The 72,089-nt window shown below is 35.5% G+C and overlaps 2 protein-coding genes across 3 annotated transcripts in view; one reads left to right on the forward strand and one right to left on the reverse strand.

Moving 5' to 3' along the window:
* Window positions 1-30,683: 30,683 nt before the first annotated feature.
* On the reverse strand, window positions 30,684-46,071 carry LOC105032703 (uncharacterized). Of its 2 annotated transcripts, XM_073256517.1 has the most exons (6): window positions 45,920-46,071; window positions 41,994-42,102; window positions 41,804-41,899; window positions 40,835-40,938; window positions 40,566-40,706; window positions 30,684-31,064 (listed from the first exon to the last, which is right to left on the reverse strand). In XM_073256517.1, exons 1-6 carry the CDS (start codon window positions 46,039-46,041, stop codon window positions 30,983-30,985), a joined length of 654 nt encoding a protein of 217 aa, XP_073112618.1. In that variant the 5' UTR covers window positions 46,042-46,071; the 3' UTR covers window positions 30,684-30,982. The 2 variants fall into 2 exon arrangements, with proteins under 2 accessions (XP_073112618.1, XP_073112617.1); XM_073256516.1 differs by lacking the exon at window positions 30,684-31,064 and having other exon boundaries at window positions 40,466-40,706.
* A 21,249-nt stretch (window positions 46,072-67,320) lies between these two features.
* Window positions 67,321-72,089, forward strand: part of LOC105032704 (uncharacterized) — a 6,504-nt gene continuing 1,735 nt past the window's right edge. The window contains exon 1 of the mRNA XM_010907221.4: window positions 67,321-67,635. Within this exon, the coding sequence (XP_010905523.2) occupies window positions 67,377-67,635 (259 nt within the window). The 5' untranslated portion in view covers window positions 67,321-67,376. The remainder of the gene's footprint in view (window positions 67,636-72,089) is intronic.

Consider the following 72,089-nt stretch of genomic DNA (forward strand, 5'->3'; position numbering starts at 1 on the left):
TTTTCTCTAATATCAAGTGTCATGTAGGTAATGAGATATCTACCAATATCATTCAATATCCTTGGATTTTATCTATTCCAATTATAAAATAGCACGCTATAGTTGATATTTTACCTTTGAAACATCTTAAAGTAAATGATATTATACTAGCTAGTAAGAATTGATGGAATATTATTGGGATTCATCTATACTTTTCAGTCATTGGTTCCGAGAATTCTTTCTATTCTTAAACCTGATGGAGATAGTGCAGATAGATTGGGTTAAGAAGCTTCCATAGGTTTTGTAAGATTGAAGCCTCTTCGATTAGAAGCATTGGTTGGATATAAAGGGTGGGTGTTTATCCTAGGATCTCTTTATTGATTTCAAATTAGCATGGAATTGACCTCCATATTAGGGTTTATTACACTAGTGTAGTTTGCATTTTCTTATTTATTGTGATCTATATTTGCATATAGAAGACTATCATTTTCATTGTCATTGTGAATTGTATATTGGCATCCCAAATCTAGAGTCAAGTCAAGCCCTGCTGTTGATGCTGGGATCATTCCTACTCTTTCTATTAAAGTTTGTTCCAATCTATTTCACAAAGATTTGGTAGGATTGACCAAAGTACAGTGGCAGTTTTAATGGCTTATTTGCATATAATATTTGGATGGCCAAGAATGATTACATCTTCCTTAATATGATCCAAAGTCTCAGAATGATCCTTATAAGAGCTTATATTATTTTAATAGCTACGGTGATTATTTCGGAGACCCTTCTTACCTTTTATAACTTTTTTTTGACTAAACTCTTAGGCAACAGCTTGTATTATTGTTATAATAATTATCATATAACATTCATTAATTAAAAAATATTATTATAAATTGAAAATTCCATGCCTACTCAAGTAATATTAGTGCATTATCTTATATAAAACAAAAGAAAGCATTCCTTTATTGTTATTATTCACTATTCTTCTTTGTTATGACTAATAATAGTCATTTACTTGCATGACTTTATCATAGTCAGCAGCTAAGTAAGAAAATGATTTCCATTGTAGTAAGATACTTCATTCATGAATATATTATTTATATTTTATTTTTGTATTAAAATGCAAATGATTTATAATTGATCTCTATTATTTCTTGCAGATAGCTCATGCAAAGTCCTCCAGAAGCCGAAAGAAGAGCTATAAAGTTTTGAGGCAGCAAAAGAGAGCTCTTCCCCTATTAATCAATTGTCATTGCTATTTGAAGAGATATGTGGACTTCATCAGGATCATTCAGGAGCGGTTGGTGGATGTCCATAGGATGTTGTTACAACAGATGCCCTTCCATTATATACTCGACATCCCAGTTATTACACAGGAGCAGATAGTTGCAGACCAACTCCTCTGTTGCTGGGACAAGAGTAGGAGGAGATTCTATTTGGGGGGTAGGATGGCAATAGATAGGGTTTGGATAGGATATTGTACTATCCATTCCTAAATTGAACTTAATATCCTATATTCAAATCCTACCCGATATCCGATCGAATAAGAAAAGAGATATCCATCTCCATATGCAATAAGTTCGGAGATATCCACAATAATCTATTTCTCCATATCCGTCCCATACCCACCCTATATCCGTTCCATACCCAAAAATATAAACAATCAAAATAATTTTATATATATTATCAACCAAAGAGAATTATCAATTTAATATAGAACATAATTTATAAGTCCAGAATAGAAATCAACTATACAAATAGAATTACAATTCTACACAGAATTCAAAAAGACAAAAAATTCAAAATTATAATATTTTTAAGATATAAAAATATTAATTATCATATTCTATAATAAAAAATATTAAGTGAAAAAGAAGCTTGAGATAATAAAAGATAATCAGAATGAATAAAAAAATATACAAATATAATTCAATGATTGATGAAACTAATATAATTATCATATTAACTATAAATTGAATATTTATATATAGAGATAGATCATATATACATACATAGAGAGAGAGATCATATATATATATATATATATATATATATATATATATATATATATATATATATATATATTATATATATATATTATTATATATATCGGTATGGATTGGATTTGGATTTGGATAGAAAACAGTACTACCCATACCTTACCCATGCCCATGCTACAGTTTTAGATTTTCTCCAAATCCAAACTCAAATCCGATCAAATCCTATTTTTCAGATTTTATTGGGTTTGGATAGGGTGCATACCCATTGGATTGGATTGATTTTGCCATCCCTAAGGCAGACGTTGATCTTCTGTGCTGAGAATGTTGCCATTATTTTAGGATTATCCCTAAATGGGGTGCCATTGATATGAAAAAGGCTCTCCAAAGTGTGGTTAGGACCATATATTTTGTAGAGAAGATAGTTAGGAGGGATGCATTGGAAGATAATATCAAAATATTGTTGTCTCATTTATCTTCCTTTGCGATTTGATCCACAGTGCCATTACTTATTACATACCTTCTAGGTACAATTTTATTTTTTTTATCAAATCTTAATATTGCACCATAGATATTCTCTGCTATCGACCCCATAGGAGAGACTGGCCGCTATGTATAGGCCAGAGCAGTCCATGAGCACTTGATGCAAGTCATTCCAAGGGCTGCGAAGAAGGTGAAGAGAAGGAGAGAGGTACCAAGAAGGGCACTAGTTATATTAATGGTTGTGTTACAGTTTTGATGATAAGCAAGATATTAACTTATTTATTCATCTATTTACTTCATAAGGATTATCATTTTGAATTTGTATACCTAATTGTTGATTATGTCACCTAATAATTATTTACTTTTCTTTCAGATTTAGCTTTTTAAGAAAACCGCACAGTAAAAAATTTTCTATTGCTGGCTTCCCCAAATTTTGAACTGGGACAAACCCCAGTTTAGGAAACAAGCTCACTTTGGAGAGGTTTTGAAGGGCCTAAAAAAAGAAGATGTATTATTGCTTTTGATATTTGATATTGTTTATTTCTTTTCTAAGATTAAGGGTCTAATAGTTTTGTCCTTATTTTCATATTCGAGACCCACTACGAGCAACACAGAATGAGGTGTTGCTCCTGGAGGTGGGACCTTCCAGCTGTCACGTAGAAAGGGATGAAGGTGGAATGAGTAGAGCAGCTAGAAAGAGGACTATACTCGACAGTGCATAGAGCACTCTTGCGATATTGGTCGTCAACCAACATGTTGATCTTTGGCTTATATACCCTTCTTTATAATATGTAAATTTTTATCTACTGATCTCCTTACTCTTGGAGGATTGATAAGATAATCCCTTTCGAATATTAAAACATATTGGTTATAGAATTTCATTGCTTCTTCTTGAATATTAAAGATTATGCCTTCATGCAATGCTAAACCTTCGACATTTTTTGAGTCTGGAGTCTAATCAATATAATCTTATCCCTCAAAAGTCCTCTCTATATGATCATCATTGAATGAGTTGGGAGTGTCATCAAGTGAAATATAATCATGCACATTGCTTTCTCTTCCTACAAAAATAGGTGGTGTGCTAAAAATAGCTCTCATTTGTCATTGTACATATTTTTCACATCCATAATATGTGTAATTCGATTTAATTACTGACGATAAAATAGAGTTAATATAAGCAGCATTCAAATAAATAGATCAATTTTACTGGTGCATATCAAAGTGAGACTATGTTAAATATTAAATTTAACTTGGTGCTATTCTATTAGAAAGAAGTGCTCTAGTAACTAAATCAAAGATATAGCTAGGCATCTCAAACAATAGCTCATACTAAAAGTTAATCATATATCATTCTCATAAATATAAGTATAATCATTGAACATTAAAATATCTTTTAATTAGTAACTCTCAAGTTCCAACTTGGTTGATAACATTCCTTGAGACTTTATCAAACAACACTGATAAAAGTATATTTACCAAATAATACTGATAATAGATTTTATCCATGCATTGCACCTAAGAGCCGGCAACATTTTTGCAACAAAGAGAGAGAGAGCTATCAACGTGTTTGCATAGGAGATAGAGAGCTGGCAATGTGTTTGCGATGGAAAGAGCAAGCCAGCCACATGTTTGTGACGGTGAAAGAGAGCTAGGAGGTGTTTATGTCAGAGAAAGATAGGAAAGAAGTTTCTTTCGGGAAGAAACAAAAGGAGAGAGGAAGAAAGAAATATATTTTGCCGATGAGAGAAAGGAAAGAATTTTTTTGCAACATGATGTTCTACTCTTCCTCTCTTTTCTTCTCCAATCCCCATTAAAAAAGTATTTCTTTTTTTTTTTGTAACAGTGATATTATAGCCTGAAGAGGACAAGAGATGAGAGGAAGAAGGCGTGTATGGCCTTCATTCAAAAAGGAGACCGAAAGACAGCCCGTGGGTGGGGAGCTTTTGGAGGAGATAAGGACAATGGCCAGAGGGATAGAAGAAGGAGGAGAAAATAGAGGGAGCATGGAAATGAGTTTGGAGAGAGACGGAGGAAGGGATGCGCATGTAGAAATGGATTTTGAAAGGCAGAGAGAGGAAGAAGAGACGAGAGAAGGGGTGCGTGTGACCTTACATAGCATCTCATTCAAAATAGAGCAGAAGTATTTTTTTTTCTTAAACAAAGCCATGTCAGCCAGACAGTAACCCATGCCCTCCGTTAGCCATTCCCTCATGCTTTGAGATGCATGCTGATCCAAGAGACGAGGACTTGATCGGATATAGGCTGGGATCTGATCAATCAAAGCCCGGTCAATCTCATAGCATGATGTTGAGCATTTCCATTTTCTTTTGTTTATGTTATCTGCTGTAGTAATTTGTTTTATAACACCAGCCAGTTTTGAAGATTCTTTTTGTTTTTTGGCAAAGGTATCTTCCATTTTATGTTTACAGATTTGGATGTAACACCACCATGGCAAAAGAAATAGTAGCATTTTTTTACTATGAACTTCCCATTGTTGCGCCAACTCAAAACCACGCTATCCAGCTCTCTTTCAATGATATTTGTTGAATTGAGTGTTGGTGATAGCAGAAATGCAATAGAACAGTAAATCAATACTCTATGTATATTTGAGATAGAAATAAGGTGTGATAAAAAGAAAATATTTGCTAATATTTTTCATTCATGTTTTGACCAGACCAAAATGGTGGCGTACAAAGATTTATATAGACACATATGGCCCTTCAAATACCTTTATATGAGTTACATATGACCTAGTAATATTTCTTTATTATTCTTTTCATATAATATGAAGTTATGCAACCTTTTACTAAGCATCCATAATCAATCCAAAAATTAACTTCATTACATTTTTTGGGAATTGACTCTATATATTTATTTTATTTATTATGATATAATTCTCCCGTCACACCAAAATACAACCTATGAAATTAAATTTAGGTATTCAAAGCCAGCACACCCTCCCCCCCGCCCCCCCAACCGAAATTTTTTTTTTTTTTCCATCAATCACTCCAGAAGAATCCTGAGCTTATAGAAGTGATTCATCGACTTGGTGAAAATATTAGCCACCTGATCATGAGATTCGACATGTACCTTATAAAACAAAAGCTCATGTAGAAACAGTATGCAGATATTATACACTTGTTGACAGAACCATCCATCTAAATCATCCAATTATTCTATATACTAACATTGGAAATAAACCCCAGAATTCTTGCACAAACCCAAAACAATACCGAGCATGTATGTTATTCCATGTCATACTTTTGCATTTGCTGAAGATTTGGATCTTCAAAAACTCAGCTAGCCAGGACAATGCATCAATATAAGCTTCAAACAATTCTGATGATGAAGATGATATTTTGCTGACACATCAAAACAAAATAATAATAGATAGCTGTGGAAGAGAAATTTTTGACTGCACTATGAAACAGAAGTCCTACTTCTCTCAATAGCCAGTTCAAAATGATCATCAGACACATCATTATTTTCTACTGCTAATTCTTGGCTGGTTTAGGCTCTGCTGAAAGCATCCATGGTTTGTTGATTCCACTAGAGGTACAAATGGGTTAGGTCAAATCGGATCATGAGTGAGCCTAATACGATCTGATTTTTCGATTGAATCTGAATATTGGATCCAAATCCAACCCAATAGAACATCGGATCATGTCCAAATCAAATTTCTTAATCCAATAAGTCATTCAGATTAGATCGCATCCACATATAATCCGATCCCAATCCATAAAATGTTGGTTCAATTCGAATCCAGATCGAATCTAGATCAAATCTGAATCAACATATAGTTTTCTTAATGGTGGCAATGATTTTTTAGCTCAATATGAGTCTCGACATTTCTTTATCATAAAGATTTTAGCTCGAACTTACATTGGGATTTTGACATAAGAAAAATTGGATTTGACATAAGAAAAATTTGGATGATTGTTAATTTTATTGAGATCATCCTTTTCAAGAAAAGAAAATATGAGGCCAACCTTGTAGCAACAATCTGTAGATCGAAGGCAATGAATCATATATATTACAAAAAATAAGTGGAGGCTCAAGAGTCAGTTGAAAGTGATAATAACTCATGGTGGCATGAATAGAAAGGGTTGAAGTAGATTGAATAGGTTTTCTTGAAGTTTGGATGGCATGATCATGAAATGCAACATTTTAGAACCCATTGCCTTATTGAGTTAGATTGAGATGGCTGAGTACAAGTACCACAAGGATATAATTTTTTCCAACAATCATAAAAGTTATCTTGGAGTGGCAGTTGAAGGCATATAAATTAATACATGCATATAAAAACAAACAAGAAATGTTACAAACCATTGTGTGTAGCTGGTCATTATGTTGATAATTGTACCTTTTGATTACTCATTTTTAATCTAAATTTTTTGAAAAATTATCTTGCTCTAATGGTTCGATTTCAAATATTATGTATTGTAGCCACAATTACAATTTTTAGGATAATGTTTGATATGCTAGTATACATAAACTACTAGTGATATTATTATTTATCTATATTATCCATAATTCAATAGTAAAATATAACATTATAAGAGCTCCAAAAAAACTTAGGTTGAATTAGGAGATGCCATAGTTCGGATCCCGTATAGGGTTCAGATCAGATCAGGTTATTTATTTTAAGATCCACATAAATTCAAAAATCTTTATGGATTGAGTCGGATCAGAATTTAATAAATCTAGACGATCCAAAAAATGAAACAGATCCAATTTTAAAATCAATCCGACTCTATGAAGCTTTTAAAATGATTCAAATCGGATCTATATAGATTGAATTAAATCAAATCATGACTCAACCTGACCTATTTGCACCATTAATTTCGACAAACCCAACCATGACAGCAGCAACTCCAATGTAATCCTTGAGATGAGGAGCCTTGCCAGTGGGTGAGTCAACAATGGCAGCTATTGGAACTTGAATTGTAGGACTAGCAGTTGCTACACTGGCTGTTGTCAGGCGGATGGCCCTTGCCTACAAGTAATCACTCAACACATTATCCAACAAATCTGTACAAGAGGATTAAGTTAAATTAGTGCAATCAGTGCACTACTGTCTCCTGGACCATATCAAAAATTTTTGTAGTCTGGGACTCTTCTAAAAGGATTAGGTTAGATTTTCACATAATAAAGGGAAAATAAACAAATTTCTTATTTATTTTTTTGCATGAATTTTTTTATATGTGTGGATCAAAATATAATGAAAAAAAAACCCTCTTTTTGTATGAGTGAGGTAAATAATGTTTACATAAAATTATTATGAAGAGTTCTCCAGGAGGAAAATATTATTGACATAGGATTTTCTATTTTGTGGAATTAAAATTATTATTGTTAGTGATAATTTTTCCACGTGTGTTATTTTCTTTTTTTGAATATTCATTTTTTAACCATTTTTTTATCCTGGGATTCTTCAAAAGGAAATAAACTAGATTTTTGTATAAAAAAGGAAAGAATAATTCATCTCAATATTTTCTAAATTAGATTTTTGAAGAATTTGCTAAGCTAATGTATGAAGAGTTTGCGATAAGCATAATGAAAGAATCAATATTCTTTTTCGGATTTCAAATCAACCAACGATAAGGATGATGAAAGAATCAATATTCTTTTTCGGATTTCAAATCAAGCAATTAAATAAAGAATCTTATCGGCCAAAGTAAGTATACAAAAAAAATTTAAGAAAATCAGTACGAAGAATGTCAAAGATATTGATATCCTTATGAGCTCAAATTACAAACTTGATCAAGATATAAAAGATAAAGTAGTAGATTCAAAACTATATGAGATATATTGGATCATTACTTAACTGCAATAGATCTGATATCATATTCAGCATTTGCAAATATACTCACTATCAATCTAACCCTAAAGAATTACATGTAATGATTGTTAAAAGAATTTTTAGATATTTAATTGATACTCAAAATGATATTTTATAGTATTCAAAATAATATATTTTGGATTTAATTGGTTATTCTGATGATGATTTGCTGGATGTAAATTGATAGAAAAAACACAAGTGGTACTTATCAATTTCGAAGAGTTAATTTGATCTCATGGTTTAGTAAGAAATAACATTCAGTAGCATTGTCTACGGTGAAAACTAAATATATTACAACTAAAGTTGTTGTGATCAACTTTTATGGATCAAATCTTATTCCCCAATAGACGTTTGGATGTGACTTATACTCCATAAGGAGCCACATGGGCGTATGGCCTTTTACCTTGCCATTTGACCTCTCTTCTCATGTAAGACAAAATGCTCAGTGACAACATCTCAATTGTCACTGCCTGGCTCCTTGCTACCATGGTAGCTCCTTGTGTGGTTAGTAGCAATCATGTTCGGGCAACAAAGCTTACACATTCACGTTCGTTCATCCTGCTATGCCCCAATCCTTTTGCTCTTCTAACAATAACGGTGGTTGGACATTCGTAAGGCCCTAAAATCCACTGGATATCCAGCGGTGGGATTGGATACCCACATCAGATCAAAGTTCTATTTTTTTGCCTCCCTAAAAGGAGAGTTGTTTCTAGGTTGGTCGCTTCATGAAAGACATCGCTTCATGATCGACTTTGCATGCTCCATCTTTCGACCCTTCGCCAATAGGCTTGGCTAGCAAGCTCCATCTTTTGCCTATAGTCCATGAGCTTACTATATACATCCACGAGCCAACTTTGAAATGGCTACAGGCAAAAGATAAAGTATCCAAAATTATAAATTTCATGAGCCTACTCGAGATTATGTATGAGCAGACTCATGGGCAAACGAGTTGACTCCTGAAGTATATGAGCCAACACCTTTGCAAGAGGTAGCTCTGATGGCTAGTTTTTTTATAAGCTCTGAACATATATAAAGACTTCTAACGGCTTTTTTTCATCTCTAACTGCTAGAAATGGCTCTTCAATATCTTTTCAAGCTATAAATGCTTCTAAATTTAATTAGAGAAGTGTGGATTGAAAAAGCAAGAAGGGTTGAGGAATGGAATGAAAAAAGGGGAAAAACCATTAGTGAGCATCTAAAAGCAGTGAATGAGAAATTTTTGGTATGCTTTCAAGAGATAATCCACAACTACCCCGAGAATAATCATTAAGTATTAAAGAGAAGAAGTCCAGGCTTTAAAAAGCATTATTGACTTGCAATTGTGCTTCAACGAGTTTTATCCTTCTTAAACTTCTACTTGTTTCTTCCAAATTTTCATTATATATTTTGTTTCTTTACAAGTTTTTTGAGATAAAATCTTATGGTGTAGGTTGTCCAAGTCTATAATTGGATATTGTATTAATTAAGTCTTAGAAAAATTTAGTTGAAAAGATTTTGTTGAATTCAAAAAATTATTACGAAGAGTCTCAAGAGGAAAATATTAGCGACGTAGAATTTTCTTTTTTTTGTTGAATTCAAAATTTCTAGTAATATCTTTTTTGCATGTATTTTTTTTTTTTTTTTGAATGTTCTTATTTTAACCTTTTCTTTACTCTCACTCTCTTCAAAAGGATCAAATTAGGCTTTTGTGTAAAAAGGGAAAAATAAAAAAAAATTGAATTCAAATTTTAAATTCTTGTGGTGCATGAATATTTTCCCAAGTAAGAAAAAAATACTATGAAGGAATTTTTCTTTTTCTTAGTTCCATAAATAGTATTTACATAGAATTATTTTGAAGAGTCCTAGGAGGAAAATATTAGCGACATAGTATTTTTCTTTGTCATAGGATTCGATTTTTTTTTTTTGGTAATGATAATTTTTATGCACATTGTTTTTTCTTCTTTTTTAAAAATTTTTTCAATCTAGGACTTTTCAAAGAATAAATTATATTTTCATAGAAAAAGAAATGTTGAACTTAGGATGCAAATGGGTTGGATCAGATCGGATCATGAGTAACCCTAACCTGATTCAATTTTTTGATTGGGTTCTAATCTTGGATCTAGATCCAACCCAATAGAAGATTAGGTCGGTTAGGTCCACAGCAAAAATTTAACCCAATAGGTCATTCAAGCTAGGTCAGATCCATGTATTTAGGTTGAGTCTAGATAAATGTAGCTAATTATATTTTAATTACCATACAATAAATTATCATTAATTATATAAAATAGATAATAAATAATATTACTCTCAAAATAAATTAAGATATAAAAATAATTTTAAATCTATTTTTATGTTAAACATATTATTTATACAAGTCTTAAATAGATATAGCAGTTCTAGCTGACCCACCGAATGCCTGACACAACCCGACCCAAATAGGACGGATGTTATCCAACTCAATTGAAACCTGAGACAGATATGGATTCAAAAAAATATATCCAAAGCATGTTCAGATTGTGTATGAATAATGATATGTCCCGATCCGAACCTAACCTGACATAACCTTAATATATATCTTCCTTTTAAAATTATAATAATTTTATATTATCTATATACATTCGATCTGACTCGATCTGATCCGCATCTCTATTTGGTCTAACCTGATTCGAGATGGATATAAAGCAGATATAGATATGAGAATTTTGCTTATAGGGTGAGTACAGATAAGGATCGACGCAACCCATACTCGTTCTATTGCCATTTTTAGTCTGAAATTATGATTTAGGGCTCCAACAAATTCAATGCTAATGGTATACTAGGTTTGGATTAAGTCAAGTCATAAAATAGAAGATCCAAAATTATCCTAGAAATCAAATCGATTAGGTCGAGTCAGATCAGAATTCAATAAAATCATATCTAATCTAAAAAATAGAATAAGTTCAATTTTAGAGTTGACCCGACCCTGAAGGTCTTTTAAAGTGGTTTGGATCATATCGAAGCAAGTCAGATGGGATCAGCTCATGGGTCAATCCGACCCATTTACATCCTAGGTTGAACTTGAATTTTTTTTTTGTTAGTAGTAATTTTTGTGCACATAGTATTTTCTTTCCTTTTAGATGTTCCCTTTTTAACAAGATCTTTTTTATTTTGGGACTTCAAAAAGGAATAATTTAGATTTTCACAAAAAGAAGGATAACTAAATAAATTTTGAATTCAATTTTATTTTGTAAATGAATTTATTTTTGTGGGTATGGAGCAAAATATAATGAATGAATTTTTCCTTTCTTAATATGGTAAATTATATTTATATAAAATTATTATGAAGCACTGTCTGGGAGGAAAATATGAGTGATGTAGGATTTTTCTTCTTTTCTAGAATTTAAATTATTTTATAGCGATAACATTCAATTTTTAACAATCTTTTTTTGTTATGGACCCTTCGAAAAGGAATAAATTAGATTTTATTGGGAAAAAGAAAAAAACTAAAAAATTGAATTCAAATTTTTTGTCAATGATTTTTTTTGTGGGCATGAAAAAAAATATCAAAAATCTGTTTGGATGGTTGGATCTAAAATATGAGATACATGGCCCAAATATAAAAAATAATAGACTATAGGCCAGACTATTTGTTTATTAAGTATCAGAACTACTTTTTGAATGAATTGGCCCAAATCCTTTAAAGAGAAAAAAATGATCTAGATACTTATATATAAGGCCTGGTTTGCTTATAATTTAATATTTTTTATGATTGAGCCACAAATCCCATAGGATTTTAGGCTCAACCATTCAAAAAGGTCCTAAGAAGAAAAAAAAAAATTTTCTAAATAATACAAATAATATTTACATAAATTATTGTTAGAGTCTAAGTAGGGACATATTTTGAATAATTTGAATAGGATTTTTCTTTTTATGGAGAATTCAAACTTTTTTGTTAGTAACAATTTTGGTGCATGTGATATTTTTTTTCTTTCTGAACATTCCTTTTTTAACAAAAGTTTCTTTATTCTAGGACACTTCGAAAAAGAATAAACTACATTTTCACACAAAAAAAAGAAATGTTGAATTCAAAATTTTTTGTTAGTAATAAATTTTATGCATGTGCTATTTTTTCCCTTTTGCATGTTCCATGTTAGCCAAAATTTTTATAATTCTGGGACTCTTTGAAAAGGATTTGGTTAAATGTTCACATAAAAATTAAATAAATTTCTTTGTCGTTTTTTTGGCATGAACTTTTTTATGGGCGTGGATCAAAAAATATACAGAAAAAATTTTCCTTTTCTTGTATGAATGCGGTAAATAATGTTTACATTAAATTATTATGATGAGTTCTCCAAGAGGAAAATATTAGTGATGTAGGATTTTCAGAATTAAAATTATTTTTGTTAGTGATTATTTCTGCACGGTATTTTTTTTCTTTTTTCATGTTCCTTTTTTAACCAAAATTTTCTTACCCTATTATTCTTCAAAAAGGAATAAACTAGAATTTTGCAAAAAAAGGAAAGAATAATTCAATTTCAATATAAAGAAGGTAATATCTTTATTGAGGATAATTTCTGATTCTTACATTTCATTGTTCTCCAATAGGAGTATATATAGATTACAAGGTCTAGCTATTGTAGCAATTACAAGAAGAAGGAATATCTCGATTACATACTAAGTAAAGAGAAACCAAATGTAGAATAGCTAAACAAGGAGAAAGACCAAATAGGAGTGCCAGCCAAATATGAATATGTGTTGACTTGCTAAACATAGGAAAGAGCCAAATAAGACTGCAAGCCAAAATAGAATGTTGGGTTGGAATGATTGTGTGCTGATACACCCCCTCAAGATGAAGAATCGGGAGCACGAATCTTCAGCTTGTCCTTTAGGAACCTAAAACGGGAGGTACCCAAGGGCTTGGTGAGAATATCGGCAAGCTGATCTTGGGTGGAGATGAACTGAACAGATAGTTGATGTCTTGCAACACGTTCACGAACAAAATGAAAATCAATTTCGACATGCTTCGTGCGAGCATGAAAAACAGAATTGGCCGACAGATAAGTGGCCCCAATATTGTCACACCATAGAATCGGAGGACCATGTAAGGGATGGCCAAGTTTCTGAAACAATGACTCAAGCCAGATAAGTTCAGCTGATGCATCTGCTAAGGCTTTATATTCAGACTCTGTGGACGAGCGGGCAACTGTTTTCTGTTTACGAGATGCCCAAGAAATGAGGTTGGGACCGAGAAAGATTGCATAGCCCCCAGTGGAACGCCTATCAATTCCACTACCCGCCCAATCTGCATCCGAGAAAGCTTGGAGAGAGCGAGAGGTGGATCGGCGAATGTGTAACCCATGATCAGTTGTAGCTTGAAGGTACCGTAAGATGTGTTTGACCATAATCCAGTGATCAGTATTAGGAGACTGCATAAACTGACATACTTTATTCACTGCAAAGGAAATATCCGGACGTGTCAATGTAACATACTGAAGAGCCCCAACAATGGAGCGATACTGTGTGGGGTCCGGATGGGGAGCACCCCCTGAATCAGAATCCTTTGTCATGGCCATTGGGGTCTGAACAGGTTTACAATCAACCATGCCTACCTTTAAAAGAAGATCTTTAATGTAGCGGTTTTGAGATAATAATAATCCAGCAGAGTTCCGAACAATCTCAATTCCTAAGAAAAAATGGAGATCACCAAGATCCTTAATAGAAAATTCCTTAGCAAGCTTTTGAAGAAGAAGAGAAATCTGACTGGAGTCATTGCTGGTTACCAAAATATCATCAACATAGATGAGCACATAGAGGACATGAGACCTCATCCTTAAAATAAATAATGAAGGATCAGTTTTGCTGGCAACAAACCCTAGTCGGAGAAGAAATTGGGAGAGACGGTGAAACCAGGCACGGGGTGCTTGTTTTAACCCATATAAAGATTTATGAAGATGACAGACATAATCTGGATGGTCGCGATCCTCAAACCCTGGCGGTTGGGACATGTAGACTTCTTCTGTTAGGTTGCCATGTAAAAAGGCATTATGAACATCTAATTGCCGGATGGACCAACCTTGAGAGATTGCAATACTTAGAATAGACCGAATGGTGGTAGGTTTGATAACCGGACTGAATGTCTCGTTGTAGTCGAGGCCAAGTTGTTGATGGAACCCTTTAGCAACTAGACGCGCTTTGTAACGCTCGAGAGACCCATCAGCTTTTCTCTTGATCCTGTACACCCATTTACACCCGACCAAATTCTTTTGATGAGATGAACGTGGAACAAGAGACCACGTACCATTGCGAATTAAGGCATTAAATTCTTCGGTCATTGCAGCACGCCACTCAGAGTATTTAGAGGCTTGAGTAAAGCAAGTAGGTTCTATGGTGAGGATAGTGGTGGTGAGGGCGGATGGCTGGTTGGAACGGGGTCGAAGTACCATGGAATGTGTACGGGTGGGTTGGGCAGGTGGGTCAGGGGAGGTTTTGTCTTGCAGGGAGCTAGTTGTAGGGGAAGGCGTAGGAAGGGAAGATTTTGCTGATGAGGAGAGGTCAGTAAGTAATCTGGTCTGAACAGGTGCAGAGTCGTTAATGCTAAAGGGGCTTGGAGTGGGATCGGTCATAGGAGAAGGTGTTGAGGCAGACCGAGAAAAGGGGGATGCAGCCGATGATGAGTTGGACAGACGATGCAAAGGAGAATGTGGAATTGGTGGAGGAACAGATGGTAGTGGGGTGGCCTCTTGTAGAGGGTGAAGTAATGTAACACCCCAAGGTGGGGAAGAGGGAGATGATGGTGGTGGACAAGTTAATGAAGACTGAGATTGAAAAGGAAAGGTAGATTCGTCGAAGCGAACGTGCCTAGCGATATATGTACGATTTATTTTTAAATCGAGACATCGATAGGCACTATGAGAGGGACTATAGCCGAGAAACACACACGGTTGAGATCGATACTCCATTTTATGCCGATTGTAAGGACGAAGAAGAGGATAGCAAAGACACCCAAAAATTCGTAGGAAGGCATAGGATGGTGGTTTGTTGTGAATGAGTTCGAAGGGGGATACATCACTAGAGACTTTAGATGGCATCCTATTAATGAGAAAAATAGCCGTTTCAAAGGCATAGTGCCAGTATGACATGGGCACGGATCCATGAGCAAGAAGGGATAGGCCGGTTTCCGTAATATGACGGTGACGACGTTCGACAGCCCCTTGTTGCTCATGGGTGTGAGGAGCAGCAACACGATGGGTAATGCCAATTTTATGAAAAAATTGAGGAAGAGAGCGAAATTCTCCTCCCCAGTCAGTTTGGATTGATTTAATAGTACGAGAGAAATGCCGTTCAACCAAGGCTTGAAATTGTAAGAAAGTAGAGAATACATCAGATTTGCGCATTAATGGATAAAACCAAATATATTTACTTTGATCATCAACAAAAATTATGTAGTAGCGGTGTCCTAACAAAGATGGAGTAGGGGAAGGACCCCAAACATCACTATCAGCACACAATCATTCCAACCCAACATTCTATTTTGGTTTGCAGTCTTATTTGGCTCTTTCCTATATTTAGCAAGTCAACACATATTCATATTTGGCTGGCACTCCTATTTGGTCTTTCTCCTTGTTTAGCTATTCTACATTTGGTTTCTCTTTACTTAGTATGTAATCGAGATATTCTTTCTTCTTGTAATTGCTACAATAGCTAGACCTTGTAATCTATATATACTCCTATTGGAGAAGAATGAAATGTAAGAATTAAAAATTATCCTCAATAAAGATATTACCTTCTTTATGGTATCAGAGCCATTGAAGCTCCAACGAGCATCTCTTCTTCTTCCTCCTTCTGTGCTCTCTCATGGCCACCAGTTCATCTATCTCCACCTCCTCCAATCCCTCTTCTCCTCCTCCACCCAACACAACGACCCCTCTCACCTTTCCATCGGCACAGCATTTTCTATCTATCAAATTAAATGCATCCAATTTTTTGATCTGGAGAAAGCAAATTACTCCCTTCTTAAAGGGTCAAGGCCTGTTTGGATACCTTGATGGCTCTCACCCACAGCCCACCGATCCGATTGCCGCTACTGCTTGGCAACAACAAGATGCCCAACTCGTAAGCCTTCTTGTTGCTTCATTATCTGAAGATTTGGTTCCTCTTCTTCTTGACAAAGAGACTAGTTTTGAGTGCTGGACCACTCTTCATGAAGCCTTTGGTTCAGCATCTCCTACCAGGCTCATGTCTCTGCATCTAGAGTTGCAGAATCTACGTCAAAAATCAGATGAGACCGTCACCTCTCTGCTCCGACGTGCCAAAGCTGTGGCTGATGAACTTGCTGTCTCTGGTAATGCCCTCAAGCCAACCGAATTTAATCTTCATGTATTGCGTGCTCTATGTGATGATCTACAAGATGCAGTCCCTGGCATTCTCAACCGATACACCCCTCCGACATACACTGAACTTCATGGGCTGTTACTTAGCCATGAAAGCATGCGGGCATTTAGAAAATTAACTGTTGTTGATGCCACTCCTACCAATCCTATCGTCAATACTGCTCAACGGTTTGTTCATTCTTCTAATGACCCTAGGCCCTCTATTGGCCGTGGCTTTACTAGAGGTCGTGGAGGACGTGGCAAGTTTGGTCGAGGTCGTGGTCGTTTTGGTCCACCTGATGGCCGTGGTTCTCAATGGTGTTCGTTTTGCAATCGTAACAACCACTCTAATGCCACCTGCTTCTATCGCCCTCAGCAACCATATCCACACTTTTTCTCTCCACAACCCAATGCCAATTTCTCATATTCACCATATCCAAATCCAAATCCAAATCCATCTCAACATCACCCTAATCCACCACTTCTCCCTACCCCTCACCCCTCCACTGCCCTCACTTGGTACCCAGATACAGGAGCATCTCACCATATCACTCCTGACATTCATTCTATGTCCTCCTATGATGAGTACACTGGTCCTGATCAAGTGCATGTAAGCAATGGTAAGGGATTACATATATCACATATTGGTCATGGTTCTTTTTCCTCTCCCTACTCTTCTCTTTCTTTTCAGTTATCTAACATCTTACACGTTCCTTCTATTTCTAAAAATTTACTTTTCGTATAACAGTTTGCAAAAGATAACAATGTCTTTTTTGAATTTCACCCCTCTCATTTTCTTGTGAAGGATCGAACTACAAAGACCATAGTGTTATCCGGACCGAGTAAAGGAAGATTATACACTCTCCATTCCAGCCCTTCTCCGTTGTCTGCATCTGTTCACGTAGCCGAGAGCACCACTCTTGATGGCTGGCACAACCGTTTGGGCCATCCCCATTATCGCTTGCTTCGCTCCATGGTGAAGACTAATAATCTACCCTGCAAGTCTGCACATCTTCGTTCCCTTTGTCCCTCATGTCAATTAGGCAAGTCTAGTAAGTTGCATTTACCTCCGTCCCATCGTCGCAGTCAGTTTTCATTAGATCTTATTTATAGTGATGTTTGGGGTCCTTCCCCTACTCCATCTTTGTTAGGACACCGCTACTACATAATTTTTGTTGATGATCAAAGTAAATATATTTGGTTTTATCCATTAATGCACAAATCTGATGTATTCTCTACTTTCTTACAATTTCAAGCCTTGGTTGAACGGCATTTCTCTCGTACTATTAAATCAATCCAAACTGACTGGGAAGGAGAATTTCGCTCTCTTCCTCAATTTTTTCATAAAATTGGCATTACCCATCGTGTTGCTGCTCCTCACACCCATGAGCAACAAGGGGCTGTCGAACATCATCACCGTCATATTATGAAAACCGGCCTATCCCTTCTTGCTCATGGATCCGTGCCCATGTCATACTGGCACTATGCCTTTGAAACGGCTGTTTTTCTCATTAATAGGATGCCATCTAAAGTCTCTAGTGATGTATCCCCCTTCGAACTCATTCACAACAAACCACCATCCTATGCCTTCCTACGAATTTTTGGGTGTCTTTGCTATCCTCTTCTTCGTCCTTACAATCGGCATAAAATGGAGTATCGGTCTTAACCGTGTGTGTTTCTCGGCTATAGTCCCTCTCATAGTGCCTATCGATGTCTCGATTTAAAAACAAATCGTACATATATCGCTAGGCACGTTCGCTTCGACGAATCTACCTTTCCTTTTCAATCTCAGTCTTCATTAACTTGTCCACCACCATCATCTCCCTCTTCCCCACCTTGGGGCGTTACATTACTTCACCCTCTACAAGAGGCCACCCCACTACCATCTGTTCTTCCATCAATTCCACATTCTCCTTTGCATCGTCTGTCCAACTCATCATCGGCTGCATCCCCCTTTTCTCGGTCTGCCTCAACACCTTCTCCTATGACCGATCCCACTCCAAGCCCCTTTAGCATTAATGACTCTGCACCTGTTCGGACCAGATTACTTACTGACCTCTCCTCATCAGCAAAATCTTCCCTTCCTACGCCTTCCCCTACAACTAGCTCCCTGCAAGATAGATAGAAAATGCTGTGCCGATGGAAAGGTGAGAGGGGTCGTTGTGTTGGGTGGAGGAGAAGAGGGATTGGAGGAGGTGGAGATAGATGAACTGATGGCCATGAGAGAGCACAGAAGGAGGAAGAAGAAGAGATGCTCGTTGGAGCTTCAATGGCTCTGATACCATAAAGAAAGTAATATCTTTATTGAGGATAATTTCTGATTCTTACATTTCATTGTTCTCCAATAGGAGTATATATAGATTACAAGGTCTAGCTATTGTAGCAATTACAAGAAGAAGGAATATCACGATTACATACTAAGTAAAGAGAAACCAAATGTAGAATAGCTAAACAAGGAGAAAGACCAAATAGGAGTGCCAGCCAAATATGAATATGTATTGACTTGCTAAACATAGGAAAGAGCCAAATAAGACTGCAAGCCAAAATAGAATGTTGGGTTGGAAAGAGGGGTCGTTGTGTTGGGTGGAGGAGGAGAAGAGGGATTGGAGGAGGTGGAGATAGATGAACTGGTGGCCATGAGAGAGCACAGAAGGAGGAAGAAGAAGAGATGCTCGTTGGAGCTTCAATGGCTCTGATACCATAAAGAAGGTAATATCTTTATTGAGGATAATTTTTGATTCTTACATTTTATTGTTCTCCAATAGGAGTATATATAGATTACAAGGTCTAACTATTGTAGCAATTACAAGAAGAAGGAATATCTCGATTACATACTAAGTAAAGAGAAACCAAATGTAGAATAGCTAAACAAGGAGAAAGACCAAATAGGAGTGCCAGCCAAATATGAATATGTGTTGACTTGCTAAATATAGGAAAGTGCCAAATAAGACTGCAAGCCAAAATAGAATGTTGGGTTGGAATGATTGTGTGCTGATACAATATTTTGTAAATTAGATTTTTAGTTGGGACTCCGAATAATTATTCATTTTAAAAGAAAAACTTATTAACAAGCAAACAATTTCACTTCAAAATTTTCTGCTTTTTATTTCTTTTGGGAACTCCACTTGCACAAGAAAAAAAAAAATATTTCCTTCATGACATTTTCCCCCTAAGTAAATGAGATTTTTTTTTTAAAAAAAATGTCCAAAAAGAAACATCTAGTAGCCATAATTGCTGGTGAAACTATTGGTATGGTCGTTGAAAGACTATGTTTTGTCTTCTTCTTTCTATGATAGTTCTCGCATACCCACCAAAATTTTGAAGATGCGATACTATTAATTTTTCAACTTCTTGTTCTTCTATTCCATAAAATTATATTTTCATCTACATCGTCACCCCATGCATCGCGTCCGTATCGTTCTTGCAATCACTTGAAAGTAAAGAGTGCCCATTTCAAAGGGATTCTACCTCTTGCTATTTACACAACTCATAAGGACTTCTATACATTATCATATTCAGAAATTTACACATAGTTACTAATGATGGTCAAATAAGACAAAAAATTGTAATCAAGAAAAATGTAATCACTGAAGAAGCCAAATATGTGAACTTGCAAGTCTTTTAATATCCAAACAACACAATCATTCATGATACTAAAAAAACTCAAAAATATAGGACTCAATAAATATCGAAACAAACACCCATTCAATGTAATTATTGTGCAAGCCAGACAGCTTGGAGTCAACCAAGGGGGAGCAACAGGAAGAAGCACAATGCCACCATGTTGAATATACCTATATTGCTCCACCTAAGAATTATTTTCATACAGTAATAGAAGTTGTCATCCAAAAATAGGTGCAATTTGCCTTACATTTATGAGAGTCAGATGCACAGATGGAGAAAGAATGACCATGACTCAAGAATAAAACTCAATTCCCCAAGCTTTTTTTTTGATCCAAGTGGGTGATCACACCACTCTGAGTACAATCCAAGAAGTCAAAATATAAAATATTTTATAGTGCTTAGAGTAATCATCGTCTTGATGCCAGGTCTAGTCTTCAGTGTGTGTTTGCTTCTCGAAAGATATGCCGAACAAACATCGTACTGGAATGATAAAGGGATCTCCAGATGTCGTGGAGGAGCGGATGAACTCTAGATGCTTTACTTTATCCTGAATCCAATCAATGATTGTGGTAGAATCACCCTGAACGAAGATCCTCTCCACCCATGACTCTTGTCTCGCGGGAACGGACGGCTCAAAAAAATGTGAGCACCTCACAGCCAATAGTCTGATATTCGGGTCTTGAATGACATCGTCTGCACTATCTCTGACATTTTTAACACTACCATCAAAATTGATCTTGATAAATTCTAAGGAGACTCCCAAAAAATCAAAAAAGCGCTATGGGTTATTGTTGGCACAGTAGGAAAGTCCCAGGAACTCAGGGTGACAAGGGTTGGACTAGTAGTATCAAAACAACTGTACCCCTCAACTAAGCAATAGACATTCTCCAGCACTCAATATGCCAATACAACCTCGACTTCAAAGACCAAGCTATTCCTTCACAGCCAAATTTGAGCTTTTTACCTCAATGCATTTGTACCTTGATTTTTCTTGTTCTAGTTTATAAATGCCAAATCTGACTATTCTATAAAAAGGTCCCACATCAAGGATTACTTTTTCATCATCATTTATCTCAAAGTTTTTGTCCTCGTTATCCTCCTCCTCACTATCATCATCCTTACTATTATGTTGGAGCCATTCTTGTCCATCTTCATCATGAAGAATTACTCTCCAACAACTTAAGACATATATTATATCTTCTACAACTTTATAACATACTTTATTAGCATTTTCACCAAAATAATGTCCATTTAAAATAAATTATCAAAATAATGCTCTTTCCAAACTATTTATGAAATTAATATCTGCAGACAAAGTCGTTCTATCATAAGATGACTTTTTATGTTGACTCAGCCATGCAACGCCAGCTGAGGGGATATGGGGGACAGCGTGGCTAGTACAAAATTGCCCTATGGTAGAATGACTATATAAGTTATTTTTACCATAAGGCAACTCTATGAGTCATCTTACCATAGGATAACTTAATAAGTCATCTTATGGTAGAACAATTCACTGAGACACCCTGTGCCCCTAAAACTCGAGAATGTCGGTCCTTAAAGCTCCTCGCTCTTTGTTTCTTTCTCCAAAACCTTACGATCTTGAACCTCTGTGATCGAGTCTCAACTCCTCTTTCTCTCTCTCTCGTGCGGACGGAAGGATGCTTAGTCTCTCCCTCTCTCTATCTCTCTCCCTCTCCCTTAGCTCCCCCATCTCCCATCCGTGGGTGGGCTCCCTCAACTCCTCTCCATCGATGGATTAGAAGGTAAGACCTTTATCCACATAGATTGATCATTTATTTTGTTCTTTTTGCTTCTTATTCTTGTTATTTCATCCTTTTTTTTGGAGATATATGGGGAAGGGAGCTCTTGAGGGAGATCAGAAGGGTTCATTAGGTTTCGGTTGGTGTTTTCTCTCAAGGCATTTGGTGTGAGTTGGTTCCTTGAGGTTTTGAGAGCTTAACCTTGCTAGAAGCATGACACAGTTTTAGGGTTTGGAGATTTTTGATCGAAAGGATTCTTCTTTATCGACAAAAATTTGCAAATTATGGGTTCTGTCCTCATGATAATATGAATGATACCAAATCCATGATGTGAGACTTGCATTAGATTTTTGAAAATCCATAGTGTAAGACTTGCACTAGGTCTACCTTTCAAACTTAGAGACTCAATGATTGGTCTTGGTTGTTTTGAAAATCTTAGCTTATTCTTTTTTTCAACCTGTGTAAAGAATTTGATCCCAATCATAATCTCAATGTTAAATACTTCCTCCTAGTAAATATATGTTCATATGATGTTGAAGAGAGCTTGATCATTGTCAATTACCGCTCTTGTTCGTCTTTTTTTCAAATGCCTGTCGAAGTAGTTTAGTGTCAGATGTGTAATAGCAGCACGAAAAAGGAAGGCCAGCAAGATGTTCACAAATAAGATTGGATGAAAGCTAAATAGATGCCTGCTGAAGTCTAGAGAATATGGTGTGGTTAAATACAATAATCAACCGAATTTATATGAGATTTGACTAAGAAAAGATATTATAGCTCCGATAAACTTGATTCTATACAAACAGTTGACTTAGAAGCATGCACATGCACATATCGAAAGTGGCAGTTACCGCACTATTTGTGCTCCCATTTGTTCGCTGTATATGTCAGTAAGAACTTGGACTGAAGTAATTCATTGATATTATTATACTATTACATATTATAAACTGTCATATGTACCTATCTTTCATCCCCCAGAGAGTCCTCATTATTGACCTAATCGACTGCAGCTAGACTTATACTGCACCCGTCCATAAGACGATATGAAAATGAGCATTCACAATTGAGGAGGATCCGAAATGATATGAACACAATAGAATGTCAAAATATTGTATGGTGTGAATTGTGCAAGAAGATAGGACACAACCGATGCAGATACCTCCAACAACACTGATTTATGTATTTGTTCATATTATGTAGACTATCTTTATGTATTATTTTTGTTTCTTTTAAAATATTTTGATTATATAATCATGTCGTGTAAATATTTGAAAAAAAAATTATGAAACTATCCTATGTATCATTTGTGTTGCTTCACACAATAACATGTTGATTTTATTTTGGATAGATGGAGAACTCGACTGACTGGTACTAGCAATTCGGTACCACATATAGTTATATATTATAGGAATCAACTTGACCAGCAGCACGACGATCAAATGGTGTAGATGCCTTACACATCGAAGATATTGACCGCATTGCCGAAGGTATGTCGCTTAGATCAACATGTATGAAAAACACACGCACCTCTCATTTGCTTCAATAGTGTAGAGATCTATTGTTCGAAGCATGTGATGCGACAGTTTGGCATGCATCAAGACATCCCTCTACCATGTGACACTTGTGATGATCTCCACAGTTTGGATCGATGAGGGCGGCATCATCATGATTGGGTTCGAGAGCATCAGAGCATACTGATGCATGGGAGCAACGAAAGAATTTAATTGTGGCTGGCCCACTCATGCTCCTCATAATGGATTGTTATGATCCATATTTGAAGTGGTACAGGAGCATCACTAAGCGATTTATCTCACCATTAATGAGCGAGCGGCCCAAGATGAGGTTCGTCCTTCGGACAGCGTGATGGATATTGTGGTAAGTATATTTTATTTTTATCTTATTTTGTTATATGGTTATTGTTATACTTATGAATAATATTTATTTTTCTTTTCATACTAATAGTTTCAGAGGATCACATCGCTATACCACCTAAAAAGAGTGATTTCCATTCGGTCATTGTTGGATGCAAAAATTGAGCACCTGTCGATGTTATAGACGGTTTTGTCGATACTATGCGAGTCGTCTCTGAGGATAGACGACTTCACACTATGCCATCAACAGATGATCCAAGTATCTCATCATATGCCCAGTCACCTCATATCTTGACTTCTCAGACTTCGACCTCTCCGTAGATGATGCATCTATATCACAGAAGATATGCAAGCTAGGAGATACATTTTATCAACCCAATGAGCAGTACATCGATCGTATGCATGGGAGGGCTACAAGCAGGGGTCGACTGAGAGTTTTTCGAGATGGACGTCAGACATATGTTGATAGACCGAGCATGCCAACACCTCCCTCCCCATTGATCAATATCATGCCTGAGCCATCACAATAGTGGCTAGAGGTGACACGCATTTATAAGAGACAGATGTGAAGGAGCCTCCAGTATCTTGATATATATACCTCTCGATAGTTATGATACTTGTACATATTTTTTTTGCCAACAAATTTTATAATACTTGTACATATTTTAAAATTAATATTACAATTTTTTTTAATCTGAATGCACATGTTAGAATTTTTGTTAGTTATACAAAAAATTAATTGTTGAGCTTGATACAGATTATATGGTTGGAATTTAGGATTATTCATCATTTCTAAGATATCCTGCTATGTTAATTATAAACATAGTTGGAGAAGTTTGAATTTATATCTCTGAAAAGTCAAGAATTTTTGAATAGATAAAGATGTTTGGAGAAGATTAAATTATAAATTCATCAAGTTGGAGATGCAAACAATATTTTTCAAAAATTTTGAAAATTAAAATTGAGAGAAAATTAGTTTTGAATATAAAAGGCGACCACTAGGTCGTCCCTTTTTGGATGGGGCATTAGCACGAATGTTTTAAAGCTGGCATGCAAAAAGAGATGATTCATGGGACGATCCTTGTGCCGAAGGGCGACCTATGAGTCAACCTTTGCTATACCTATGAAAATAAGCTTTCTGTTTTGTTTGTAGGGCAGCAGGATCCATCCATATAGTTTGTAGTACCATTGAGATCGATCCATGCCAAGTCATCGCTTTGCCATAAGCTGGAACAAAAAGGAGTGTGAAGGACATTTCAAAGACGTCCTATCATAGATCGTCCTAAAATAAGATGACCAATATAAGTGCCCTGTGGTAGGATAATTCTGTAGCCACTTATTTCCCAGCTGATGGTAAGATTGATGAGACAGCATAAAAAATCGCCAATTATAGGGCGACTTTATTTTAAACAGTATTTTCATAAATAATTTTGAAAAGACATTATTTTATTTTTTTTTTAAATTGACATTATTTCGATAAAAAAATATACTTTCTTCTCTCAATTTTTCTCTACCAAGTGAAATATCGAAAACAGATGTATCATGGAAAGAGTGTTAACATTAAATACCATGCCAATGGTGCTAGTGCAGAGACCATAAATTTCTCCATCATAGATTGCTGCTGTAGAAGTTTCTATAGTATTTATACCAGTCCCTGAAAGAAGTCCATATTTTGTCACCTCACCTATAGAAGGTGCATTCATCATTGATTGAGACGATGGCCATGATAGAAAATTAAGATTTGAAATAGGATCATTGGATAGCATCACCTTGTGGATTATGTTATACTTCCATATGCCCGACTTCTCTCCAAACTCATTTTTTTGGTGAAATTATGTCAAGCAACATTGGATGTAGAGGGAGTTTTACTCGCACTCTTGAAAATGGATTCAAGAGAGATATCTCTAAATCATGATCCAATGTAAACAACCATCCATAAGATGATCCACAACACTTATTGCCAAGCTTGAGTTAAAAAAGTTTGCATTTCTCCGTATTAGAAATACTAATGAAGCAGCAAGCTGAGTCCTCATATGGTAGCATTAACAAGGGAGGTCTTTGACATAAGCGATAGCATTTCTCTAGTGCAATCAGCCTCCATGATGTATAGATGGACGCAAAATAATACAGTCTAGTAGGAATAACAATGGATCTGCAATAAGTCCTAGTATATTATTTGAAAGTTAAGACCAGTCGGTCATACTGCATCTAAAAACTTTTTCATGGAAAGAGTGCCCCTTGGAACTCAACGGAAAAAAGAATAAAGTTAAGCAAGATGGAGAGATGAAATTATAATTAGAATATTGTCATCATAACACTACATGATAAGTGAAGAGCACACATATGTAGAAATAACTACAGATGAGAACATTATTATCGTAAGTACTACATGACAAGTGCAGAAGCACAAATATGTTGAGATAACTATGAATGAGGTAATTCATAATTAAATTGTGGATTCCAAATGTACATCTTTTTGGTTCTGCGCCTTCTAGAGGGAGATGTTAGTAAGAAAGGAACTTTTTAAAGTAGATTATTTATTTCATACATTGCAATAGTTTGCTGTCATGTATAAGATTCACTAGATAAGTTTTACATTGTATGGGAACCTTGCCATGTTATAATCTATTAAGAAGTAGATTATGTACTTTTTTAGGTATGCCAATTAAAATAAGTATACTTGGAATTAAACATAGGCAACTAAGAGACCGCATGCATAAAGATTAAAGAACATGAGTAAAGTGTTTTAAATAGCTAGTTCTCCATATATAAAAACAATAGAATATAGAATAATGGGCTAGATAGTCTAATAAGTAATAAATATTTTAATTAAATAAATCAATAATATAATATATTAAAAATAATATGTAAATACATTAATTCTAGTTTTATTGCTTAATCTAAGCTTATAGAGCATAAGTTTACAACACTATTTTGTCTTAGAACAAATGTTAAAGCACACATTCTCCCATAACCAATATATAGAAATCACATTAATTATAGATGATGTTTCTACTACGATGTGGTAGTAAGACTAGTATGTTACTATTACCACTATCATGATATTAATTAGCTAGTATATTACTGCAATATAAAAATGATGAAAAGAGAGCACGATATAAGAAAAAAACCACTAGTAATAATACACACACACAAAGAAGCACCGTAGCAAGACTGAAAATCCCAACCCATATGCTTGATTCAAACGCACTTTTAAATTCCCAATCCAACTCAGCATAGATTAGTAGAAATGATCGAAATGAAATATTCTCTCAATAACATCAATTGCAACTCTAGAGAGAGAAAAATAGAGAGAGAGGGGAAGAGAGAAGGAGATGAACCAGATTCTTCCATTCTTCTTTTCTTTTCCCTTTTTCTTTGGGTGCAAAAAGCCCCTAGGATTATAACTCTCAAAGTCGCATATTAGATTAATAAATATCCTTAGCCCAAACAAATCAGAGGAATGCGTTTGGGGAAGATAGAGATTGAAGATTTACCATGAGGCCATCGTTCCCCTTCAATTCGAGCATCTTGGTGCCTTATTTGAGACGCATTGTTTTTTATAGCGGATGGAATGGAGATGGAGCCCCCTACGTCAAACCAGATTGAAATAAAATCTTCTTTTTATTTATTTATTTATTTTTGTTTACTTTTAATTCCCATTGCTTGATGGAGTCATGGGCTCGAATTTAAGGGCTCGCTTGTTGGCTATCAGAATTGGGCAGGCCGACGAACGTGCAATAGTGTATGACTACCCACACGAGAATTCTTTGTGCCCCATAGGTAGTGTAGAAAATTTGATATGGAGTGCATCATCTCATCTGATTAGTCCATATAGTCATCACTTTCCAGCCACATTTAATGTCTATAATCATTTTTTTATTTAAAACTTTTGTATGACAAGATATTCCTTATTTTGAAAAAATTTATGACATTTGTGGCATAATATAACCGAAGATGTCATAATATAACCTAAGATATCATAATATGAGAAGGCGTTGTTGTCCAACCACTTAAAATTTTGAAAATTTTGAATGACGAAAATACTTCCATTTTTAAAAAAAATTATAGCATCCTGTACATATTATATATATAGGATGTGATAATATCAATATAGAATGTCATAATTTTTCAAAAAGACAGAAATTTTCATCATACAAAATTTTTAAATAAAAAATTGATCTGCAGACATTAAATACGTATTGAAAAGTGATGATACATGAACCAACGACGAGATGGTGCACTCCATAATGAATTTTCTACACTGCCCGCAGTGCACAAATATTTCGCTTGCCACATATTGGGGCTGACACCTTTAACAATGCTGGTCTTCTTCTCTAGGAACTTATCATTATATTATGCAGGGAGATTTGCAATTGATGGTAGATACTTCTGCACATATGCCCTCCAAAAATTTGTCTTCATTTCCTTATCAAAGTTCCGTCAAAACATCCTACTTTGTGTTCAGTTTGGCAGATTCAGACAACTTTTATGCCTCTTATGGTTTTCGGAATTTTCAAATGCTTTAATCCTGTCTCATGGACACCATATGCATTTATCAACTCATAAGCATGTCCGTTCAATATTAAAAAAAAGATTGAAAATATTGTTAAAAAACAATCTAAATATTCAATTTCCCTTTTAATTTATTCATTATCAGATAAATAGATATTAGAAATTTACTTACGAGTATCAAATGAGATTATATCCATCAATTCTTCCTCACATGTGATTATAACCATTCATCCTTTTCCTTGCATCCATTAATCGGGCTCCGCCTATTGCTAAGCCCATCGTGGATTTCCACATCACGGCTAGTGAATCGAGCACTAGCTGGTGATCTTTAGCATTTTCCTTCCAAAGCAAGTCGCAGCCATTGTGCGCGATGTGATGATAATATTAACTTGGCCAGCCGATGAGAATCTAGGTGCACGATACTCCTTGGCAAAGCTGCAGAACATTGATTCAATGGTGATTGAAATGCCTAGAGTTGGTAAACAGTCTTCTGCTATCTGGAAAGCTACAACAGAGACTTTTAAGGTCATCAAACACATTTTAGATGGACTCTGGGAGATGGAGAAATTATCCATAGCTTTGTTATTGATGTTGATAATTGCAGATCTGGCATGAAAGTCTCTGATATGGAATAGAATATAGAATGCAAGTTCCTTCTTTCTCCAAGAGGTCTCATAGACAATCAAAATTTATGTTGTAATCACTGTTTCGACAGGGAAGAAGGCATCATGTAACGTTTCACTGTTTATTTCAGAATTGCATCAGGAGGGTCTTGTAATTATACTTGATCATGAGTTGGATATTTCAAGCCTTCAAGGACCATGCACTTATCCAGCCACTTGGTCACTGATTGATAATCTATTATCATGTATATGGGTTGGATGCTGTCTAATGGAAGGGAATGTAAGTGTCCTTCCATCTAAAAATTCAGTCAGTCGTTCATGGTGGAGATGGCACTCCAGCTAGCATTTGAGTGCGTGAACGCTACTATTTTTTCGATCAATAACCTTTGCCACAAAACATGGGGATCCTCTAGCTGTGCAAGCCCCTTACTCCCCTCAATTGTGTGACTCAGATTTCCCCACCTCTTGGCATCATTCGCAGTGCCGGTATTGGTTTCATAATAAGAGATTGTAGTGGAAGAGTACTGTTAGCTGGTCTCAAAAAGCTTGGTCTTGTTCAATCCTGAAGAACTTGGTATGTGGAAGAGTAACTTTGCAGCTGGTGTGATCTAAAGACTACTGATAGGTGATTCAATGTCAGTGGTCCAATGATAAGGGATGTCAATGGTGATAACAGCTCTGCTGCTGCATATTAAATAAATTGCCAAGGCTGTTGATGACTTCAATCTTGGTAATAATTTCTAAAGGAGACCAACCAATTGATCAATGGGCTTCATTTCATTCTAAATTTGTCTTTATCTTGGCAGAGAAGGTGGTCCTTCTGCATGTCTTAAGTTCATGCTCCAAGTCATCTAATCATACTTATGTAATGACCTCGAGAGGGTTGCCTCCCTCCTATTAAAAAAACAAAAGCTTTTAGATCCTGTTTGGCACCATTAATGTTTTTGTATTTCATATTTCTATTTGAAAACAGAAATAGAAAAGATAGCTTCTTTCTAAAAACAAAAACAAAACATAAGCAATAACCCCTAACCCCTCCTCTCCTCTTTGGTATGTTATTGGCCCCTCCCTAACCTTGGGTTTCCTTTTCATGTCCTGCCGATTGTGTATAGACTCCAATCAACAGCAAGAACCATGACAGGGATTGGGAAGCATCTGCACAGCATTTAAGAGACTATCAAATGTCTAACACCACACACAAAGAGGAAGAATTGGTGAGAAAATGGCAACGACAACTTGAAAAGGGATTAATCAACCCCATTATAATTTCAATTTTTTTTGGATATAAAAGAAAAGTTTATCTGACACCTCTCATCACCACTATGCTAAGAGCACCAAATTGGTAATTGGCAAAACAAACACCTAACTACTCTACATTTTATGGTGACCCTACTTTAATTGAAAACAACTTTGGCAAATTAAAATCTGATTTACTATAATAAGCATATGATTTTCATTTGTCTTAATGATCGCTCCAAAACTTTGATCCATAGGATCTTACAATCTCTGGGCAGACACAAACTGCAGAGGCACCAAAGTGTCCAACCCGTATGTACACATTAAGCATAATGCAACATAATACAAGATAAGTGAACATTAAGTAAATTATGTGTTCCTTATTAAAAGGAGTTCTTATTTGATAGTAAGAATGCTGAAACATGAACATTTTGTAACTAGGGACAAATATAAACTTGTCTTCTTCCACTTTATTGGCTGACACCTATTGATTTGTTTGGCAAGGGCGTAAACCCACAAATTATAAATAAAAGCTAATATATTCCAGTAAAAGATACTAAAGGATTGGCCAAGTGAATACCAATTTGCAGTTATAAAAAGTAAGTTACACCAGCCATATGATAACCAAGAGATGAACAAGAATTTAGAAACTCCAAGTTAGCTGACATGATTGTAGATGAAATATGCTCTAACACCAAAATTCTGCAAACCTGTAACAAAAACTTTGTGATGTTTGTTCAAAGGTCAGGCACCCCGATTCCAGCTTTAGCATCATATGTTTTCTCCAGTACGAGGTCAATTGGCGTATCCTTGGACCAGCTGCCCATGCATTGGCAAAATAAGATATAACCCTTGGTTATCCAAACAAGTCAAGCAAAAGCTCATAATACAATCGATTTCCAAATAATTTGGTAGATTTTAAGAGAGAGAAGGGGGTAGAGGGAGGGGAAGATTCATGAGCAGCTGCAAAATACATAGGAAACCTTGCAATGGGGAGGGGGGGGAGGAGAGAGAGAGAGTTGAGGTTTAAGACAGTTTGAAATTACAGTTCTTTTAGAATATTCACAAAATGCAAGCACTTGTTTTACCATCGGTAAAAGGGCCAAAGAATTTCTTAATTTTCTAGAAACATTAATAGGAGTAGGTTTCGTTTCATGAAAAACTGAATGATGTCTGGCAAGAAACTGAAAGATCAGCTGGAAACTTAAGTAGAATGGGAGTGCTCATTGTCTTCACACTAAACAAATCCTTGCCAATAATGAGTCTCCATCTTATAGTTCTGATGCCCTATTGTTCCCAGCTTCTAGAGTTTGAATCCAAGTTCAGGGAAGAAGTTGTTATTGAAATTATGATATTATATATATTATATATATGTTTAGTTTAGTAGTTTGAATTAGTATGGGAATAATATGTATTATGAATATGTATGAAAAATGATATATGTAAATATAATATAATTATATATTATATATATATATAATGTAACCACAGGAAAAAATGAAATTACAGGAAAATGAACTAATTAAAAAAAAATTGTATTGAAGAGTAAGCTTAAATGGAAAAATAGTGATATAGGCTCACAAAAAAAAAAAAAAAAATTAATTTGTAATTTAAATGCCAACCAAAATATATATATATATATTAAAATATTTTTTCTGTGATGTGTATGATACAATTAAATATGATGTACAAAAAATAAAATAAATAGAACCTAACTCGGGAGGTGGATAAATCACTGCCCTAAAAAGATTTCGCCCCTTCTCGTGCGAAGACTTGAGCCGCACACCCTCCTCCAAGGTACAATCCCGAAGTCAAGTACTGGCACGATCTCGAACGGACGCCGATCAACTTCATCCTCAGCCCAATCAACAAAATGAATGAAAGAGAGAGAGAGCACAAAGAGAGAATTTTTAAGATGGGAGAATTTTTAAAAATAAGACTCGACATTTTTCTTGTTTGAAAACTGAGAAAAGTGGGGTGCCTTTTATAGCGCAGACGACTGTGGAAGCTCTATGTGCGAGAACGGCACGCGAACTGCCGCCCGCACATAGAGAGTTGGCAAAACGACCGCAGAACGGCCACACGAAACATTGTCGCACGATCTTCTCGCAAACGACCGAACACGTGAACAAACGCACAAATGCAGAGAGCACCGGAAGGAGTTTTGAAACTCTGAAAAATCAACAATCCCCCACAAGTTTCAAAACTCACAAAATATTTCAATTCAGTAAATATTTAAAATCTTTCATTGGGCTTTTACTGTATTTAGTACAAGTACCTTCTAGGTTTGAACTTGTATTTAGTATAAAATACACACAGTATGAAGACGAACTGATCAAATGCGGGGTAGCACTACTTAGGCCATGCGCATGCCTTGATTTTCATAAGGGGACTCGCCCAATCCCATAGTCGCAGCCTCACGACTACTCTCACTAAGGTAGATCCTCCAAGGTACGTGTAACAGAATCGTACCTTGCTGAACTTTCAGTCTTGGATCTACTGAGAGCTATGCTCAACCTAACCATTACACATAGAGCACTACACTATAGAGATGGATTAAGAAAACTCCGAAATCGGTGCTCTCAGATGTCACCTCAGAGATCGTTACCCTTTGAACCTTGACCCTGGGATCTCCAACATAAAGGCAGGGGTCCACTCTGGCGACTAATATATGGGCTTAAGCCCATCCCTCTCGATGTCTCAAACACCAAAGCTTTTGAAAGATCTTTAGTTAAAAGATCAGATAGATTATTCTTTGATCTTATAAATTAAAGTGATATCACATCTTTCATTTTATTTCTCACAATTTTATATCTGATCCGAATATGATTGTTCATTTTTTTATTCGATGTCTGCTGATTTAACAGATCTATTAAAGCTCTACAATCACAATTTATTGATACTACATATATTTTGAATGAAAAAATTTCAAAATCATTAATTAAATCTTTTAGCCACTATGCTTCAGTGCAAGTGGTGTCAAGAGCAGTTAAGTCAGATTTTAATGTGCTTCTTGTTATTATTGTTTGTTTACATGAACCCAAGATACTGCATCTCCTCCAAACATGAAGAGATAACCTATGGTGGACTTAACATCTAAATTATCTGTCACCCAGTTTGCATCATTATATCCTTCTAGTACTTTTGGATAACTAGAGAACAAAAGAGAGTAATCTAGAATCCCTTTTAGATATCTAAAGACTCTTTCAAGGGCTTTCCAATGTTCTTCACTAGGATTGCTAGTATACCGACTTAGCCTGCCTACTGCATAAGCTATATCAGGATGGGTTCTATTTGCTACATATAGCAGTGACTCTATCCTCTGGAATATTCTAATTGTCTTACAGGTTCTCCTAAATTTTTAATTAAATGAGAACTATGATCACATAGGGTAGAGACAGGATTTAGATCAAAATATTCAAATTTTTTAAGCATTTTTTCTATTGAATGTGTTAGATTTATGGCTATTTCGTTATTTGTTCTTTTAAGTTTCATTCCTAAGATTATATCAGCTTCTCCTAAGTCTTTCATATCAAAATTATTTGACAAATAATCTTTAATTTTTTGTATTATTTTTAGTGATGTTCTAAATAATAGAATATCATTTACATACAGGCATAAAATGATAAAATCTAAGTTATTTTTTTATAATACACACACATTTATCATGTTCATTAATCCTAAAGTTATTACCTGGGATAATTTCATCAAATTTAATATGCCATTGTCTAGGAGCTTGTTTTAATCCATAAAGTGATTTAATTAATTTACATACCTTTTTGTCCTTTGACTATAAAACCTTGAGGTTGGTTTATATAGATTTCTTCTTCTAATTCTCCATTTAAGAATGCAGTTTTTACATCCATTTGATGAATCATTAATTTATGAATTGATGCTAATGCTACCAAAGTTCTTAAGGTGGTTATTCTAGCTACAGGAGCATATGTATCAAAATAATCTATGTCTTTTTTTTGACTGTATCCTTTAGCTACTAACCTAGCTTTATATCTTTCTACTGTTCCATCTGGTCTTAATTTCCTTTTAAAAATCTATTTAGTTTTTATTGCTTTATTTCAGGAGGTAAATCTAATAAAATCCAAGATTTATTCTTAGGATTGATTGAATTTCACTATTTATAGCTTCCTTCCAATATGATGAATCTGATGATGACATAGCTTCATCATACGTGCAAGGATCACCCTCTACAAGATATGTAAAGAATTCTTCTCCAAAATTTTTTTCAATTCTGATCCTTTTACTTCTTCTTAATTCAGTTTTAGTTTTAAGTTCTAAGTTCATAGATCTAGAAGAAGATGGTTCACATTCTAGGGATCTTAAAATTTTAGTTTTAAAAGAAAATATATCTTCAAAGAAAGAAGCATCTCTAGCTTCTAGGATTGAATTATAACTCATATCACTAATATCTGATTTAATCACTAAGAACCTATAGGTATTACTATTTTGGGCATAACCAATAAAGACAGCATCTACAATTTTAGATCCTAGCTTTCTCTTTTTGGGTTCAGAAATATTCAATTTAGCTAGACACCCCATATTTTGAGAAAATTTAAGTTAGGAGCTCTATCTTTCCAAAATTCATAAAGGGTCTTACTACTATCCTTAATAAAGATTCTATTTAGGATGAAGCAAAAAGACAGAAGAGCTCCCCCCCACAAGTTCTCAGGCAGACCTAAGCTAATCAACATAGCATTTATCATATCCAAGAGGGCATGATTTTTACACTCAGCCACACTATTAGACTGTGGAGAGTAAGGAGCAGTTACTTCATGAATTATTCTATGTTTTTGACAGAACAGGGAAAAATCATTTGAAGCATACTCTCCTCCTCTATCAGTCTTAAGAATCTTAATTTTTTTTCTTGTTGATTTTCTACTTCACTCTTCTAAATTTTGAATTTATTAAAGGTTTCATCCTTAGATTTAATTAGGTAATAGCAGCATCTCAAAAAATCATCTATAAAAGTTACTATATACCTATTGCCACCACGGGTTGCAGTTTTGAAAGAGTCACATACATCACTATGTATCAATTCCAAGATTGAAGAATTTCTTTCTACTGATTTGAATGGTTTTCTTGGTTGTTTAGATTCAGCACATATTTCACAGTTAGATATATCTAAGATTGATTTGGGAATTAGCTTTGAATCCATCATATATTTGATTTTCCTTAAGTGTACATAACCTAATCTATTATGTCACAAATTTTGATTAGATTTATTCACAAAACAAACTTGATTCTCAGCTTTATTATAAAATAATTTATTATATTTAATTTGAATAAACCTTCACTTACATATCCTCTTCCTATGAAAGCATTATTCTTAGTTATTACAACTTTATTACAATCAAAGATAATTTTATATCCTTTCTGAACCAGCTGAGACCCATTAACTAGGTTCTTCCTAAGGTCTGAACATACATTACATCCGTCAAGATAAGAACCTTTTCAGAAGTCATCTTCAAATTAATTCATCCTTGTCCCTTGATCCTGGCGGCATTATTGTTCCCAAAGATTACAACTCTTCTGCTTGAGTCCTGCATAGTAGTGAACCAGGAGCGATCAAAACAAATACGAACATTAGCTCCTGAATCCAACCACCAGTCAAGGTTAGAGAAAGTAAAATTAACTTCAGGGTTAAGGCTTACTGATCTCAAGGTGGTGTCTTCTGGACCTTCAACTATATGAGCTTAAGGTCCAGAAACCAAAAGGTTTGCAAAAGGGCTCCTTCCGATGATAACAGTCTCTCACCAGATGATTGGTTCTTCCGCACACAAAGTAGAACTTATTACTTGGACCTTGGGCAGGCATGATGGATCTAGTGTTATTGGCCTTAAAATTTTTACCCTTAGATTTGAATTTATTTGAGTAGGGTCAGTTAGGATGGTTTGACTGGTATTGTTGGTTTGGTTGAAAATTAGATTTTGATTTGGATTTGGTAAGGGTCAGGTTAGCTTGAGCATCTGGGACTCTGATTTGCTGGTTTTAGACCTATATTGGTCTTCTATCCTAATTGAATTGAGAAGTTGAATTAGGGTTAATTCTCCTTGCTTATGGAGCTGACCTTTGCAAAGCCATCCCAAGAAGAAGGCAATTTATCAAGAAGGCTCAAGATCTTAAATTCTTCAGAGAGTTCCATTGGTTTGAAGCTTCCTAAGATATTCTTGAAATTGATGGAATTGATCATTTAGAGTTTATCATCTACCATAACATATCTAAGAAATGATGCGATGTTGAACCGCTCAACACCAGCATCATCCAGCCATACTCAGACTCTAGATTGTCCCATAATTCTTTTGCACTCTTTGCAGATAAATAAACATCATAGAGTGAATCACTAAGGGACTTAGAATTCTATCCTTACAAAATAGTCTTCTTCAGAGGTGGCAGAAGAGGTTGAACTAGAGGAGGCAGAAATTGATCAATAATCGACTAGAGCCCCAAAGTGGTTAGTCAAAATTTTATTTGGCTTTGCCACCTCCTAAAGTTGTTCCATCAAACTTGTCGGATTTAAGACTAAAGGTTTCATCTCTAAAGTAGCCATTTGGTCCAAGTAAGGTTCAGAGAGAAAAACTGACATTTAAAAAAAATTTATTAGTTAGTTTTTTTAAAAAAATAATTATTATTATTTTTAACTAGTGAAATTAATAATTTTATTAAGGTTGAGCATGCAGCAATACAAGTTTTGAAGAGATTTTTAATTAATTTGTACAACACAAAATTATAAAAAATAATGCTGATCAATTAAAAATTAAAAAAAATAATATATAAATATGCAAGGAACATAAGTACAAACAATTATATTAAATATGCATACACTACATAAGCCCTAAATATATACAAAAAATTTATATTAAATATGCATGCACTACTAAAATATTTTTCGAAATCTCCTTTAGACTGTCATGGAAAATATATGAAATAATATATATATATATATATATATATATATAATGTAACCACAAAAAAAATGAAATTACAGAAAATGAACTAATTAAAAAAAATTGTATTGAAGAGTAAGTAAGCTTAAGATGGAAAAATGGTGAAATAGGCTCACAAAAAAAAACTTAATTTGTAATTTATATGCCAACCAAAATATATATATATATATATTTAAAATATTTTTTCTGTGATGTGTGTGATATAATTAAATATGATGTGACAAAAAATAAAATAAATAGAACCTAACTCGGGAGGCAATAAACCACTGCCCTAAAGGAGATTTTGGTCCCTTCCCATGTGAAGACTTGAGCCGCACACCCTCCAAGGTATAATCCGAAAGCCAAGTACTCCAATGCCCGTCGGTGGCACGATCTCGAACGGACGTCGATCAACTTCGTCCTCAACCCAATCAACAAAATGAATGAAAGAGAGAGCAGAAAAAAGAGAATTTTGAAGATGGAGAGAATTTTGAGGATAAGAAGACTCGATATTTTTCTCATTCGAAAACTGAGAAAAGAGAGGCGCCTTTTATAGGCGCAGATGACCGCAGAAGCTCGTGTGCGAGAACGGCATGCGGAACTGCCGCCCGCGCGTGGAGAGTTCACGAAACGGCTGCACGGAACGTTGCCGCACGACCTTCTCGCAGAATGGCCGAACGGCGTGAACAAACACGCAAACGCAGAGAGCACGCGAAAGGAGTTTTGAAACTCCGAAAAGTCAACAGAAGTTTCCCTAAACAATTCTCTCCATCTAAATTTCCTTCGACGTCTGCAATTGGGAAGCGACTAGCACACTTAAAACTAAACACAATCCTTCTTCATGGAATGGAATATTGGAATGGAGAGCAGGAGCTTTACAAAGGTCAAGAAGTTGATACTACAATTTGCTAACTCTTAGAACAACACTCTGTCCATAACATGGTGCTAGGTAAAAATAGCCTTAAGTCATAACAATCATGGATACCCATACTTTGAAATGTTTTGAATGGGTAATTTTTCTAGTTAGAGTCTCAGCATATTGGTGGACAATCACTAGATATAACAAACCAAGGTTCATCTATGAGACTATCAAGTATGATGTCACTTGGTGGTTCTCAAAAAGATTAAGGTTCTAAGAAACATGTTAGAAGATAATAATAAATGATAGAAATAATAAGAAATGAATCGTGCTATAAAACTGATAAATTTAGGCTGCAAAATAAAACCTCTCTATCTATCTGATACTGCAATATCTTATTGATCCTTCTTAGATTGTTTAGGTACTAATAAATTTAGGCTACAAAGAAGAACCCATCTATCTATCTATCTATCGTGCAAGTGTGTGCATGAGTCTCTCATGGTAGTTACTAATTTTGGACTAACCCTGAGGGACAAAGGGGTCATTTGGTGGCTTCAGCAATATAAAAACAATTATGGATGGACTGTCACCACTTCAATTGAACCAATTTCACAATAAGAAAGATTTCAAAAAGATTTGCACCAAATGGATCCAATTCCAACTAAATTTGAGGAAGACGCGTATAGCACTAGATGAATATAAAATATCCACTATTAATGATATACTTACATTAAGTATATTAAATGCATCAATGATTTAATTTATTTAACTGTTACTTTGTAGCTCCTTATGTTACTTTGACTCTTTGATAACCTATTTAATCAATTCAAGTTTTTTCTTCTGATAATTTTGCATGTCATATCAATCCCATTTGTAACTGTCCATGGTAAAGTCTGAAACATAATTTCCAACCTTCCTATTATAGCTTTTTTTATTTAATTAAAAAAACATTTGTATAAATTTTTCCTTCTTTTCCATATAATTTTGTCTTTCCATTTTTTTTTCTTTTTCCTTCTCTATGATTTTCTTGGTAGTTTCCTCTATGATTTTAATTTCTTATTCTTGACCCTTTTTCTTAACTATTTCTATAGTTATTCAAAATTTAAGGTTCTAACATAGTATTCAAGATGAAATCAAAATGTTCTGTTGCTATATCTATTGACATAAGGTCAGTGCGCCAACCAAAGCAGATACCAAAGCTGTCATTTGCATCTAGATTAGACATATGTTAAAATAGCTTTTATAAGTGCTTAACTGCATCAAATAAAACTATTACAACCTGGTCATTCTTCCCATAGTCAAAAGGAGTCATGTTTGAGATAAGATTAGAGGATCCCCACTGTCATTGCACGAATACAAACCATGTTAAATAAATGAGTGCAACAACCATTTTCATACTACCATCGTGTAAAGATGACTTATGAAGTGATTTCATAAGCCATGTCGAGAAATAACTAATCCAATTGAAATTGAAGTAGGCCTACTTGTTATCATCAAACCCTGTCATGTATTAATGTCACAACTTGTTATCATCATGCAAGAGTGAAGAGCCTATTGAGTTTGGCCGTTTAGGGATGAATCTTAAGCAATTTCCAAATAAACCACTGAATTCAGATCAAATGCAAACATTTATAGTGAGAATAATCTATATCTCCCGTTTTTATTTACTACTTTCTTCATTATCTTCATACAGTCTTGCAAAGTTTTAGTGATTTTGTTGAGATTGAAACTTGGAAGAGTTGATAAATAAATAAATCTTTAAAGTTGGTGAATGGAAGAATGCCCCCTTTCTCAAGACCTATGTCCTAGAGATAAATCACATTCCCTAATCAGCAATCATTTCACGTTTTAACCATAAAATGCAAGTCCAAAGGCCTATCCTACAACGTATTTTTGGTTTCTGAACTGCCACCTCCATTTCAACCTTATGCTGCATACTACCTCTTGCATTATGAGTTTTTTCTTCCTGAATTATGTCCAAACAATTCAATCCGGTCTTCCTAAGTATCCTCTGATTAACCTTCCAATAAATCCAAAACTTAGAAAATGATTGGAAACAAATGGTTGATGGATGAGATTATCATAGGAATAACTGAGTGGCAGGCCTTCTATACAACAATAAAACTACCCTTCAAAGATAAATAGGGCCAATAGGTAGTTCATTTATGAAGTAATTGAAAAAAAAAAAGCTATTCAATTAAAATGCAAATCTAGATCATAGGTTTATTACTTTATCACTGAGAAAGGCTACGAACTATTATCATCACTATCAATTTGGGCACGAGGATAGATGCAGTGTCCATTATGTGACAAAAAATAGATTGTGCATATACAAATATGATCTATATTGAATTTTTTAAGACAACAAAACCAACTATGTAGTAAAGAAAAACTACAATTCAGACATCCAAAAAACCAAGTGATGAGTACAGAATGGACTAGTTCAGAAGAACTACAGGAATAAAAAATGATGCAAGTGCTTCAACAAACAGACAGATATAAAGTCGCTGGAAAAAGAAAAACATACGTTCCATAGGTCTTGGTTTTCTCCTTTGTTTTAAAATCTCTGGACGAGGAATTAAGGCTCCAGATGCTTGTTGCCCTCTAGAGATTCTTACCTTTGTTCCATCTTCCAGATACTTGTATCCAATCTTACAAGGTCTCCTGCAGGAGCATATTATAAGCAACAATTTGTTTCTGCTTCAATAGAATGAAGACAAAAGGGAAATTGCCTTTATTATGTAATTATCCTGTGACTAAAAGGCTGTCAACAAAATCCATGCGCATCATACCCAGTAACCGGATCAAGAACTTGAACATTTGAAACATGAAGAGGAGCTTCAATTGAAAAGATCCCACCTTCATATCCTTGTCCTTGCTTAATGTGTTTCTTCACCTGTAAACACACATCCTTGTTATCACACTTATTATCGCCTAAGAGCACATAATTTACAATGCTGGAGACAGGGATAACATACCGGGTCTATAAATTATGGAATCCATAGTAATTTAATTTCAACACTAACATTAACTAAACTATGGTGTTAAATATAGTGAATAGAACAAGAAAAATGATAAAAAATTCAGCAAAATGTGCAGAAATGCAAGACACTGCAGATGTGACAATGAGAACTATCCAAGGGATATCAGAAAAATCTTGATAACAAGGCAGGATTGAAAAAGTTACAGAAAAGTTTGATATCATTTTTAAAATTTCGCTAAGAGTTTCTAATCTATTTATTGAGTGATCAATATTCAGAAAATACTAATCAATGAAACCTCTAATAAAATAGAGAAGAAACTGACAACTTGGATAACATTTCAATTATTCAGTAAATTTCCAACTAGGATCAGTATCACATTAACAAAATCAAAAAATGGCCATTTAAGCCCGGGATATTTCATAGCAGAATGAGAGTTATCTCCATTAATGGGAGTTTTGGACCAAAAGAAGGCCCCCAATCCAATGCCAAGAATTAACCATAATAAGATAAAAATCAGAAATGGGCAGTAATGTCTCAATTATTCTGACTGAATCACATGATGGAGCAAAAGTCCAGAATGTGCATAAGTAACATTACCACTCATACAAATTATATAGCAATTTTGTCCCAATATTGTAAACTCAAGAATGGTGATGGGTTCTTATTAAATAAAAATGAGATCAACAAACTCTAAAAAAAACATGATTTTCACTGAAAAAATAACGGGAAACAAAGGAAAAATTTGCCAAACATCTGAGACTACTAAATGGGACAAACCAGATTCTTTCCCTCAACGATGACTCGGTTCTGGGATCGGATAACGCGTTTGATGACACCCATCTCACCCTTATCTTTCCCCCTTATGATCATTACCTAGAAAACAAAACAAAACAAAACAAAAAACCATCATTTCAAGAAAAAAAACATATTGAAGGGGAGGGAGGGAGGAGAAATCAATAGGTTATACATTATCTCCCCTGAGGATCTTCCAGCGTTGGATTATTTTCTCAGCTGCCTTCCACCCCATCTCTATCTTTCTCTCTGAGTTCTTTGCTGCCTTCTTCCTCTTCGAAGGCCTGGATCCAAGTTATGTTCTTTTTTCATTATTTGAAAGTTAGGCATTTATAACACATAAGAAAATAAATAACATTAAATGAACCATTGGTGATTTTAACCTTTACATCAGGATTTTTCTGTCGTCTCTGGTAAAAGTAATTGTTCCGAATCTGGTAAAAATAATTGTTCCGAATCCTACTTCCAGTACAGGTTATCTTTGCTACAACCTCCACATAAGCATCATATGCTACATTAAATTATCTATCATAATAGTAACCCAAAACATAAAAGCACTCTTTTATCTGGTTGTATTCTGAGAATCCATCCATAAATGGACATCCTTCATAGTACCTTTTTCCCACACATATATTGGTGTAACAATGGACTTATTTTGAGAATTGCAAATGGAATAACTTTGTCTAATTGGTGTGTGCATTGATGTCTTTTTACTTAATCAGCTGAAGGTGGTCCAGTATAATGGATCAAGCCGCACTCATTTGCACACCCTGATTTTGCCTCTTCAGTTTCATTTCCTAGTTTCAGCGATCATCTTAAATTAAGATCCAAAATTTGTTAACTGATAATAAGAGCCTTCTCCACTCAAGAACTTATGCTTACATGCCGAAACATGAGCTCCTTAAAGCCATGCCATAGATATTTCATTAGTTCCATGATAACTATACATGGGAATCGACGGATATTCCATTCTCAATCTTCTCACTGTTCACCTTGAGTTGATTTGATGCAGCAATCACCTTGTCAAAGTCAACCACCATATTAAATGTGCAAACTCTGGTCTTGACCTTAACTACTTCCAAATCCAAGTAACTCCTTTTCAAGTGCATGCCTTGTTTAGTTTACTAGCACTTAATATATCAAATATCAGATGACCATTGCTTGAGACATTTAGAAATAAGCATGCTTTTCAATTCTCTTTAGTGCACCATCCATAGTTGTATAACAACTTCCATGTAGTTCTCTATTATATCCATGAAATTTTGCCATCCAGAAAGTACATTCACCTAAGAGCTCTAATGGTACTAACCATAAAAAAATGACTTTAAGGCTAGAAGTCATTAATCCCAGCAATAGGCATGATATACAAATTTCTAGATTAACTATTTGCCCTTGAAGAATTACAAATCAGCTTATATTTTCAAGATTTAACTCTTGGTTGCAGAGATTCATGTTTAACAAAAAAGAGAGAAAAAATGGCTAATGAGCTATCCAACTTAATTCATTTCAATAAGGGGAATCAACAATACATATGTTGAATTTAAGAGTTAGAAAAGAGTCTGACAGGTCGAAGCCTCAACTTCACCATAAATAGCTTTGGGTTAAAGTTTTAGACCAGGTACCCAAACACATGATGGGTAAAACCAGGTTTTCTTCAGATTAGGTCAGCAGTGTCAGATCTAAGTCTAAAGATTAAGAGCCCAGATTCAGATTTATGAATGAATTTTGTCCATTCCAAGCAGATTTTTTTTTCAATCTTAACTAGTCTAGTCCATGAGCTTCAGACCCTATCTTGTTGGAATCCAAGTCTTTAGTTTTGACCCATAACTAATCCATACTATTAAATATAGGTATAGGTCAAGTCCAAGCCCAATCAGCTAAAGTCTGGTTCGGGTCTAGATAGATAATGCTCCTACATCTCTGAACATAGACTCAAACATGAATTTCAAGGAAAACACCGACAAACCCTATTTGCCATCCTTTTTATAGGCAATCTAGGCAACTACTATAACCATCCTCTAGTAGCAACATAAGAGCATACTATCTTAATAATTATGCCTTGGCTTGGTTAGCTACATATCTAATAAAAAAATACCCTGTTGAGCTACTGTTTCATATTTTCTTTCTTTAAACACTTGAAATGCCTTTGTCTTCAACAATTCACATTTTCTTTGTTTAAACACTTGAAATGCCTTTTTCTTCAACAATCCATCAAGTAGAAATGCATCAGAAGAAAAGATCAAATATGAAAGAAGTCTCTTCCTTCATCAAGTTTTGAAATGCATGTGACGGAGACTGTCACAAGACTCCATCAGTCCACACCTCTCAAACTGTAATTGTGGAATTGGAATGCCAATGCATTCCTAGGCCAGTGTTCAGCTTTTGAGATGGAAGACACCACCACATCAAGCCTCTTATCACTCGATAAGCGCTTAACGCTCCCTTTATCATCAAGCAGAAACCCACTTTACCATGTTGCCTATCGAATGCATGGTCAAAGTTCACTTAGAACTTGACAACGATTGCAACAAATTAGGTTGTATCACACATCATATGCTACAGCAGCAACATAGCTCCAGCCTTTCCCATTTCTTTCACTATCATGCATCCAGACAAATCAAATTTTCTATTACACTTGTCGTAGAACATTTATTGTTTTTCGAGAAAATCCTGGAAATCCAAAACTTCTTTATCATTCCCTTGACTGGGGCTTGGTGATGAAGAAAGACGTGAAATCAAAAAATGACCACAACAAGCAAACAAGAATGGTATGTCCTTAGAACCCGATCAAATCAAAAGAAAGAACAAACTCAAATGGGAATGGATCGAGATCCATGAAAACAAAGGGAGAAAGAGATGAACTTGGATCAAAATAAGGGGGAGTAGTGAAGTTGGTGTCGAGCATTCACTCTAAAGACAGGAATCAAAATTTATAGCTATGGGTGTGCACAGTTCAACTCTGGTTGATTTAGAGCTATTCTTGAAACCACACCAGTTTAAATTAGTTTGCTAAAACAAAACCGACCATATACAAAAATCAGTTCAAACCAACCAGAGAAATTCAGTTCGATTCGGCTTTAGGTTATTAGGTTGAATCGGGCTGGGCTACATGACTTCTACCTAATTGAGTCGATTAAATGAGCTTCTATCAAATTTCCAAGCCCGCATATTTTAAGTGGTTCCTGTAATATCTAAAACCAAATATGACTTATAAAAAGGACATGACATCAAAATTCAATGAACAGACTCTATAAAAATTTCAGTACTTGCCAGGTACAACCAACTATTTTTCATAGGATCTTGGCTCCAAAGCATAGTGCTCACATCAATAAAACAAAAGTAAAGGCACATGAAAAAACATCAGCAGCACATGCCTAATCCACAAAAGCAACACCATATTTCTAAACCATCCATTCTTATCCATCCAAACCACAAAGGAATATTGTGCTCAGCTGGAGAAAGGAGAACGCATAACAAGATTTTTTTTTAACGGTTCGGATTCAAACGGATGCAAACCGTTGCCATCAGACCATCCAAGATTGCATGAAAGCCATTTTCCCACTCCACAATGTAGCAAAATCCTCGTTCAAGAATCACCATAGCCTCTTCGACCAGATATACTAAGAATAAGAAGAAGTGAGAAGAAGAAAAAGAAGAATTGAGAGAAAGAAGCGCAATTTCACGGTCATTACCCGCTAGAAGACCACAAGAAAACCAGTTGGAAACTTAGGGTTCAAAGCTCCAATTCAATAAAGCGGAAAGACCTTCTTCTTCTCCTCCATCGTTCCTTCTTCTTCTCCTCCTTCTCGCAGCTGCCTCGCCTACTACTAGAAAATAAGAGACGCATGGCCATGAAGAGGAGAAGAATCCATCATTGTCGCCAAGAAGAAGAATAATTAAAAAAGAAAAGGCGACAAAAAGAGACTGAAAGCCAAGACTTCTTTAGCGACGATCTTTGAGAGAGAGAAGAGACAGCCGAGCAGCGGGGGCAGAGATGACGGTGGGAAAAAGGATAGCGGAGCAGTACGGGTCATTGCTTCCGCAATCTAGGGTTTCAAACTATCAATCCAAAGAAGAAGAGAAGAGGAGAAGGAGACGAACCTGGAGGGGTGGTGGGGAGTTCGGCGGCGGGGCTTTCGCGCTGGATCTCCGGCGGACTCCGGGTCTATAAGTGGCGGCGGAGAAGGGAATTCATAGGCAAAAATCGTTGAACCCAGACCCATGCACCGAATTCCGGGTTTTGGGCTAGTCTTTCTTTCGGGTCGGTTCCTGATAGTGTACATCCTGTTCAGGTCATCAAATGTTAAAATAATGGGTTTTGCTACTTTGCTTTGTGAAATCTATGCAGATACCGAAAAAAAAAATCTACGCAGAATTTATTTTTTAAAAATTTCTGTCAACCGTCCATTATAGAATGGATAGCTCTTCATATTTCTCATGACAATTGGTTGAACCAATGACAACTAAAAAGCCCGGGAATACGTATTATAAGCTAGTTCCAATCAGAATGTGTTAAATGATGCCTCACTTTTTGACAAAAAAAAAAAAAATGATACCCTTTCTTCTTTCTTACCCTATGGGTCAGAACCCTTTTCATGGATCCTCAAAACCCCCCCTTCTCTTTCTCTTTTCCACTCTCATCTACATCTCCTCCACCACCTCTCCCACTATTGATGACCTAATGGCGGATCTCTAGAGACCCTATAAGCCTAATCCCGATCTACCTCAATGATAGTGCCGCTGCTTACTTCCTCATCCCAACCTCCATCCCGCCGTCTTATTCATTTATTTCAATGCCATCCAACTTTGTTATAAACTTGTTAACAGATTGGCCAAACTAAATTTATGTTGGACTTTGTCCAAATATTAACATGATATCTTTAGGCCTAGGCCTAGCCCTAGCTCTAGTCCTAATCCTAGCCTGGCCTTCGGGCTACTTTCCAAGCCCAAATATAGTCCTTACATAGGCTATAGATCGAACCTTGAGCTTTCTAAATATACTTTTTTAATTATAAAAAATATTTTAAGATTACTAAATATAATACTTAAATATTTTAAATAGTAATTTCTAAGCTCAATAACAAGAATTCTAAGAATTAGATCTTTCTCGCTAATTTAGACACTAACAAAACCCATGGTTTGATCATGAAAACTTTGTATCAAAAAAATATTCTAGTGGGGCTGGGCTCGTCCTAGGCAAAATCTAGTATTAAAAAATTTGAGCCAAACCCAACCAGTTTAACAAATGAGCTCAATGTCTAGGCCAGATCTGGATTGTCCAAGCCCAAAGCTTTGCCCAAATTCATCCAAAAAGCTCCATGCTTGGGCAGGCCAGATGGGTTGCCTTAGTTGTGAATATGCCTGCTCTCTGCTCCAAGGTCGACCTCTATTTTCTCCACCTCTCCATGGATGCATCCTCCGATCTCTTTGTCCCTATTTTCTCCACCTCCCCTCCACCGATGTATCCTCCAATCTCTTTGCCCCAGCTGCATCTTCTTCCATCGCAACAAGTTCTGAGAATCCCAAGCCTCTTCCTTCAGCATTACATCTCTCACCTATTTCTATCATGCTGGCCCCACCTTTGCTTCATCATCCAATCTGCGACTTATGGATCAATTTGACTCCTGTCGCCTCACCAAGTCCATAATTAAGTTTGTCAAGGCCAAGACCAAACTCCCTATCGAGTCCATCATCCACCCTCCTCCAATTTTTCCTTAACAAATAAGCTTCTTAATTACCACCCTCTTGATTTTAGATTGTTCTTGATCAAGAGGTTCCTTGAAGGGAACACGACACTCCATGATCACCGGCTCTAGCAACCGGTTGGCAACCTGCTCTCAGTAAGATACCACAAATACCCTAAGTTATTAGAAGGTTAGGATGTTTTTTAGTTTTCTATTTTCAAAATTTATCAATGAAACATCTAATATATAATATAAAAATGAAATATTAATAAATAAATATTTAATGGTTAAGTACATAACAATGATTTTTTTTTTGATAGTTACACAGGAGGCATAAGCCCAAATAAAAGGAAGAAAACTAATATATAGAAATATATTATGTTCTAATATAAGATGTTCCATATGCATCCGTCGCTACTAACAGCTCCAGCTAATGTAGAATGGAAGAACAAGACTCCCCAAAAACATCTTCTATTCTATCCTTTGTCGTAAGCCAGTCAGCAACATGATTTTCTTCACAAAATATGTGCAAAGCCTTGAATGCTACTAAGGCTACCCTCATCTACATGATATCTTTCAACAAGGGATGAGACAAAGGCTCTTTAACCCCATTATTAACCCAGTTTATCACTGTAATTGAATTCCCTTCCATCCAAACTTGATTGGCTTTGAGTTTTAAAACTACCACCACAGTCCATACCAGGCTACTATAAATTCAGCATGTGGGACTGTTGACAACGATCGCATATATCAATCGATCATTAAATTCTCTAATAATAAAGCCTGCCCCTGTTGTCTCAGCTATAACGGATCCATCAAAGTTTATCGTTAACACACTAGGGGGAGGGGGCAACCAAGTCACTCTATATCTCATACATATGAGGACCATTTAAAGCCATGGTTATCCTAGTTCCTTGAATGTGTTGGAAGAAAACAAGTGATTAGAATTACAGCAATCAATATAGAGATTAGCAACTTGCCTCACAACATCATCTCGGAGAAAGACCTCCTTGTTAAATAATCTTGCATTCTGAGCTTTCCAAAAGTTTCAAGCAACAATCAAAATTATTTTTTTTTCTCTCTTCTCTACTTAGGTCTAAGAAAGAAAATCAATTAAACCTGGCGAAGAAGAGGGGATTATACAATTGCTATTAGCCAGGTTAAAACTTTAAACTGACCCAACATTGTCTAGCAAATCTATAGCAAACAAACACAGTCTGCATCCTCATTAGAAAGTCTGCAATAATCACACAGCACACTATCTCTGTTAAGGATACTTCTCCTTTGCAATTCAACCTTACAAGGTATTCTATACCGTGACACTTTTCACTAAAAGGATCTTACTCTAGGAGGAGTGTTTAGTTTCCAAATAAGATCTCAAAAAGGTTTGTGCTCATGAACAGACTTATCAACAAAATTATCATAAACCTCATTAACAGAAGCCTTCTGTTGACCATACCTACCCTGTTGCCCTGCTATGCAACCCAAAAGGGGGGGGTGAATTGGATTTCTAAAAATTTTAAACTTAACTAATGACTTATGAAAGATGTTTGCCAATAGCTAAATGAATGAGGAGAATAACCTTAGATCAAGATTAATTGCCTAAATCAAGAATACAAGGAATTAATGAAGAGTTAAAGAGAAACAATTATGCACACCACAAACACAAGGATTTATAGTGGTTCGGTGCCAACCTTGCACCTACATCCACTCTCCAAGCTCCTACTTGGGAATTTCAATCCACTAAACTTGTATTCAACCCGAATACAAACGTCGGAAACTCCGACACTAGCTATCCCAAGCTAGTCCACTTATTTTTCGGGTACAAGCCAACCCAATACACTCCGATTTCAGGTTCGGATCAACCTTCCCTTGTTTTGGAACCCCTCCAAAATAAAAATAATTACTCAAAATGAGTAAAACAATTTATAGCATAAATAAGTACAAGAAAAGCTCCTTTAATGAGCGAATATAACTTTAAATACACTTTACTCAAGTGAAGAAGCCCCCTTTTGGATTTTCTCAAAGTAGATGGAGAATTGATTGAGCGCTTGAGGAGTTGGTGAGCTTGGATTGATGGCTTCTTGAAAGCTTTAAATGAGCTCTTGATTAGGGCTGAAAAGTTGGCTTGAGAAACCCTTTCTCTTTTGAATGCTCTTGAATGCTCTCTTGAATGCTCTTCAAATCTCTTTCTTTCTCTTCTTTTTCTCTTTCAAAACTCTTTTTTGTTTCCCACCTTTTGAATCCTTTTATAGCTTTAAGAAATAGGGAAAAACATTCTAGGCAGAAAAAGAGCCGTTAGAGCACATTAAATGAGCATTAAAAATACTTAAAATGGGTTAAAAATTAGCCGTTGTGGAAAAATCCTGTCGCAGGGGTCGACTCATGAGTCGACTCATGCCTCAGGGGTCGACTCATGAGTCAACCTCTGTTGCAACAACCAGAAATAGGTTTCTGGAACTTTTGGTCTAAAACCGCAGGAGTCGACTCATGAGTCGACTCATGCCTTGAGAGTCGACTCATGAGTCGACTCACAGGCCATGCCAAGCCAAAAATTCAGCGTGCCAAACTGCTCATTGTGCCATGAGCTGACTCATGAGTCGACTCATGGATTTTAAACATGCATAACTTCAAAAATACAAGTCCAAAAATAATGAAATTTTCACCAATATATTACAAATCTTTTGTTCTACCAATTGATACTATTAAATCAGGGTTTTGGTAAAATTACGATTTTGCCCCTGAAGAGCACAAAGACTTTTTCAAATAAAAATATTGGTACCCCTTCAATCTGCTTTGTAATCATCAAAATCAATCTAGGAGCAACAATCTTCCCCTTTTTAATGATGACAAAACACTTGAACAAAAGCATTTGTGTGAATCATGAATTTCAAAAAAATGCATTATAGGTGCATATGCTTGAAAAGAATATTGATTCTTTTGGCATGCGATACAAATGATCATATACAAAAATAGTTTGCCCATTTGCTTAAAGATTTGAAAATTTGCTCATTGGATTATGTGATTTTGATGTTAGAGCAGAAAATTTATTTTTGTTATCAGAGCAAGTTGTATTTTGAAAATTTGCTCATTCTCATTTGATTATTTAGTTTTAGTATCAGAGCAAAAATAATTAAGTGTGCCAATGCATGTCTAAGAGTTAATTTGTGAAGTATATTAGAGCATGTTAAATTTAAGATGTATCAGAGCAAGTAAGAATTTTAAAGCATATCAGAGCATATTTAAAGAAGTAATTTTTAAAGGTTGCTCATTTGCATTGTACTTAGCAATTTACTCATTGTATTTTTAAGTCATGTAATAATTTTACTTTTGATATTATTCTTTAAATTCTCCCCAATTCATTCATTTTATTTCAAAGAATTTATAATTTTGCTTTTGATGGGTTTCTTTTTCTTTAACTTCTCATTTGATGGATTTCTTTTTCTTTAATTTCTCATAATTTATAATTTTACTTTTGATGGGTTTTTTTTTCTTTAATTTTTCATAATTTATAATTTTGCTTTTGATGGATTTCTTTTTCTTTAATTTCTCCCCCTTTTTGACATCATCAAACATTGTTAACTCCCCCTCTTTTTCTGAATATATTTTCTCTTTAATACTTCTAGTGCTAATCATTAATGTTTGCTCCCCCTTAATACAGCAATCATTAACAGCAATCATCAACAAAGAGAAGATATTTCAACAAGGAGAATATATATAACCAAAAAGATGATTGACATCATTACAAAAAGTAGATATATAAGTAAAAGATGATTAAAACCATAATTGTTTCAATACAAATTTCATAACATAAAAGTCAGCTAGCTAATGTCATTACATAGCCCCAAAAATACAGATCCTAGAAAGAACAAGAGACTAACACCTAGGATCTAGTAAAGATCATGACTAGATGGATCGGAGTCATCAGAGATAGGATGAGGAGATGATGGATCTCGACCAGAAGAACGTCCTCTACCCCGTCTGCCTCTGGCACGAGCAGGTGAGCGAGATGAACTGGGAGGCTGAGAACGCTGCGAGGCCAAGGACTGGACTGATAGAGTGAGTCTGATGGAATCAAGAACGTTCAGTGCTCTCGAAACAGACTGAAGTAGAGCAGTGAACTGAGTAGATGCATGCTCACTCGAGCCTCTGATCTCTCTCCTCAATAACTCATAGCCACCCTCCAATGCACCTCTGAGCCTGCCAGCCTCTGCAGTAAGGTCTGTGACCTCAATAGTGCTCTCCTGTGGCTGAGGATGGGCCAAATCAAAGACTTGCCCCTGCAAGTCAAGAACTCTCTCAGTCAGTCTCAAAATACTGTCCTCTAGCTGCTGAATCCGAATAGACTGATCTGAGATCAACTGAAACACAGTGGAGATATGGGGAGTCAAGGTCAGATCAGATGAAGTGGACCCTAGTGTAAATGTAGTAGTGCTCCACTGTCGAGAAAGCAGGGAAGCCACACGCTGAGATATCTGCTCGATCTGATCATCAGCCAATCTGAACTCTGAAGGAGGTGCTCTGCTCTCTGGCTGATGTACTGGTGTGGGCCTCTTGGTGAACTCTGAAGGGCCAGCCTCTGAGTCTGGAATGAACTGGATATCTGGAGATGCTGCCCTGAAGTCATGGATAGGAGATGATGGACCTTCTTCTTCAGCTCTGTCTTCTACTCTGTCCTCAGCTCTCTCCTCAGAACCCTTGATCCAACCACCATCAATTTTAGTAAATCCCATGCGGTGCAAAGTGTGTTGGTTGATGGTGTCTACGTGAGAAAGCTTAGCAGATGCCTCCCCCTCAAAACTGACTCCAAACCTCCTGAAAACTCGAGTAAGGGCCATACCAAAAGGCAGATGTGCCTTGGATCTGTTCAGTGTCTCTCTCATGGCCTCAATCATTAGTGCAGGGAGGTTTAATGGGGTTTGAGTGATCACATGAAACATTATACAAATATCTCTTCCAGAAAGAAGGTCATGCCTACCACTCCTAGGGAAGAAGAGCTTTGTCACTAACTGATGTAAGATCCTCATCTCAATAGACAGAATTTTGGCTTCCAGTTTGTTCAAACTTCCTGAGTAGGTTCCCCCTAAAATCACACTGATTCCCTCTTCCTTCACAGGGAGTTCCATATAAGAATAACCCTCACAGGGCAAATGAAGTATTTCTCCCAATATGACAGGATCCAGACAAATATCAACTCCCTTTACTGTGGAAGTCACTGTTCCATTCCCATAATGTAGATTCTGATAAAATTCTCTAACTAGGTCAACAAAAGTAACTTCCTTGAGAGAGCAGTAAAAACTCCAACCCTGGTTTTTTATTTTTGTTCCAAAGGTGAAACCCTCTTTTTCAAAAAATCTAAAATTCACATTCTTGCCGGTTTCAACCTTCCTATCAGATAGAGGAATTTTATTAGGGCTAAGGGAAGACTGAGAGGGACCTTGAGCTGACACAGAAGCCGGAGTGGGAGCAGTGGAGGACTGAGCAGCTTGCCTTTTTCTGCGGATATTTTCTTCTAGCTCACGGACCGACTTTCTTCTCTGAGGGAGCTTCATCTTCGGAGCCATTCTCAACACAGTAGCAGGCAGAGAGACTTGGAGGATCAAGTGGATGAGTGGAAGAAGGATTACAAAAGGAAGGAGAAGGATTTTGGCAGAGAGAAGAGGAGGATTTGAGAAGAACGGTGGAGGCTAGGGCACGCTCCAACCGTTTCAATCAAAGGGAAAAGATGCGAAGATCTCCTTTTCCAGGCGGTGATTTGTGGTGGAGAGGAGAAAGGAGAACAATCTTGAGCTAGATTCTTGGTTTTGGAGAGAATGAGGATGAGGATGGCGGTTCTTGGAGGGAGGAAGACGAAGAGATGAGTCGGCTCACGAACAGGATTCCAATTAAAAAGGAGCCCGTGGGAAGTTGGCAGAAATTACAAGTTTGCCAAGGGGTCGACCCTAGGGGTCGACTCATGAAACTCAGAGATTCAGAAAAAATATGAATAAATTCCAGAAAAGTTTGAAATTTTAGGAGAAGGAATTTTGCTCAATGACAAGTTATGAGAATGATAATCTTGAGCATTTGGGACCAAGAGAGATGATAGAAATTGAGCTCAAGAAATTTTTCACATCAAATCTTTGGAATTTGAGAAATATTTAGGCATATGGATCAAGAATTCTTAGATTTCTCTTAATTTCACAGAATCTGTCCTCACTAAGGGCCTTTGTAAAGATATCAGCTAATTGATTTTCAGTGCAAACATATTCAAGAATTATATTTTTATTTTGAACATGTTCTCTTATAAAATGATGTCTTATTTCAATATGTTTGGACCTTGAGTGTTGAATTAGATTTTTAGATAGATTTATGGCACTTGTGTTGTCACATCTTATTGATGTTTCATTAAGTTTGATTCCAAAGTCTTCGAGTTGTTGCTTAATCCACAAGATTTGAGCACAACAACTTCTGGCTGCAATGTATTCGGCCTCAGCCGTAGACAGTGCTACCGAATTTTGTTTCTTGCTAAACCAGGAGATTAGGTTAACTCCAAGAAATTGGCAAGTTCCACTTGTGCTTTTTCTATCTAATCTACATCCAGCAAAATCAGCATCTGAATACCCTAATAAATCAATTTGTGAGTCCTTAGAGTACCATAACCCTAGAGTTTGAGTACCATTCAAGTATCTAAAGATTCTTTTAACAGCATTCAAATGAGATTCTTTAGGATTAGATTGATATCTAGCACACAAGCAAACACTAAACATGATATCAGGCCTACTTGCAGTTAAATATAATAAAGAGCCAATCATACCTCTATAGTATTTTAAGTCTACATATTTACCTTCATCATCTTTGTCAAGCTTACATGAGGGGCTCATGGGTGTGCCAATTGGTTTGGAGTTCTCCATTCTAAATCTTTTGAGTAGTTCCTTGGTGTACTTGCTTTGGGTGATGGAGATTCTCTCTTTTGTTTGTTTGATTTGGAGTCTGAGGAAGAAGGTAAGTTCTCCCATCATGCTCATCTCGAACTCTCCCTGCATGAGCTTAGCAAAGTCTTGACAAAGAGATTCATTAGTAGACCCAAAAATTATGTCGTCAACATAAATTTGTATTACTAACATATCATTTTGATTTCTTTTAATAAAGAGGGTTGTATCTATATTACCTCTTGAAAAACCATTATTTAGTAAAAATTTGCTTAGCCTATCATACCAAGCCCTAGGTGCTTGTTTTAATCCATATAAAGCTTTATTTAGTTTAAAAACATGATTAGGAAAAGCATGATTTTCAAATCCCGGGAGTTGTTCTACATAGACTTCTTCAGCAATATATCCATTTAAAAATACACTTTTGATATCCATTTGAAATAATTTGAATTTCATAAAGCAAGCATATGCAAGTAGAAGTCTAATGGCTTCTAATCTAGCAACAGGTGCAAAGGTCTCATCAAAATCAATTCCTTCTTCTTGATTATATCCTTTAGCAACCAATCTTGCTTTATTTCTAATTACATTACCATGCTCATCTAATTTGTTCCTAAAGATCCATTTTGTGCCAATTATTGAATAGTTTTTAGGTCTTGATACTAAAGTCTAAACATTATTTCTTTCAAATTGATTAAGTTCCTCTTGCATTGCATTAATCCAATTATGATCATTTTCAGCTTCTTCAATAGTTTTTGGTTCAAGATGAGATACAAAAGCACAATGATTAAATACATCTTTAAGTGAAGAGCGAGTTTTTACCCCATGCATAGGATCACCAATAATTAACTCCTTAGGGTGGTTGTGAACATACCTCCATTCCTTGGGTAGGTCATTTGTACCTTGAGGTTGTTCTTGAATTTCTTCACCTCTCTCATCTTGTTTGTCTTCTTGTTCCTCATCCTTTTGAATTGTTGAATCTTTCAGAGTGATCTCCTTCATTCCTTCTATTAAAGGATCTGCATCATCAACACCCTCATTCTTCCTTGAAGGAAGATCGTTAGATTCATCAAAAATAACATGTATGGACTCCTCTACTACTAGGGTTCTTTTGTTAAAAACTCTAAAAGCTTTACTAGTGGAGGAGTAACCCAGAAAGATTGCTTCATCTGATTTTGCATCAAATTTACCAAGTCTTTCTTTACCATTATTTAGTACAAAATATCGGCACCCAAAAATATGAAAATATGCAATATTTGGCTTTCTTTCTTTCCAAAGTTCATAGGGGGTTTTCTTTAAAATTTGTCTAATCAAAGCACGATTTAAAATGTAACATGCTGTGTTAATTGCTTCCGCCCAAAAATATCTTAGAAGGTTGCTTTCACAAAGTATGGTACGGGCCATTTCTTCTAAGGTTCTGTTTTTCCTTTCAACTACCCCATTTTGTTGGGGTGTCCTAGGAGCAGAGAAGTTATGGCCAATTCCATTTTCATCACAAAAATTTTCAAAGTCTTGATTTTCAAATTCAGTTCCATGATCACTTCTAATATTTTGAATTGAAAATCTTTTTTCATTGGTGACTTTTCGGTAAAATTTAGTGAAAATATGAAAAGTTTCATCTTTGTGTGCTAAAAAGAAAACTCAAGTAAAATGAGAGTAATCATCTATAATTACAAAACCATATCGTTTTCCTCCTAGACTAGTTGTTCTAGTTGGTCCAAATAAGTCCATATGCAGAAGCTCTAAAGGTCTAGAAGTTGAAACAATATTTTTGGATTTAAATGAAACTCGTGTTTGTTTACCTAGTTGGCATGCATCACAAATTTTATCTTTTTCAAAATTCAGTTTAGGCAAGCCAAGAACTAATTCTTTCTTAATTAATTTGAAAGAGAATGCATGCTAATGTGTGCAAGTCTACGATGTCAAAGCCAACTAGTCTCATTAACTTTAGCATTCAAGGATACTAGGCATTGCATGTCTATTTTGGCTAAATCATTTAAATCTACCATATAAACATTGCCATGTCTATGTCCAAAAAATTTGATGCCATCGTTAATAGGACTAGTCACAATGCAAACAGATGATTCAAAAACAACTTTGTATCCTTTATCACAAAATTGACTAATGCTTAGCAAATTATGCTTTAAACCACTAACTAGCAAAATATTTTCAATGTATTTGGAGGGAGTGATACCAATGTTACCTATCCCGATGATCTTTCCTTTGCCATTATCTTCGAAGGTGACCATCCCTCCATCCTTAGCATCAAGCGTGATGAATTGTGATTCATCACCAGTCATGTGTCTCGAGCATCCACTGTCAAGATACCATTTCCTGTTTCCTCCTTGGGATGCTAGACACACCTGCAAGCAAAAGTCAAGTTTTTGTTTTAGGTACCCAAGCTTTCTTGGGTCCTTTTTGGTTAGTCATAATGGTTCCTTTTGGAATCCATATTTTCTTTATAGTTGAGTTTGCAGATTTGTTAAAGAAGCAAGTGTATGACTTATGTCCTACTCTACCATATTTGAAACAAGTAATATTGGTAGACTTGTTACTTAAAGAGTTTACATAAATATTTTTCAGATATTTTTGTTTCTTCAAGGGGTTATAGCCAAGTCCAGCCTTATTATATACGGCTTTTTGATTATCAAGAATCATATTGAGTTTATTTGAACTCAAGGTGAACTTTTCTACTATTGGTTTCAGCTTGGCAATTTTATTCTTTAAGCTTTGATTTTCTTGAAGCAAGGTGGATTTTTCAATTGAAAAGTTTTCAGCTTGTTTCAATAAAGATTGATTTTTTAATTTTAGCTCTTTGTTCTTCATCCCTAGTTTCTTTAATTCATCAACTAAATCATAGAATGCTTTATGCAATTCTTCAAATGTAAAGTCACTAGGGGTTTTGGAAATTACCTCATTTTCGTGTGTCATAAGGCACAGGTTGGCTTGTTCGGTTGAGATTTTCTCATCGGAGCTTGAGTCATCACTCGCACTCCATGTGGCCATCATGGCCTTCTTCTTGAACTTCTTGGGACCTTTCTTCAGTTGTGGATATTCAGATTTGAAGTGTCCCGGCTTCTTGCACTCGTAGCAGATAAGAGGTTGGTCTTTCTCTTTTTCTTTGCTTTGCTCCCCTTTTGTGAATGGCCTCTTCCTCATCTCCTGTTGTGAATGGTCTCATCAGGAGGAGCTGTGGATTTGAGGGCAATGGTTCTTTTCTTTTTGACTTCTTCTTCTTGATGTTGCTTCATGCTTAGCTCATGAGTCATCAAAGATCCAAGAAGCTCTTCTAGAGGTAGAGTGTTCAAGTCCTTCGCTTCTTGGATGACAGTCACTTTGGCTTCCCAAGTTCTTGACAATGACCTGAGAATCTTTCTTACAAGCTCACTGTTAGTATAGGACTTACCAAGACTCTTCAAACCATTAATGATATCAGTAAAATGAGTAAACATAACAGTTATGGACTCATCATGCTCCATTTTAAACAATTCATATTTATGCACAAGCATGTTTATTTTAGACTCTTTTACTTGATTGGTTCCCTCATGGGTTACTTCTAACTTATCCCATATTTCTTTAGCAGATGAACAAGTAGAAATGCGATTAAATTCGTTTGCATCAAGAGCACAATAAAGTACATTAATTGCTTTAGCATTTAATTGGGCCATCTTCTTATCAATCTCATCCCATTCTTTCTTGGGTTTGGTTGATTCCTCACCATCTATAATTTTAGTGGGTATGTGAGGATCGTTCACTATGATACTCCACATATCATAGTCGAGTGCTTGAATGAATATTTTCATCCGAGCTTTCCAATAGGTGTAATTGGACCCATTGAAAAGTGGAGGTCGGTTGGTGGATTGCCCCTCGACAAGAGAAGTACCGACGTGGGTTGCCATAGATCTTTGGCTCTTTGATTGTTTAGATCAAAGATGGGCTAGAGCACCGGGCTCTGATACCACTTGTTGCCCAGCTATGCAACCCAAGAGGGGGGGGGGGTGAATTGGGCTTCTAAAAATTTTAAACTTAACTAATGACTTATGAAAGATGTTTGCCAATAGCTAAATGAATGAGGAGAATAACCTTAGTTCAAGATTAATTGCCTAAATCAAGAATGCAAGGAATTAATGAAGAGTTAAAGAGAAACAATTATGCACACCACAAACACAAGGATTTATAGTGGTTCGGTGCCAACCTTGCACCTACATCCACTCCCCAAGCTCCTACTTGAGAATTCCAATCCACTAAACTTGTATTCAATCCGAATACAAACGTCGAAAACTCCGACACTAGCTATCCCAAGCTAGTCCACTTATTTTTCGGGTACAAGCCAACCCAATATACTCCGATTTCAGGTTCGGATCAACCTTTCTTTATTTTGGAACCCCTCCAAAACAAAAATAATTACTCAAAATGAGTAAAACAATTTATAGCACAAATAAGTACAAGAAAAGCTCCTTTAATGAGCGAATATAACTTTAAATATACTTTACTCAAGTGAAGAAGCCCCCTTTTGGATTTCCTCAAAGTAGATGGAGAATTGATTGAGCGCTTGAGGAGTTGGTGAGCTTGGATTGATGGCTTCTTGAAAGCTTTAAATGAGCTCTTGATTAGGGCTGAAAAGTTGGCTTGAGAAACCCTTTCTCTTTTGAATGCTCTTGAATGCTCTCTTGAATGCTCTTCAAATCTCTTTCTTTCTCTTCTTTTTCTCTTTCAAAACTCTTTTTTGTTTCCCACCTTTTGAATCCTTTTATAGCTTTAGAAAATAGAGAAAAATATTGTAGGCAGAAAAAGAGCCATTAGAGCACATTAAATGAGCATTAAAAGCACTTAAAATGGGTTAAAAACTAGCCGTTGTGAAAAAATCCCGTCGCAGGGGTTGACTCATGAGTCGACTCATGCCTCAGGGATCGACTCATGAGTCGACCTCTGTTGCAACAACCAGAAAACAGGTTTCTGAAACTTTTGGCCTAAAACCGCAGGAGTCGACTCATGAGTCGACTCATGCCTTGAGAGTCGACTCATGAGTCGACTCACAGGCCGTGCCAAGCTAAAAATTCAGCGTGCCAAACTGCTCATTGTGCCATGAGCTGACTCATGAGTCGACTCATGGATTTCAAACATGCATAACTTCAAAAATACAAGTCCAAAAATAATGAAATTTTCACCAATAGATTACAAATCTTTTGTTCTACCAATTGATACTATTAAATCAGGGTTTTAGTAAAATTACAATTTTGCCCCTGAAGAGCACAAAGACTTTTTCAAATAAAAATATTGGTACCCCTTCAATCTGCTTTGTAATCATCAAAATCAATCTAGGAGCAACATACCCCAACATAGCTGATCAACATGCATTTCTTTAGGAACAGGAATGGAAGTAACTTTTTGCATCATATCAGTTAGAAAAACATCACTAAGTTTTTCCATGCTCCAATACCAATCATCAGTTAAAAGATCAGCCAGCTTCCAAGTGCAATAAGCTCCATTCACGTTTATAAAAGTATGCCAATGTCTTAAAGCAATATTGGCAATCCAAAGATTATTACAATTAAAATATGTACCTGAGTGCCTAACCCTATCATCCATATGAAATAAGATTGAACACAAGTAACCACCGAGTATATTTTACACCACATAACAGAACTTCTCCAGGGAGCATTATAACCTCCCCATAAGCCATAGAACTTGTATTGTGTAGCAACTACCCTGGACCATAGAGAGTTGGGTTTAAGGACCAAATTAACAGTCATTTTTGCCAAGTTAGCCCTTTGTCTAATATTAAGAATTTGAAGTCCTAAGCCCCCATGTAATTTTGAGAGACAAACTATGTACCAAGGTAACGAGTGCAGCCCTCTTTTTCCAACTGAATGTCCCCCTAAATAGGCATTGAATTCTTGTTTCATCTTCTTTATAATCTGCAAGGAAACATAACAAACTGACATGCAATATATGGGCATTGATGATAATATATCTTATAAAAGAGTCGATCTACCTAAAAATGCTAATGCTTTCCACTTCTAGGAGTCCAGCTTAACATTGATCTTATTCAAAAGAAAATTAAATTCCATAGGTGCCACCTTGCCTTCAGAAACTGAAATACCTAAGTAGGTCCATGTGGCACCTCTCCTGAGAATCTATTAAATAGATTCAATTTTAGCTCTTGTGTGATGAGGAATAGCCAAGCTATAATAAAGATAAGACTTATCTATATTAATACATGGTCCATAGGCATCAAAATAAGAGTCGAGGACTCTCTTGAAGTATAAGGTATTTTTTTTTTAGTAGCATAATTAATCAACAAGCAGTCATCAGCAAATAATATGTAAGATATACATGGGCTCAATCTATTCATTTTATATCACCTTATCGTTCCTTCTATCTGTGGCCTGAGGAAGTGCTCTTGATAGCATTTTTGAATATAAAATAAATAGAAATAGTGAGAGAGGGCAACTTGACAAAGATCCATTGATGGAGTGAACTACCTCGAAGAAACCCTATTAACAAGAACTGCAAAGTTAGGAGCTAAGATGCAAGCTTTAATCCAAGCTATAAATCTGGCATGAAAATCAAAATGATTGAGTATATGTAATAAATAGTCCCATCTGATTCTATCATATGACCTTTCTAGGTTTGCTTTAACCATCAATAATCCTCTTCTACTTGATGCTTTCTACACAAAGTGTATTATCTCCTAAGCTAGCAAAACGCTCTCCAAGATATTACATTCTTATACAAAAGTATATTGATTATCAGATATCAAAAGAGGAAAGGTAGATTTCATTCTATTTGATAAAATTTTAGCCATAATTTATACCATGTATTGCATAAACTAATCAGCTGGTGATCATTAATTCATCTAGGATTATCTTTCTTTGGAATCAAAATAATAAATCTCTTTCCAAATATTCGGTATAAAAGCATTTTTGAGAAAATATTTGACCGCAGCTATTACCCCTTGCTTGACTGTAGACTGTAAAACTTGAAAGAATAAGGGCTGGAAACTATCAGAGTCGGGAGATTTATCTAGATTCATTTGCATTAATGCTTGTTTGATTTTCTCCTCCATTATAGCAGCAATAAGCCTTTCACTAAGGTCATCTAATAGCTTGCATGGTATTGGAGGAAGCCCAATATTACTCTCTTAGAGTAGCTGACCACTTTCTCTCAAAATACTCTTTAAATAGCTCTTTAATTTCATACTCCACCACCTGATTATCTAATGCTCGAACCTATGTGAATCTATTCTTTCTCCTTCTGATCACCATTGAGCAATGAAAAAACTTTGTGTTCGCATCTCCTTCCTTCAGCCATTATATTCTCGATTTTTGCTTCCAAAATGTTTACTACAAATGCAATTTTTTATGATATGAGCGAACAAGATGTAATAAATATCGGTACTCTTGAGTGGAGAGTCTCCCATCCTAAGCTTCTTCAGATTGTAACTAAAGGATGTCCACATATAGCCATCCTCTTATATTAAAGATGTTGCGCTAACAATATAGAAACTCAAATTCCTGGGGAGTGATTGCCTGAACACTGTCAAGCTTTGCAAATGACTTTTTGCACTCCATCACCAAAAAGCATATTTTTTGGAAACAAAAAGGTTTACAACCATCAGTAAATTTGTTAATCATGTTCAACAAAATGGGATAATGGTCTAAAACATACCTTGCTAGCTGGCTTAGTTTGGATTTCGAGAAAAGCTCCAACCATTCATTGAAACCAACATGCGATCTAGTCTTTCTAGCACCCGAGCTAAACCCATTTGCTTGTTACACCATGTATATATAGGTCCCTCCAGGCCCAAATCAACTATGTCAAAGGCTTGCATGAAGGTTCTGAATTCTTTAATGTCCCTATCAACTCACAAAAAAATCTTCCTCCCTTCTTCTCATTAGCATTTAATATACAATTGAAGTCTTCCAACTAAGATTAGAGGAAGTCCTAAGGAAAGAACCCTTAAGGCTTGGTCTCAAACAATTCTCCTCCAAATGCTGCTAGTCTTTGCATACATAACTCCCATGATCTATGAAGGAAGTGAAGGCTGAGATACCACCCCAAACACCACCTACCTATTCGAGTGTATGAAATTAATCTTCTCCACATCTTTCCTCCAAATCATCACTATGCCACTAGATAACCCCTCAGCCGACACCTCATAAAACTCCTATAGAGGACCAAAAAATTTTTGAATCTTTGAGAAAGATGTCTCAGAGATTTTGGTCTCAAAAAAATAATATAAGTCCAGATTATAGCTTCTAATTAGTTTTTTAGCATAGTTGAAGGAGGGCTTGGCCATCCCTCCAAAAATTTTACAATAAAATCTTTATTTCAAATGCTAACAACTTCTAAAGAGGATACACCCCTCCCACAATTAGCCTCAAAAATATTATCACTCCTACCCTCCTCTTCCTTCCTTTGACCCTCCCCCTCACCGGTCCCACTTGTAGAAACACCTTCCCCCTACAACCCCCTCCTCTTTTCTCCCTACACCTCTGCCTTCCCCCCTCACAACACCCTCCATCACCCCCACTTTGAGCACTCTCATCTACATCTCTCTCCCCTCCTATATCTTGCTTTAATCTGTCAATACTAGCATTGTGAGTCTGTGAGATGATGATGTAGCCACATACCTCATTTTGGGTTCCTTAGTGTTCTTGCCAATCACTATGTCCTCATTTTTGTAAGTAGATGAGTAGACCTCCTTCCCTCTATAGCCTATTTTCTTCTCAGTAGCTCTATCTTGGTGCTCTAATTTTTGTGAATCATCCTCAACCACCAACACCTTGACAAAAGGTGGAGATTCCAGCCCTCCCTTCCTCCCAGGCTCTAGTTTCTTTGAGGGAGATCTCTTCCTTTTTTCCTTCTGTATCTAAGATGAGCTAGAGGACTCTACTAACATTAGCTGATTGCCTACATCCATTGCTTTTTGATTGGCTATCTCTTCCATTGTTTCTACTTTCATGGCTAAAGGGCTCGATCGCGACCCCTTCTAACCCTCAATTGTTCCTGCCTCCTGTATTCGGTTCGTTGGGATATACATTTTTCTCAAAGTCATATGCATCGGTGTCCAATCTGTTTCTGGTTGATGCTACTGTTGATACTTTTGATTGGTTCCTCCTGTCTGCCTCCTTTCTTCCTCATCTCTTCTATTATCAATTGGGACTTTCATAACTTTTGATCCAAGATCCAAAGATAGGCTGGATGTCCTTATTCCTCTCTCTCTATCATAACAAGCAGACACCGCTCTTGGATATGACTCAGTAATTTGTAGACATAGCATACCTCAGAAAGTTCTTCATAGACAAACTAATGCCAAAGCATCACTCTTCCAACCTTCACATTTGTCCTTAGACATAGTTGATCCATCATGTTAATTTGCACATATACACAAGCAAAGTCCATCTTCGTGATGTTCACTATCCAATTGTCAAAGAATAGGGGTTTGCCAACTGCAACTGTGATTTTTAAGATTTTATCCTTCTCACAAAATTCAATTGGGTGGTTTGGCATTCTTACCCATACGAGACTTTTTGAACATCATCTCTACGATACTTGGAATTGGGTCTCCATTCTTCTAATGCCAGCAGTTGACCAGCTAGGGATCAAGACCCTTTGGTAAGGGCCTTTAGCTCTTCTTTTTCAAAAGAAAACTCAAATAACAAAATCCCATCAGGAAAGGAGAATACCTGAAACTCCCTAGTGACCCCCCAGCAATTCTTCATCGCCGACTGTACAAAGTTGATAGAAAAATCTTTACCTAGAAATCTTCTTAGCAGAGTTGGCCTCTACCAGTGACAAGCTGCTTCCATTTCTTCTTCATCAAAAATCATTACTTTGGAAAAACATAGCTGTAGATTGACAATCTCCTCCTTTGTGGCTCTTGACATCTCCCATCTAAACCTTCTACTACCTTGCACCACTTGAGACCATGATCCATTGCTATCCGATTCACTGGCAACACCATGCCCACCATTTCTCCTAGTTGAAGATCCGATCTCATTTGTCGATGTTCTCTCCTAGTTGTTAGACTCCATTTGAGTAGTGCTTGGCCTTGAATCAATTGAAGACAAGGCAATATTACCTCTCCCTATCCCTCTTCCATCACCATGGCTGATTGAGACCCAAGCACAGCTTATCGAGGAGCCCCTTGCTTCCTTCCTAGGCGATGAAGCCTGGCCTCTACCTTCAATCATACACAATGATTTCCTGATCTCTTCCACCACATTCTTTCTTATAGCTCTAGACTTCATCAAATTGGAACACGGCCTTGACTTAGATGACGAAGAGGCATTGCCATCTCTTCCTTCCCTCCGTTCATTACTTTGATGAGTCGAAACCCAAGCACCACCACTCGTCACTAATCTCCTCCCACCACTTTCAAATGAAATCCTATCACCGCTCTGCGACATTCTTGAAACTTCTCTTCTAATTATTTGAAATGCAAGGTTGGTAATAATGATTTATTAAAAATAAAAAAATATACTTTATTTAGTGTCAAGTATAAATATCTAAATATGTTTTAACATGTCATTACTTTTTAGTCTTTCAATCTTTCTAAGTTGCAGAATAAAATGCCATACATCAAGAGTTTACAAATCGAACGATATATATGTAAAACTAATATTTTTGTAACTAGCTTGTTAGACTTTTTTTTTTGGTAAGAAAATAAAATTGTCATGGAACTATAAAGGTCAAAAAGAGTATAAGTGTTTGAAGAAAATCAAAATATTACATAACAAATACAAGGCAGAACCATCTAGATTGTTAGACTTTTTAATAGATAGAGAGATTCTTTAACCAAGAGGTCAAGGTGAGATATAATATACTAGAAAAAAAGTTAACCATTTTTAGATCCTTTTAGACTTTAGACTTAAAATAAATTTTTACAAATCTAAAGTTGTATGCACCCACACATGTACTATAACTAATTATAATAAACTAATCATTTTTCTATAATGTATTATGTTATAATTATAATATCTATTGCCATGTAATATTCATAACCAACTAGATGGATTCTTAATCTAGATGCTTTATCATGTATCGTAGCATACTAATATAATGAAATCATCTACTTCTATATTCGCATAACGCACAGGTTAGAGACTATTAGAATACATAATTTTTAATTTTTAAATTTTTTTAATAGTATAAATCATGACTATGCTATGTGGCCTAAGCCAAAGTTGGATGCTCTATTATTAATTTTAAATTTGAGAGAAGATTCTCTACCATCTAAAAAAAAATTATAGTTTATCTCTTTATATACATGCTGGAACAGATACATAGAGGGAGGGAGGAGAAGAAGGAGAGAAGCTAACCTCAATAGAAAGAAAAACAAAAGAAATTAAGGTAACATAAATCTTGTATATACTTGTTAAAAGTTCATCATCATATTTTGATTTTTTTTTTTAAGTTGATAAAGAAGTAACTAGGCAACATATGAGAAACTTAACCATAATTTTTAAAAAGAAACTATAATATTCATCAAGCAATTTATAAACTTCTAACTAATTAATTTCTTTCAGTTCTCACTTTACAAGTGAGATTTTTTTTTTTGTTAGATAAAATGAATGAAATTTTGATTAGAAACTATAACATGTATCTAGCAATTTGTGGAATGTTAACTAATCTATTTCTTTTAATTTTCTTTTTATTAGTAGAGGAATTGGGTAACAAGAAAGGGCTTCAATAACATGGGATAAGAGATAGGAGTGATGATAACATCCCACAACTAAGTAGTTCTTACTTTGTGATATTTTTTATGTTTTGTCCCTCCAAATTACCTAAATTTATGATTTGAACTTTGAAGGATACTCCTGATAGAAATACGTTCATAAATGGTAAGTTCTTTCTCCACTAATGTTAACATTTGAGGGGAGATAACATAGTTCAAATTATATAATTACTTGATTGCTCATAAAATGAATACTATTTTAGACTAGAGCGGATCTCTTAAAGCATGATAGCTTTAGCGTAGCACAATTTTAACATAAAAGTTAACTGATTCAAAATAAATGATGAATGAACTGAAGTTTTAATAAGTCTTGCCTCTTATCCAATTCAGATTATGTCTTAAACTAGTCTCAAACCTGAATTATTATAGCCTATTTAACACATCATTCTATATAGCAAGCCTTCACTGGAACCATTGTTAATTGCTATAACAGTTACAACAGCCATTATTTTTAAAAAAAAAGTAAGTTTTCAAATTTTAATCTTGAAATAATCATCAAAAATGTGGCTGTTGCAATGATGTTAAAATGCAAATTAACTTTAATAGCAGAATACAATGATTTTGTTTTCATAGATAAAATAATATATAGATATATTAATCATATTTTTATTTTTAAAGAGAATTGTGAGACAAAAATCTTAATTTTGAAAATATAAATAAAAATCATAGTCATCATTTATATTAGAGAAAATTGTAATTTCATCTTTTCAAGTATCTATGATTTCTATATATGTTTCATTTTTAAAATTTTTAAATGCATTATTCAAATTTTCAAAGTAATGGTTCTATTGCTAAATTTTTTGTTGCATGCCCACTTTAGATGTATCATCCTATCATTTGGTTTCTAATGATGGATTCATATAAAGTTTAATGATAAATTCATTTTAGATTATTTTGGAAATTCAAAAAAATTCATTTAAAAAATTTAAAGATGGAAGGGTGATTGAAAATTGACCAATTGAAAATTGACCAACTTTGAGTGAAACTTTAGAAAAAGAAAATAACAGTTTTTATTTTTTTATTTAATAATTGAACGGGAAGTGGCTGAAATCCCTGTAACGCCTGGAACAGCATTATTTGCAACCAAAGGTACTATCAGCGTTGCTGGAATGTTCTCAAGTAGCGTCATGATCTCCCCCTCGCATAAACGATTTTATGCGGGACTATAAACAAATGAGCAATAACCCTGTTCCCATTTCTCTGCTCGATTGGCGCTGGACGGGATGGCGGCCGTAATATCAGAATTAGTTGCTCGCAGTGATTCTGAATCTGTACAGGTGGTGCAGGAGATCGTGAGATTAGAAAGAAAGATTTTCCCCAAGCACGAGTCTCTCGCGAGATCATTGCTCGAGGAAGTAAGCAAGAAGAACACTGGTCTGTTATTCCTCAAGATAGGAAAAGGAAAAGGAGAGGAAGAAATCGTGGGGTATGTCATGTACTCCTGGATCTCTTCTCTATGTGTCTCCATCACCAAACTCGCGGGTGAGCACTCAACCTTTGATTCCGCATGATCCTTTTTGTGTTCTTTTTTTTTTTTTTTTGGGTTAATAAATGATTTTTTTTGGGATTATTTCAGGCCTAAAATAAAAATATTATGTGTGCTTCTTTAGTTGATACTCAGTCGTTTTTGTAATCTGAGAATCTTGCTCTCGATTCATTTTTTTTTTAAAAAAAGGGAATTTTCTTTCTGTGAAAAGGAATGAGGGTTTGGGGGGGGTGGGCCGGAAAGAATTCTTTATTTGTTAATTTAGGAAGTCTTGTCGAACTTAGAATTTTGCTTGGTCTTGTTCCTTCAACCGAGTTTCATTATTTCATTTTGTTTGGTCCTTGTAATATTTTCGTCATATTAGAACGGATGATTTTTGGGTGACATATATTAAGATTGCATGAATCCAAGAGTAGATATGGACTATGGAGTGGTTGATCTTGTCTTACAAAAATGAAGTGGTTGATATCTTTGTAACAACGACACTAGAATAAATATATGCATGGAGACAGAGTAGCATTGAGTATGATTATGATTGAAGGGTATAACCTGTAGTTCGAACTAAAACAATCATCCGTTAGAAAGTGCATATCGGTCTGATTCTTCCTTGCGTTCAATTTGAAATCTTTGTTGAGCTAATCTGATGCTCATCATTGATGCTGCAATTCTATAAGTGTTCTGTTTTCAAGTTTTCGATTTTATTATCTCTTTTCAAAAAAAGATTGAGATGTGTAATTTTGTTTATTAATGAGAATTACCTTACTTATGCATCAATTCCATGGGCAGTGTTAACCTATTATAGTTGCATTCATTAAAGACCGTACAGTATTGCTTCATAAGAAAGTGCTGTCATCTCAGACCTTAGACCACGCACTCAACTATGGAGGATACAATCATAAGCCAACTTTCTAAAATTTGTAGTTAGTAATCTGGCGTAATAATATGGGATGAGATGACATTACCTTACTGATTTCCTGTTCTGTAGTAGATCTCTCCAATGTCCTCAAAGCATGATATAAAAGGTCAGAAACCACTTATATATACGTTCTCCTAATATACAACCATTTACAACATCTGGGCATTCTATAGCTTGTTATCGACCATATACCACTGTGAAATTATTGATATCTAAGATAAAGTAAATTTATGAAGATGATATAATCAAGGGAGCCATCTATATTTCATCAGTAGCAATCACAACATTTTCATTAGTTTAGATAATACCTGATCAGATTGTTCATTATCTTTTTGTGATATAAGATGAATATGGCATATAACTTTCTTTTTGCATTGCTCACTAACTCAATCTACATACTTTTTCTATCACCTAAACCTTTAAACACAATTAAGAGTGTATTGTACTGGGACAACAATTTACTTCAGCTTGAAATCAAGTGCCTGTGACAGTATTGTGGGTGCTTCATAGATTTTATCATTTTAAACTACAAAGAACAAACTGAAAGAAAATTAAACTAATGTAAAAGCTGATGTTGATAATTTTTTTATAAGTATTTTCTGAATGCCATTACTGTAGTTAATCAAAATATTCTATTCATACTTACTAGTTACACATGTTTAGCAAACTGTTGCAATTCTGGTGAAAAAAATTCCAAAAATCTGCCCAAAGATAAAATATTTTCCCAACTATCATATGATTAGAACATGTATGCCTTGATGTGCATACAGTAGTCACATCTTACAATCAACCATACGGTAATATGTTCAGGACTACATTTTACTAATATTTTTGACCAGTTTTAAGAACAATATGTTACTTTTTTTTTAAAATCATTGCACTGTTGCCATGGCTAATTTTGGAGTCAAGCTGTCGATGTGACAGCATTGTTATTTGTTACATTTGTAGATCTAGAAGATCTAGAAAAGCAAAATTGTTTATTAAATATCTTAGTTGATGACAGCATTGCTCCTCCAGCAAAATATCCTTAAGGGAAAGGTTTTTCATTCACCTTATCTTGAGATATTCCTGTACACAACAGCTTTTTTCGAGATCATCTTTGATGTATATTAATGTAAACTCTTTTTTCTTTTTTTTTAGATATATTGTCATTGACTTCATGTTCTTACTAGACAAATTCTTCTTACAAGGAAGAAAGTTCCTACTATAGTTATCCTGTTATAGTATCTTAATCCAGCCACCTTCCATGACCTAATTTTGTTGAATTCAGATGTCTAACTGGATCCAAGTCATAAGCACCCTAAAGGGTCTGTTCAATTTTATGAAAGTGGAATTAGCAGTCATGAATGTCAATTGAGATGTCTGTGATTTGGATGTATGCAAGTCAAGTAAGTTATAGTTTTGCCTCCCACATTTTAGAAGTGATTTTAGTTTAAAAAAAAAAAATGATGTCATTTTCAGAAGTAAAAGAATGCTTGATCTTTTCTTTTCTTTTTTTTTTTGAAAAAACTTTTCACTGCATTTGAACGTAGATCATTATGGTTTGTCATAAATAAAAAAACTGTAAATCACAGTTCACAATGTTTGTCTACTGGTTGCCATAACCACATAGATTACGGTTGGCCATGTTACTTTTGCCAACTTTATAGATTCCTGGTATTTAAATCCATATCCATTGGGGCTGGTCTGGCATAGTACCATCCTGACAGCTGGGATGGTGAATCACTGGCCCATTAATTTTTAATTTTTAATTTTTGTTGTTTGTTATTTCTAGTGAATGTTTAGAAGGTTGGGAAAAGTAGATGAGGAATATCATGTTAGGGAAGGCATTGGAGTTGCTTAAAAATGAAGTGTAGGGATGGTACGGGCATCTGGAGCAATGGGATGAGGGCCGTGGTAAGGTGAGATGCTATTTGTTTCTTAGAGGGTCTAAAACAAGGGAAGACCTATCCTAGCCGAAGGTTGCATTAGTACGATAATTGGCAAATGGAAAATATGGCCTAAGTAGTTGTGACGGAGTTAATAGTGATGGCCAGTGTTACCATTCTTCAATTATCCCACTTGTTTGTCCTTTGATCTACAGACATGTACATTTTAAATAGTCCTTCAAGCAGGAATGGTTGGATCAGGTTTTGGCACAATCTCAAGCTAAACCATGTCCAAGTCAGGGAAAAATGGAACCCTAGCTAGATTTGCTTCCAGTTCTGTTGAGTTGGATTAGGTTTCTTTATGATACATTGGCCTTTTGGGTTGAATTAGATCAAACACACGTGCGCGCGCGCGCGTGCACACGCACACACAGACCTGATACGTTCTGCATGAAGAGAAGAATCGTAAAAACCTGTATGCATTATCAACAGCTAACTTAAATATCATCCACGTAAAAATTATTCTTAACAGCACATTAGTTTATCCAGTTAGAGGAGGGTCGGTGTGGGTGAGAGAGACATATTGGATTAGTTATGGGTCACTTCTTGTTAAGATTGGATATTGCACATCGGATGTTCATATTTGAAATGAGTTGGATTTTTAGATCGAAGGCTAACCAAGTTGATTTTTGAGTTCATATTGGACTGGGCTATTGTCTAATCAGTCTCAGTCAGAATTAGGTTTTAAGACTTCTTAGGTTCAAACCTTCAACCAGTCTTAGTTCTTAGAGTCTGATAATATTATGATCTTAAATTGCTCGAAGCATTTGAATTTTGAAAAATAGTGGTCATGAGAAACTGTTGCTATTTTGTGTTGAAACATTCTATTATCTGATGCCCAAATGTTCAAAATTAACATTCTTATCTTGCCGAGTAATAAACATACTTTTAGATGATGATTACTGGTTGCATCACTGGGTTAACACACTGAATATGCATTGTATCTTCTCAAAAAGAAAAAAAGAAGGTGTGCATTGTATCAAAGCATTTTTGCATCATCTTTGTATTTTTATTTACTTTGTTTATGAAAAATATAATAAAGGTTATGTGATTAGGCCAAGTAAATGGCTTAATTTGCCCATCAAAAATTGGACCATCTTACTCAACCATGCCATGGCTTCCAACATTTGTATTTAAGCACCTGAAACTGAAGCTTGCCCAGGAACTCATTTCCTGTGAAGTAAATTTGACTGACAACCCTGAGGAAAGTTGGGCACCTAGCTTCATGTATACGTGCTAAAGTTCAGCAATTGAAGTGGTATAAGAATGGAGTAGGAATTTTCCAGATAGTACCACTGCATACCATTGATTGGTTTCTAGATGTCAAGATTGATTGGTTTTCTAGATAGTGCCGCTACATAAAAAGTGATCCAGCTTATTTATGAGATTCTTTGAAATGAATGATTAACATAGACATTGATAACCAACTACACTGTGCGACTCCTTATAATTGGAGCTGTGAAGCTTTTGGAATGTGGAGAAGTCATTATTACAGTTCACTTTAGAGCACAGACTTTGTTCAATACAGGGCATGGCTGCAGGTGAAGCTTTGAGAAAGAAAATTCAAAAAGGTCTGTGCAAAGGTTATTGATGACTTTTATGCGGT

This window comes from Elaeis guineensis, chromosome 4, assembly GCF_000442705.2.
Source record: "Elaeis guineensis isolate ETL-2024a chromosome 4, EG11, whole genome shotgun sequence".
Lineage (NCBI taxonomy): Eukaryota > Viridiplantae > Streptophyta > Magnoliopsida > Arecales > Arecaceae > Elaeis > Elaeis guineensis.

Coding starts and splice junctions, on each gene's coding strand:
- LOC105032703 (XM_073256516.1), bottom strand. CDS start 46,041: ATGGGTCTGGGTTCAACGATTTTTGCCTATGAATTCCCTTCTCCGCCG. Junction 41,900..41,993: donor AGATCCTCAGGGGAGATAAT/GTATAACCTATT, acceptor TTTGTTTTCTAG/GTAATGATCATAAGGGGGAA. Junction 40,707..40,834: donor GTTCTTGATCCGGTTACTGG/GTATGATGCGCA, acceptor ATGCTCCTGCAG/GAGACCTTGTAAGATTGGAT.